We start from the raw sequence: 72,089 nt of genomic DNA, 5'->3' as shown, positions 1-72,089 counted from the left end.
CAGCTGGATTTGTAGTTAAAATATGCCTTAGGGAAGTGATTGTTACTGATACATACATTTCAACATCATCAACAAAGTATTGTTATTTTGTAATATTACTTGGGAATTCAGAATGTATTTCATATAGAAAGTATACGTAATCAGTTTTTTATCAATCTCCTCCTGAATAATTAAAAGAATAAGAAAAAAAGACCTTGTTTTTGGTTTCAAATCCTGGCTCAAATTTGGCTGATAGGCTTGGAATGTTGGTAACTGGAATATGAAATGAAAATATCTTTGAGGATAGACTTTAGTCTTGCGTAGACTGATAGATAATAATCAAGGAGAAGCTATTCCCTTTATCTTGACCTAGTCCAGGGAAGAACAGAGATATCAATATTTTTGTTTTTAATTCTAGATTCTTTTGTAAAATATTTTAATTGAACCCTCCACATGGTTCTAGGGTTGGCAGGGAACAGGCAGCACAGCATGGAGAGCAGTGTCCATCTGCAGTGAGGAAGGCATTTCCACAAAGACCATGCCTTCAGAAGGACTGATTCCCAACTTTTCTACCAAGCATATAGTCTATCATTTGTGTCCACAGTTGTCAAATATTTTCTGTAACCCTGAAGCACAAGGTAGACATTATTTAAACTTTCAATGAAAAAGCAAATATTTTTGCAAGTTTCAAGCTTTCTCATATACACACTCTATGTTCCTATTCTTTTACCCAGAAATATGATTGTTCTTACATCTTATAGCAAAAAACTTCATCCCAATATTCACACCTGCACAGAATCAATAAGAAGCCTGCACAAATCACAGAAGAATATTCTATTTCATGCACAAATCTGTAGTTAAAAATCACAGGGGGGTGGGGGGTGGGGTTGTGAAGTGATTTGTTAAAGGGCAACCATTTATATATCTCAGTGTTTTTGCTACAGGCTGTCATGCAGAACAAAAATAATCATTAGTGTATACGGGTTTCATATCTAGAAGATCAGCTGCACTATGAATATATGGTTTTGATTTGGATAATGATTCCCAGCAGATGATGTAGTAAATGCTGCCACTGTAGACTGCTGCAACATGTCAGTGATGCTTTATTTTATTCAGTTGAATGGTTCAGAAGAGATTCAGATCTAGTTCACAGTTTTCTGTCACAAAGAGAAAATGGCAAACCCCCAGATTTCCGAGTACGATAAGGACAGATGGGCAGAAATTAACCTAATTTGGCCAAGATCTTCGCAGCCTACAGTACACACATAAAATGCTAGAAGTCATATAAGCAGCAATCAATACTTTATATAGCTAGGCTACCCAACTAAGGATTCAGTGAAGGATCACTGTCACCCTGCTGCATAAAGCTGTAACCATACTACAGTCCTGATGGACCCTGCAGTCCTGACAAACAGCCTTGCTAGACTGGCATTGGCCGTTACAAGCAAAACAGGATGGTGACATTCGTAATTCTGGAATTTACTACATGTCATAATTGAAGCGGTTGTCTACTGAAAAAACTGACTGGCAGTCTGTACTGTGCCAGAAACTCCACAGCCTCAAGGTATAAAACAACTTCTGTTTTTCACTTTTCTTCCGAATGAAAAGATGATGAAAGGGTACAAAGATAGAGAGGAAAAAATCATGTATATTATCTTTTAATATACTCTGCTTTAAAGATGTAGGTTTATATTACAGGAAAAGAAAAACTGCATTATGTCATTGAGTCTCACTGGTACCAAGGCAGGTGAGCATACATTTACAGTTATGCAGCATTTCCCAAGGAAAATAGTATTGGTGCATACTACCTTTGTACTTTCTCACTCCAATATGGATATGTTAAAATATTGCAACATTGACTAAATTTTATTTTATTAAAATACATATAATTAATATATAAAATACATTACATGTAATTTTATTACAGTAAAGCCTAGACCTCTCAGATAGAATAAGACTTTCCTTGTTGGATACTGTACAAACCCAGAACAGACTTTTCCCAAAGACCTACTTGCTATTTGGATATTATTACAATTATCTAATATACTGCATGTAATCCTTACAGGTGCTGCCAGTTGCTCTCACAAGTGGTAATCCTTGCAGGTTTTAAATGCAAACTCATTCTAAACAGGAGGTGATGATTTAATCAACCCTAATTAAATTTAATGGTTAATTTAGAGGAAAGTAGTCATATAATAATTCTTTCTGCCCAATCATTATTAATTTGAGTAGATGCTCTTTTGGACAAAATGGTTATTTCACCATCACCATGGCAAGAAGATGAAATTAACAGCATAATTTAATTGTGATAAAATTTTAATGTTTAGAGAAAACATTCTATGAAAAAGAAAAAAAAGAATTTGAAAACAGAGAAGAAAAATGTAATGTTATTATGACTAGTAAATCTTGTATATTCTGTGCTGAGTGCCACTTTATCTCAAATGCATTCAAGTGTCTGTTTTGTTGGTTTATTCTAATATGAAGAAGCAGCCAAGATTTTCCCCCATATTACTGTATTTTGCATCAGGTAGATTTACACCCAGCAACATCAACCACAGCAGACACTTCAGTGGTGCAACTTTTTTGGATAGCTTCTCCAAGGCACCTCTCTCGTCTTTTGACACTGAACACAGAGTTAGTTTTCTCCTGAACATGGAATTCTTCTTCAGGGCCAGACACAAAACACTTTGATGTTCAGGCAACAAAAAACCTTCTAAGTACAGGCATAAGTAATAAAATTCGTGCTGGTTTAGGTCCTGTGCCATTTCATGGTTTTACAGGGCCAAATATGTCCATAATTATTGCTAGTAATATTACTATCACTGCTAATCATAATCTATTAACGACAACAATGTTATGTGTCTGTAACATCACTGTCACTAGTGGTTCATCAGTGAAATGCATGCTGCTTCCTTAAAGCCATGGGGGTAAGTCTTGTGTGACAGGACTAAGGAAAATTTTTGGAAGAGGCACAAATAAAAAGCAAAAATGCATAACTCTGTGCTGTTGGTTTTCTTTGCCATATCATTTCTTTTCTGATTCTCTGTTGTTGCCTGTTGGCAATGCCTATCTTTTCCCATAATACAGAGTTCACAGGCGCAGTACTTAAATTATCACACTAAATTCTCCTTTCTAAGAAAAGGAGGGGAGAATAAAGACATTATCTAAAAAGACTAATCAAATGAGATTAAAAAGCACACTTCAGTATGCTGTAAGTCCCAGAGGTCAAGGATGTTTTCAGTCATATAGTGCTGTAACAGCTCTGCTGCAGTGCAAATGCCAAAGGACAGCCCTGGGCCAGGATGTGACTTTTACAACCACACATTAAACCCACCCTCCAGCCGGTGAATCTGGAGTATAAACAAGCCTGTGGAAACTGATGTTGAATCACCCGTTGTTTTCCAAGTTCTTTATTTAGCCTCTGCAGAGTAGGCTAGAGTTCAGGCAACGCAAGGTTGCACGTCGGATGCAGAGCTAAAACTCAGCTTCTGCAAAAGCCACGGGAAATTATGCCAGGACGTGGGTCCTGCAACTCATCAGCTGCTGGTTGTTCCAAGGGGGTCACTTGCTCAAAAACTTGGATTCTGTTCTGAAATAACAAAGGACAAGTAAGAAATAGGTCTTTCCCCTGTTGTATTCCAGCGTTCAGCACTCCCTGATAACGATTCTTAATGCTGATTTCTAGTTCAGAAAAGGGACAGCATATTCACTGACACTGAAATTACACTTCTGGGTGTAAGGGCAGGGTTTGGGTCAGAAAATCTCTTGGAATGGATCCTCCACTTTCTCCCTTATATTCGTTTAGCTAAATGGCAGCTTTGGAAATTGAGAGTGCCATGGCAATAGCTGTGGAATTGATTTTCTATTGAGTTTGACAGCCTCTGAATTTATTGGTCTTAGTAGCTATTATTCCTTGTATCTTCTGAAGATCATAGGGAAAGTACACAGGAATGGACTGGTATTTTGGAATGGAGATGGGCATATGAGAATGTCTGGATTTTGAGTTTTATGGATTGTTTTCACTTAGGTTTATTGTTTACCCCATGTTTAATTGGTGGTAAAAAAAAACCCACCCATATGTAGTATTGACTGCTTTTTTTTTTTTATAAACAGATTAAATCAAAATACATAAATGCAAATACTGAAATTATCAGAAGGTGGTAAGAAGCACCTGTAAGAAACCTGGAATGCAGGAATTCACCATTCAAAGTTTTTGTCAGGCCAATAAGGGGGAAAAAGGAGCAATATAGATAATACGACTGGGTAAGGATTACTAAAACTGAGAAAAACGTGACCTGGGAAGAGAGGTCTGTGATAGATGTCTGTTAAGCAATGAGTGTTGTGGAAGCGGGATAGAGATTCACTGATCATTTTTTTCTTGCAGTACAGGACTAAGGGGGGCATCAAGGAAGCTAGCAGGACTCCCATTCAAAATGCACAGAAGTAGTTATTTATAGAAAGAGTAATAGGCTTGTGGAACATGTCAGAAGAGACAGTAAGATTAAAGTTCATTCAAGAGGATGCTACCTACATAAATTCCTGAAAGAGAAATATATACTCTAGATATATATCTTCATATAGCTTAGATATAGTTAGTATATAAAGAATGAAACTATAACTGGATTGATGTATATTTGCTGTCATTGGTGGAAATTGGAAATAAACATAGAGGTGCTGTAAGTGGGATGCTGTAAAACTTTTTAACACTAGCATAACTAAACCAAAGAGGGAATTTGATGTATCTATCAATAGCATTAAATTGTATGACCTATTAGCTTGTCATCATTAAGTGCTTGTGATCACTGGATGACCTGAAAAAGTCCCTCTGCTCCTGCCTTCTGGTCCTTCTGAAATATATATCAGCAACTGTAACCTACACAGTGTTGCTCAATCCTGTTCAATCCTGAAGCTTTAACTTTCTACTTACCTGACAGCACAGATGAACTAACAGATTCTCTTAGATAAAAAGAGAGGCTGAAGATAAGAGAAAATGACTTGGTCTCTTTGTAGAAAATAATGTTAGGGTTCCAGACTGTCTGTAAATTTTTAATGATGCTTTTAGTAATTTCTGAAGTTTCATTTCTGAACTCATCTCAAAAGGAAAGTTTCCAGTGACTTTAATGTTTCATCTACACAGCACAATTGCCCAATTACTATGTACAGCTCAGTGTAAAAATGCCATTATCAACACTGCTGTTTTAGTAATGCAAGTAGTAAGTGATAATTACAGTAAACCTAACAAGAACTTCACAACAAAATTACAGTAAAGACAGCTACATTTGCAGAAGTTGAACTGAATGACAGTAAACTTCTCTTAAATGACATTTCAGATGATAACAGTGGAGCACTCTGCTGTTCAGGGAGCTACTGTAAGAATACAAATTTTGTGCCCATGATTTTATTTCTTGAGCACTAATGTCAGCCTGTTTTTAGCTTAAAGAATTATAGTCCCCAACAGAAAACAACATAATGAAAAAAATTTTGGAGAAGTCTGAAGTAGCTCTTAGAAATGCCAGCATGACCTCTACAAGGCAGTGAAAATCCTCAAAATAGAACCATTCTCCATAACTACTAGAGAAAAATTCTACTCATTTCTACTCTTCTAAAGTGATAAGATGGAATAGAGAGGGACTGAGGGTATTATGCTTACAAAGAAGGCTTTGTAACAGCTAATACTCTGGAATAATAAAGGGAGGAAGAAAACCTTTCTTGTTTCTTGCCTCTCAGGAGTACATTTTCATCTCAGTAAGGTTTTAATTTGGTCAGAACTATGCATTCTCTTGCCATGGCACAAAAAAGTTGTTCAGAGATAGCACCTTGTCTCAGATGGGCTGCTCACTGGAGTGCCATCCAAGTCCTGCAAGCAGACCATAATAAAAGAACATGGCATCTCATTCTTGCTAAAAATCAGGAATGATAGTCGGAGAGCTATTCTATCACCATTTTGGTTCAAATATTTTAACATAACTACTTTAGCTGATAAATACAGCAGAGTGGACTGGTACAAGAAACAATGAGGTGACAAGGAAGCAAAGATTAGGAGAAATCATTACAGTTTGACTTGGGAGAATACTACTGTAAAATCTTTGTTCAAGTCATGACACACAGGAAGCCCATGGGATAACCACAGCAGAGACCTTTGCTGTTTGATATGTTTGTGGAGGACTGTGCCTACAGACCAAAATCTTGCAAGAGGAAAGAGAGATCTTTTTGAATTCCCTCCATGACTGAAAGCCTGTAAATCTACTTTTCCCACTGGGCTTCAGCTTAAGAATCAAAGGTCTCTGAAGCTGCTCAGTCAGGTATCCATTTGGGGGTCACTTGACACCAACATTGTCCACCTGCAAAATGGAAATGCAGAAAAACACAGTTCCGTTCTCTGTGTCCTGTCAAAGAAAAACATCTCCACTCACAATCAGGAGGGGAATTCATTTTGTTCAACTGCAAATTTGATAGCAAATGGCATGTTTACACAGTGTGTCTTCCCACAAGCTGCTTCACTGTCACATCAGCCTGAATGTCCTCACAGCTCCCAAACACACTGTTGGGTTGTCCAAAAACAAAATAACAAACACAGTTTGAAGTAATGAGATAAACACAAACCAATAACAACACACTGCGGTTTATTACTTCCAGCTCTGCATCTGACTCCGGTAAATGAAGCAAAATGTACCACAGCGTGATGCAGGATGGATGTTAGGTGCAGGTACACCATCGATAACTTAACTCCCATGCTGGTGTCTGGAGCTGGTTGGATCTCCTGACTGTGCACACCATGGGATGTCTTCTAGGGTGAACCCCTAGCTCCCTACAGTGCAAAATCCAGGGTGGTTTTAGGGGCGCTTCTCTCTGACAGGTGTTCCCTATCAATAGTGTAAACCAGGCTGCTCCAGATTTGGCACTGGCTGCCCCTACAATGTCCTCTAGCCTTATCCAAACACATCAGACACTTCAGTGTGCTCTCATGCCATATCCCAAGGCATGTGACATGCTCTCGGGATCAGATTATACAAAGCAACCACTCTCACATTATTATTCAGTACTGTGAACTGTAAAAAAGCAAGCAAATAAAAACGATGACATGGGCCCCATGGTATGCCACAGGAAAGCCAGTGATGCAGGTCAAGTGGCATTCTATGTGTAAGTAAGGTATATTATTCGTGAAAGTACAATTTTATTTCTGAAGGGATAAACGCAGCAGCAGCAACATTCCCTAGTTTTCTCATTGTCAGCTGGCTGGATCTTACAGTCACATTAAATGCCTGTATAATCCCACTACAATAAAACTGTTGAATGGACTAAAAATTTTAACTAAAATTTCAAATATGCTATAAGACCACTATCTTGCGGGTTTAATACAGTTCCTATTTTGTGCGATTTTACAATCAAAACTCCAGCAAAAATTTGCTAATATTATAAATCCTAGCTTGTAATTAGTTGAACTGAACTTTTTCAGGGACAGCCTGCTGGGTTAAAGGGGAGGGAGAGGGCAGCATTCAGAATATCAGTTGTCTTTTTTTAAATTTTTTTTTTTCAATGAAAACTACCTAATGTTGTCAGGAAAATATACCTATTACATAGAAGAACATAATACGGCACTCTTTAAGGCTTTGCCATTAATGGCAAGGTCAAACGTGGTACTTTTTGCTCCATTGATTCAGCGATTCATGACCCAAGTGAGGTCACTGCTTATGCACAGAGCACAATTAAATCAAGGTTAGACAAGCAGGATTCTTTAGTACAAGATAGCGTGCCAGTAGATTACATAGTACTAGGAAATTTGAATCATGCTCAATGAAGATTATTTACTCATTTTCAAGTGAAAAAACCCTGTAATTTTATCACTAGCATTAATTTGTTTAGACAAGACATGTTAATAACGAAAACGTCCACCTGAAATCTAAGAGTAGTTTTACATGTACTCCTATAAACAAGAAAACAAACAGAAGTTGTTTTTTTCAGTGTTCTATGTCTTGTTTACACTCTATCAAGATAGCTTTTATGTAACAAATGAGTTGGAGTAACTTCACAAGTAACGTAAATGTTCTTTCTAATCAGAATTCAATACAAAGGTTCTTTTTGCACACTAAAACTTTCCCATCTTAATCCTTCCATAAGCACATAGTGTGCAGTCCTTCACATATAGGTTTAAAAAAATACAAGGCCATAGTTGAAGCATGACATTTAGAGACTGGAGTAAAATAATATCATCTGATGTCAGAAAATTACTAATATGTGGTCTATTTTCTCCTAACCAAATCTAAATTGATTGTAATGCAAGGCTGATATTTCACTGAGTAAATTAATTGGAAGCTTTCCAACTGAATTATTTACTGAATGCTGTCAACATGTTAGTGTGTTTAAGCTCCCAGAAGGCTACTAAAGCACAAGGTCTACCGATCAAAGGCATAGTATTCAAACAATGCATGCAGTTTCTTCCAAGTATATTAAGTTTTTTTGGTTTGTGAAAAGGCATCATGGAAAAAGGTAGTTTTGAGAAGTGACCTGGAAAAAAAAAGGAGGAGTCTCCATCAAGAACAGCAGTAGGGAGGTCATAGGGAGGGTGTAAGGATATTAGAAATGTGGCCAGGTTTGGAGAGAGTTGAGCAAGGCACAGGGTGAGTATGTGGAAACCCAAGGCTAAACCATGAATGCAAACTGGGCTCGCTTCAAGAAGTCAAATAGATTAAGCTAGTTTAAATGAAAGGAAAATCCAACCAATGCAATTTATGTGATTGTGAGGCATGTTTGTACATTTTTAAAACTTTCTTTGTTGTTTACTACTCACTATAATAGTAGCTGCTGATCCCAACATGCTGAGATGGTATAAGAATGGCATGGTCTAGCAACATCATTTATATTTACTGAAATATATTGCTCTGGGTCCCTGAGACCTCATTCAGTGCCTCAGGAACACAGTAATTGCCTCAGAGAGCAGATTACCTGTTCATCGAGCTCAGAATCCAGTGTATGACAACAGCTCCAGCTCTTTGAGAGGGAAACCGAAATTCTTTCCAAACGGTGCAAGGCTGAGCTTGCCGATGTCTGTCTGCAGCCTGGATGACAGGGCATGGTCTGAGCCAGCGTAATTGTGCTCTGTCTCTTCAGCCTACCCTTTTTCAGATTTCTGTTACATCTATTATACTACTTGAGCACCTGTATGTCCGAAATTGCGTGGTTCTGAATGGAAAATAAATCTTTTGTCAGCTTCATCCTTTTGAACCTACTGCCACTTTCAGCTGCAAAGCCACTCTTGTTCTCAGCCTGCCATCTGCCCCACACCCACCCAGATTTTAGGCCAGGAAGACACTAGGTGTGGTACTGTCTCATGTGAAATATGACTATGTGCATGCATACATAAATAATTGTAACAGTATTGTGATATCTCAGAAGAGACTTGCTCTTAGGACCATAGGATAATTCAAGTTGGAAAGGGCCTTAGGAGGTCTCTAGTCTAACATGGTGCTCAAAGCTGGTTTAACACTGCATTTGAACTAGGTTGCTCAGGGCTTTTTCTAGTCAGGTCTTGAAAATGTTCAAGGATGCAGACTGCACAACCTCACTGGGCAGACTGTGCTAGGGCTTAACTATTCTCATTTGTGAAGGGTTTTATTTATGCCCAGTCTGTACCTCTCCTGTCTTCGTTAAGAACATTGTCTCTTGTTCCCCCACTTTGCATATAAGTAAAGAGGCTGGCTCTGTCATTTTGGTAACTTCTCCTTTGTTGTTGTCGGGCTGTTGTTAGGTGTCACCAAAGATATCTCTGTCCCAGGCTGACCAAGCCCAGCTCCCCCAGTGTCTCCTCATGGGGCAGGTGCTCCTGCCCCACCATCTCAGCAGCCTCCTCTGAACACCCCAAAGTTCTTAGAACTCTTCCCAGATTTTCTCCAAAGTTCCCAGAAGACCAAGAAGATGTAGAAGTAGTTCCCTGACTGCTGAGGAAACGGTAAGCTCCAACAGTGAGGAGCAGCCCAAGCATGCCCCAGACCCCCTGTATGTGCCCAGCCATGTGAGGTGCCATGCCACCTGCCAGGTCCCTGCCTGCAGTCCCTTAGATAGCTGCACTCCCGGAGGGTCAGTTAAATAGCAAATAAAAGGTAGACATTGCACCTTCCCCTCTGCACTGTGCTTGTCCCCACCACCAGGTTCCTTCTTACAAGAGTAGGACACCCCTCAGATGCCTCCGGGCCATGTTTACCTAGCTCACAGGTGCCATCACCACCTCTGCCCAACAACTGTTCTCACTGTTTTATTGACTTCTGGTAACAACCTAGAGAAGGATTTGAGTGATTTACACTTCTGTATAAAGAGTCTGTAGACTCTCCTTCAGAGTACTGTACAGAAGTACAGGCTGTCATTTCTTTTTGATTTATTAAAACAGTCATTGGCAACTGTGCTCAAAGACTAAATTCTGAATATTGGAGGGTTACAAACTACGTTAGTGTGGAAGAACAAGTTCTGGATACTCATTCTACTACAGAAATTAAGTATTTACACTGGCTTATATTGAGTGTGACAAAGGCCACATTGTAACACCTCATTTTCACAGACACATGAGAAAATTAACATACCTAGAGCAGTGCCTGCTCAGTTCAGGTGAACGCATCCATTAAATCACTGTCCACCTAAAAATCTACCTTTTTGAAAAGTTTGTTAGAATCTCTATAGTTTTGTTGGATGAAAAAATTAAATTAAAGTTATCAAGTTATTTTACAGATTTTCTACTAGCTCATCATGTTCCTGCTCGTACAAATACACATTAGCCAGTAAGAATTTATGCAAAACATACATGCTTACCTAAAATTTCCCACAGCACCTGTTAATCAGACTCTGCCTCAGAATGTCGCGTTTAAATAGCCTGGTGACACTTAAACAACAATTTTAAATTGACAAGGTGTTTTCGCCAAAAAACATAAAGGAATATCCTCTTTTTGTTTTGTTGGTGTTTTTTTTTCTACTTATACCAAAACTCTAGGATATTAATCAGAAAGGATAAGGAAAAGGAACTGGCAGTTTTGACCACTCTTGAAACCTGCATTTAACTGACTTAGCTTTATTCAAGGAACATTATGTTTTGGTTTAATTTGTGCTGTTGATTCACAAAATTGATCAGGATGCTCGATATATTTTGTGACATATGTGTACAACTGCTGTAAGGCAAAGCACATTAAATGACTTCAAAAATGTTAAACATTCAAAACTTTAAAGCAACAAAAATAAGTGTATTATGAATTCTTCCTAGGGTCCTGCTTCAGTTTGATAATGGGAAAAAAAAAATCGGGATAACCAATTTCAGTGTTGCATGGTGTGCTTAAATTTATAGAATGTTTCCCTACCTTGCTGGGTGAAGACTGTTTTACTGCACTATTATTATACATGTAATAAACAACCAAGGTCAAGGTCATGAAAATAAGTATGTAGATGTTATTGTCCTGTGAAAACATAAAGACAGCATCTATCAACAGAGGCCTAAGTTGATTATATCTTGACACTTTTCACAGATAGTAATTAAATATTAATAATATCTTGCAATTCAATAGCACTTTTTCCCACAAACTCTTGCAATTGATAAGATACATTTCCCCTACCCACAGCCCTCTTTGGGCTGGTATTTTTTGCATTCTGGAATGAATGAACAAAAGTGATGTAACTATATCTAGCTCAGAAAAAATAGTCAATGTATGAGCTAGTTATAGCTTCAAAAATTCAGAGAGATCCCCAGTCTACTTTTGACGCTTAGCCAAGTTTTCTTCTACACTGCTATGGTTTAGTGAGGAGTGTCCCTGTTGTTTTTAAAACGTTATCACTATGCCCACTTTATGATGAATGAGGAAATACAGGTTTGTGAAAATGCTACGGTATTTTATAACTGTTGTTTCAAAGCCAGAACGAGTTAGCAAACACTTAAAGCCATGTTGACATTATCAATGTTGTTTGTATAAACAAGCCCACGAATGAAACAAAGCCCACTTGGCCAGTGCTTTAGCTCACTCCTCTGCCAAGTGGAACAGAACACAAGTGATAGAGACCAAACATTCTATTCAGGCCTCTGAGCAGACAGCATAGCACTGCTGGCCAGGGGGACACTGTCAACGAAGAGTTTGCACTTACCTTCACTCTGGCTGTTGTTTTGGAATTCCCTCACCCTCTGAAAAATGACAGCATCAACTAGGCAAAAGTTACCACCTGGATGGCACCAAATATAAACAACAGGTTTGTATTTAGTGCGTTGCAAGATGCCTGCCAGCACCGATCTGTGGACAAGGAGGATGTCAAAAAGCAGGAAAAGACTACTTAGAATAACATTTGTTTCGGTAAAAAGTGATCCACTTTTTTTGTGCTGTGTAAGAGGTAACAGTTTTCTGCTTTTCCTCTGTTTTTGGCAGGTGCCAGGAGCCAGGCCATGCTTAGCTCGCATTGTCCAGTCTGTGTATACAAGATAGCCCCATTCATCTCAGTAGCCAGCAGTAGGGATGTCCTTTATATGGCACCTTTTTTAGTATCATTGATAAAATAACACACATGTTCAGAATAGATATAAGGAAGAATTTTTTTTATGATGAGGGTGATGAAACACTGGCACAGGTTACCCAGAGAGGTGGTAGATGCCCCATCCCTGGAATCACTCAGAGTCAGGCTGGATGGGGCTCTGAGCAACCTGGTCTAGTGGAAGATGTCCCTGCCCGTGGCAGGGGGGTTGGACTAGGTGACCCTGCCAACCCAAACTATTCTATGATTCTATGAGTCTGTGTTAAGTAGCAGCATCCATGCTATGATCATCTGCTTATGTTACAACACTATTTGGAATAACACATGATCGCATTTATGAAACAGAAAATAGTGGAGTATGCACAGTGTGTATAACCCCCATGTTTGTGTCCAGGCACAACCCCAAATGGGTATATGCCAAGGACTGACCAGATACACAGAAGAGGCGGACAGCAACATACCTACCAATATTAGGCAACATAAACCTTGCAGTTTTTACCATGGTCTCTACCATTTCTTTGTCATTTCTCTGTTAGAACAAGAAGGAAAAAAGAACATTCCCTGTCTTTAAAAGAATCCAGAGCCCAGTCAGATTTATGATCCACCTTCTCAAATACTTTTTCTCCTCTCATACCTTCCTTATCATTTTCTGCTCAGAATACCTGAGGTTTTGGAAATCATTATTATTGCCTCAAAAATTCCACTAAATTCAAAGGCAGTCAGGGTTAGCTGCTAATTGCTGCTGCAAAGGGCCAGCTGGATGGGTGGGGAAAGCATCAGCCAGAATATCAGGTAAAAGGGAAAGAAGGAAACTAAAAAGAAAAAAAAAACCAACAAAACCCCCTTTTTCACCCACTCAGAAGAAGGTAGAAGGAGGCAAAAATTATAGTGACCACCACAAACTTGCCCTATAGCAGGGTTTTTCTCACTTTGGCAGGTACTACCATAAGTGGCAAAAAGCTGCTTGCAAATGTCTCCTGTCCCTATCTTCCTTTCTACAAAATTCAGTCAAGTTTTCGCATTTTATAAATGTGCAGTGTCGGTTTAGGAAAATTAATTTGTAAAAATGCAAATTGTTACTGTTCTTTATGGGAGCGGTATTTTTATTGGAGCAGTTAATGAGGAGGGGAAAACTTTCTCCAAGGTCACAGGAGGACTGAACAGTGAAATGAAAATAAGTAACAATAAACAAAACACAATTGTTTGTCCACAAGAGATGGCAGATGGCATAAGACTTATATGTCACTGGAAAACAATACACAAAACAACAAATGCAATTTGTTCCCAATATCATAGAGATACCTGAAGGCAAATTTGTCTAAAATGAGACCTAATCAATTGTAAGAACAGACAATTTGGTCCCTCTCAGGATCAGATCCCCTGCTCAAGCCAACTAGAAAGAAAAGAAAACAAGTGCAAGACACTGAAACAGATCAAATCAGAATATTAGGGCAACTCTTAAATGAAAAAAGCAAATACAGTGGGAATTATGGAGGCAGTCTCATATGGGGATGTTCACAAAAGGGGGGGATGTTGTACAGCAGTATGTGATGATGGTATCTGTGCATGGACTTAATACGTATGTAGCTGTTTGGGCCTCTGGTATGCTTTTTAGGACTCTTTCAGATAAAAGCACTACTTACATTTGAGAAGTATTTTCTGATGCTACTAAATATTTTGATCATACAGGTCTGAGCAGAGCACCAGAATGATACTGATGTTCTCACAGACACAGAGATGAAGGCATGACCTGGTTAACAGCAATCATATTGGTTTGATTCATTCTGCTTCTCAAGGGGTGAAAATGTAAGTGGCCTGGAGCGGTTGGTGCAAAAATAGTAAAATGGGGATGGGTGATTTGATTTCTATCTGTGCAATGCTCCATTAGGAAAACAGAATGCTTCATTGTATGTGTATTGACTACCCCACTTCCAAAGCAGTCAGCATTGCTCTTACTCACAAATATGTAGCTTGCAAATATTTATAACTTCATTTCCTACCTAGCTGTCTTATTCTATCTCTTAGTTAGTGTTATCACATCTAATGAGTTTGGCAGACCAAGCTGCCATCAAGAAACAGTTAAAATAGCAGCTCTGATAGAGCAGCTGAAAACACACTGTAACTTTTGACCGAAAATAAAGTACCACACAGATGGTGAATAAGGGTTCCCTGGAAAAGTCCAGTCTCCAAAATCACATAATATAGCCTGCCAAGCTCTCCAAATCTTAAATTTGACCATACTTAAACATTTATTTCCCCTTATATATGAATAAGACAAGGGCATATTGTTTATCTGATTGGTGAAAATGGACAACGGCGCCTACTCATGTTTTGTGTATATGTTCACGCTGTGTTTATGCTTATGGAGGTATTGCTGCAGCTTATGCAGATGCAATCAAAATAGCACAACGTACCCAGCTCGTGCCAATAATACTGAAGGCAAGACAGTGACAGCTGCCAAGACAGCCAAGGTTAATTACCAGCTGCTGTTGAGTATGCTAGACCTTTACTACAATGTTTGTATATTGTTTACACTCAAGACAACTAGATGAAGCCTGGGTTTTTTACAGTGTAGTACTAATTCCTGTGTGGACTCACGCATGTCCTGGCAGTGGCCTGAGGGGTTAAAACAGGAGCAGACAGGCCAGAGCTTTTCCAGTTACTGCTACTGACACCTAGGAGAGAGGGACGTACTACGTGTCCTGAAACCTAAATCCCCCTCCCCTGGCTCTCATAGTCTCCCATCTTTTCTACTCAATTGCCAAAACTGTAATTCCTGTGTGAGGCCAAGCAAGTCCTGGGAGGGCTTATGATCTTGGGCTTCATGCTGATGGAACTGGTGGTACTCCTGCAGAACCAGGCTGCTCCAGGAGGCAAAGAACTGCATTTGCTTGGTATCGCACCTCTGCCCTTGCCCACAGAAAACAAGTGAGCTGGACATCCCATCCTTAGAAGATCTGAAGGGTGGCTGTAGAGCTTTTTAGCTGTAGCTCACAGCACACTGCATAATATGCAAAGACTAATGACATATTTAAAAAATTAATAAAGTAAAAGCATAAGATCAACCTTAAATAACAAACCTAAATCGATAAAAAGAAGTAACAAAGCAGGCACATATTATTTTGATCATAAAGAGTGTGTCTTTTGCATACTTTAATCTTACTTTTACGATAATGAGAGATGAGAGCAAGAACACAGTAATTGTTTTGCCACACAGCAGTCTTTTTAAGATTTGACCCCATGAAGTAAGAGACCTACTAACCAGGATCGTGTCACTTATCAGATGAGAGGATATGAGTCAGACAAGACTTATGGAAAAGATGCTGAAAGCAACAGATCCTTAGTTTGGTCAGATGTACAAATGGAAAAAAATAATAACTTTTAATGACTCCCAACCTACCTTTCTCAAATTCAGAACTGGAAAACTTGACAGCCTCATTTTATCTTGTCAGTGTTCAAAACACCTACATATTCTCGTAATTACATGCATGCAGACAGTCTGTAAAAGCAGCTATGAGTAGCATTTTTTTAACTGATGACTTCCACAGCCTCTCCTGTGAACGTAATTTAGTTTGTTGTTTTATTATTTTTGCCTACAGTTCTAACCAGGTTATTTTTCAAGTGGCTAACAGAATGAAAGAAATAGCAGAGAGCAAAACCATTTAATCTCTAAGCTTTGGAAGGTCTCATCATTCACAAGATGAATATGTAACCGAGGAATTTTGGAAGACGATGTGTATTAGCTGATATTGCACATTCTGGAATTCTGAAGAATATAGCACGTTATATTTTGTGTAAATCTCTAGCAATAAAAGGTGTTTTTGGCTACATGGGAGCTGAGGCACAAACAGTAGTTCTCAGAGCTAAGTTGTTTTATGGACACAACCAAAGTGAAGCAGTTTGCATAAAACTTAACACTACCCTTATGTTTACTGCCATCATTTAAATCCTTACAGATAACTCCAGATTTTATAAAGAGGAAAACACATACCGTGTGGTAATATGTCTACTGACCTATGCCTGCAGTCTCAGTCTATGAAAAAAATATTTTCTGGTGGCTTCTGTCATGTGCTCTTGCAAGCTAAAAGAATCTCAGTTCTCTAATGCAAAATTTGACTCAGAGAAGTGTGCACAGCAAAAACAGATCATCTGTATGAAGAAGCAAGAAAAGAAAAAAATTCCAACTATTTCCTTTGGCAAAGAAAGGAAAGGAGAATTAAACTGCCTGTGAAGCCACAAAAGGCTCTTTAATATAAGCATTAAAAAGGAAAAGATACATATAAGGTTTCTTTACCTTGGGAACTAACTTACAATAATCAAATGAAAAAGGCAATAACCATTAAAAATGTCAGAGAAACGATTTCTGAAAAAATCTTATTACTTAGACATAGTATTTAATTCTTTGCCAAGAAATCTATTTCTCAGTCTAATATCTCAATAAAATATTTAAGAGACATTTTTAATGGATATCTCTTGGAATTGTCTGTGTAACTTTTTAAAAAGAAAAACAATAATGAAATATTAATAAGAGGAAGAACACTGTGTGTGATTTAGAGTCATAAATAGCTCTTCAGACTCCCAGGTTCATCAATCACAATTGTTAATTAATTTGGTGGCTCAATTTTTCCCAGGACTTTAATTAGAGAATTTTAATTTCTTACTTTGCCGGCACTTTCCCATTCTGGAAAAGGGAAGAGGTTTGAACTTTCCTCCCAGTCCATGTCAGAGGTTGCTGATCCCCTTCTCATTCAACATGGCAGGAAAAACCAGCTCCACTAAGAGCAGCAGTAAATGTAACTGAGTACCATTCATTTTGATGTCAGAAAGAACAGGATCTTTGTGGTTTGCATTTATAGATCTGTTTCCTACTGACATCTCGAGTCCTATCTTCCCTCTCCTTTGTGTTCTTCTATTAGATATACCTTTACCCTTACATTTTGTTTCTGGACAGAAAATAGAGCCTTGCTTTTTCTAGCAAACTGTATACTACGTGTATTGTTGAAAATGGATTTCTAAATCAATTTTTTTGCTTTAAGATGTTTTTAAAATAAAAAGAAGCACCAATATTTCTTATTTTTCCAGGGATGAGAAAATCAAAGGAGCAGTCAAAGAATCCTATAGCCACTGGTCAGCTTCAAAGACACAAAAGCAAATAATAATTCAGCATCTACAAATGTGCTTAATGCTGTGGCACATTTTTGAGAGATACCTACGTGAACCATTGAGCATAGATTCAATGAAGGAGGCACTAGGCTAATTCAGAATATACAGAATGACAAATGCTAAGGCTGGACCAGCAGATACTAACGTGAAAATATTTGGGATAGACTTCTACATTAGAACTTTGCTCCATTATTAAACCCAACATAAGCACCCTAATAAAACTTTGAATTGCAACAAAGTTTCTGAGGTTATTTTGCATCTTCTCACAATTTCCTTAAGTCACAAAATCACCAGGAATCCCAGGCATGACTTTAGTCAGAAAAGTCTATTAGTGCCAGTTTAGACCTGGCATTTCTGGCACTTGTACTCATGTTCCCTGCACTGTATTGAAACATACTATGGTATGCCTCCCAGCCCTAGTTCCTGAATCATACTGTGGCTTCCTCTCTGCCCACATTCCTGTTTTGTTCTAATAGAGAAAAGGGTACAGGTGAGTCATGGTACACAGTCTCATCCCGAGATGAACCCAGGATGTACGTAGAGTGCACAGAAGAGCCTGAAAGATTGTTCTGGACCCCACAGGTTAGCTGTATCTTGGCTGATCAGCTGATCAACTTTTCACATTAGCCTGATACATTTCCCTCTATCTGACAACTTGATGCTATGTCTGTGCCGCAGACTTGTCACAGAAACACCTCACCTGCAATAGCAGAAATTTGACCCAAAGAGCAAGAAATGCTCCATCAGAGTGATAGTGTGGCAATTACTTTTGTAATATATTGCAATTCTACTTATCCTGGAATATATATACCTGTATATGTAGCCTAAATATATGTATTATATGTTCATATATAAAAACTGTCTAAATGTCTCTTTAAAGAAACACAAGCTTTCATTTACCTCCATTCAAGTGTATCTAGCTGTCATCCCCACCTGTTTTTAGGTGCTAGGGCAGTCACAGAACCACAGAACCATAGAACAATTTAGGTTGGAAGGCATATTTGGAGGCCACCTAATCCAAGCCCATCAACTCGTCCAGCTGAGTTTTGAACATCTCCAAGGATGGAAAACCTACAGCCTGTCAGAGCAAACTGTTCTGGTACTTTGCATGTTCTAGTTTGTGTCCATAGCTGCTCTCTCTATTGCTGTGCACCTCCGAGAAGAGTCTAACTCTGTCTTGATGTCCTTTGATTGGGTGATTGTAGACAGCAATAAGGCTTCCCCTTTGCTTTCTCTTTTCCAGGCTGAACAAACCCGGCTTGCTCAGTCTCTGTGTATGTTCTGAGCTCCAGCCCTGACCAGTTTGGTGGCCTCCACTAGACTCATGTCTTACTTGTACTGGAGGGACCAGAACTGGCCACACACTCCAGATGTGTCTCACCAGGGCAAGGGGCAGGATCACTTTCCTATACCTGCTAGCTACACTCTTGTACAGCCTTAGATCATGTTGGCCTTCTTTGCTTCAAGGGCAATATCTCCCATGAAGACAACTCTTTTTTTAATTAGGTAGCCTTGGTTTTGGTTTTAATTAATCAATGCATCCTCCTGTTCTTTTCATTAAATATTTATCCCAGCCCAGGTGAAATTAAATTGCACTAGTTCTGGTGGGGCATTGATCCTTTCGTATAGAGCAAAGACATCGAGAAAATCTTCCAGTTTGTTCAGGACATTGGCAGAAAAAGAGAATACATTTATACTCGCTATTTCAACAACTAGATCTTACTTAATGAATATTCCTGGTTCTGTGATTTGTGCAGGAGTTTCCTGGAGCTTAGTCTATATCCTCAGCTCCCAGCATGCCTTGCTAAAAGATTTCAGACTGGCTATAGATCTCCTTTTTCTTTTATTTTCTTTTATTTTTTCTTCTCTTTTCCTCCTGATGAGTAAAACACATAGAAATCTTTAAGATTAGTATAATCCACTCAGATAATCACTCAAAAAGGAAGAAAAGTAATTTCCACTACAGTACATGCATACTTGCCACATCACCACTGGTCTATGAGTTATGTTTCCATAACCATCAGGCTGCTTTCCCACATACCAAAAGTGGGTGAGAGGTAACAAAGGCTTTACACCATGAAATGTTTAAAATGAAAAGGTAACCACATCCTCCAACAAATGTTTGGGTGGTTTTGTTCAGATCAACTTTGACAGAACCACCTTCAATAAGAAAGTGCAGTTTCTAGTGAGATTAATTTCTTGTCTTTTTAAAACAACAAGGCCAGTCTAAGAAAAAAAACTATTATCACTTCACACTTGCCATGAACCGTCACAAATTCAAAACTCAGACCATGGTCTACACTGAGCCATCACTAGACTGAAAGGAAAACAAGGAAAAACTTCAAGTCTGCGCTTTCTGTTGCATTTCCTTACTGTTATGATAGACTAAATGACCTCTTGATTACTTGCTCCTTGTCCTCATAATTCTTGCATGCTTGATTGCACAGAGCTTGAAAGTGATAAATACATTTTAAAAAACCTGCAAGCCTTAACTCACATTTTTAATTTTCTCCTTAAAATCCTTAAAAATGTCTTTTGATTCTCCTCTCTGGCTCTCTCCTGCACAGTGTACAGATCTTCTGAGTCACTGTGTCACATCTTCAACATCAGTCACCATTAAAAAAAAACAACTGCTGCTTTTGCATGGGTCAGGACAGCAGTTCTAGTGCTGTGACCTGGTTCTTATTTGGGTAATTGCATTCTGTACTATTTGAAAGCTTTTTAATGTTCTAGTGAAATGGAACATTCTTCATATAATTTCTAAACAACTGCTAATGCTTTGGAACATTCACTGACTGAGGTTTATACCAGAGATAGAAACCTATTCTGACAAGCAAAGTCCTGCATTAGTAACAGAGAGCAAGTTAAATGTATCAGACTTTGAGATGCATCTAAATATAAGTCAGTATCATTTTCTGGTTTAAGACTGATTTTGTATTTATGCTTTGGTTACTCAAAAACTGCTTTTGCTTTGATTTCATAATGATGCTCAAAGCACAGAGCTGTGGCTCCAGTTCAAATTTCCTTTTGGATCAGACATGGTGTCTTTGGTCATCTTCATTTTCCCCATTTGCTTGTAAAAGGGTGAATAGAACTAGATATACAACAAAGTGTTTTGTAAACAACATCATATATTATCCTGGAAATTGCAGTACTTCATTTTCCAGAATATAGGTGACTTTTTAATAAGTGTCATATCAAACACATCAGCTTCTTATCGTGTTTTTTATTTTCTATCTGTTGTGTTAGAGGACCTTCACACAAATACACTGTTGATCACTTTTCATTACTTAAAAAGCAGGAATGAACATCGCATTTTGAAAGACCAGAGAAAGAGGAGTGAACCAAGAAAGAAAACATGCTAAAAAGCAAATATAACTCATGGCAGAATGGTCATGCAATAGAGACTAGGGTTAAAGACTACGGGAAAAAATGCTATTTACTGGTAAGAAAAATGTACAAATGTAAGAACAAATACAAAGTCAAACAAGAAAAGCTTCGTTTATAATTTTTAACCTTAAATGTTTCCTGTTTTGCCAGTAGATTTCAACATATCCAATTGATGTATATTGGTTATGTATTCTGAATCTGGGATTTGGGACTGGGGCGGAAATTTTCTTCTAGCTGAGAGAGGAATGATGCAGTTTGAACATCATTGAGTAGAGTCAGGGTAGTAGTAACATTCCTTAAACCAAAGTATTAATTTGGGGAGAGTTAATACATTTATATAATTTATATAAAATGTTATATAAAATTATATAATAGATATGTTTGTATAATGTATAATTTAAAATATATATAATATTTAAGATTATTTTAATATTCATATTATTCATCCCACTCCACTTTTTTCTGCTGCTTGGAACAAGTGTCTTATTCATTCATTGTTTGTATTCTATCAGGAATCAAACTTAACATGTTATCTTAGAGAGAATCTTAGAGAGAATACCTAATCTGTTTACTCAGATTTGTATGCTAATTTAGCAGATATTTGTTGGTCTGTTAATTGGAAATATTACAGGAATCTAGCAGTTCTGGCTTCACATGAGATGTGTTGTGAATAAGTGAAGAAGAACAGGACCAACAGATGATGACGAAGCAAACCCAGCCAGGTTTCCATGTTTACAGCAGAGGCTCCCAGTGGCACCCAAAAATGTAACCATGGAATTGGTGTCACTGCCAGGCCTTCTGCTTTCTAGTCATTGGTTCCTTCATCCCTCCTGTCACCTGCTGCGCTGCTCTGGAGATATGTCTGGTAATCTGGTTCCTACCTCATTAATCTACTTTTGCATGACCAGTCATTGATTTTTTTAAGTTTTATGGCAAACAGTACTACAGATAGCACCTCACTATGCAATTTTTTTGTTGTTATGTTTCCTTGTAAGTGCACTGGCCCCTCAAAGTGAAAACGTAGCTATTATTTTTTAACCTAAGGGTGGCAGAAGTCATGAGAAAATCACACCCTACCATAACCCTGTAAAGATGCTTTATGGCCAGAATTTCAAAGACAGCATATCTGGAGATTAATTTTAGGGCAGAGTGATTAACAGGCTCTGGGCATGTGATTAAATGAACATGTTCCTCATATGTATCTAGATTACTATGACAAAAGACACCATCATCTTAACATTCATATTTTATGTGAGATTAACTCATATAAAACTAATTTTCTGTGAGTGGATTTCAGGACATTTTTTGTTCTGTTAAATACTTATAGAACTGGAGGCTCTGCTCAATGACAGACACCTCTAGGGATGAACACACCACCAGCAACTACAACTGACAGAACAAATGAGGCTGTTTGACAAAGCAATATTTCAGCCAGAGTTTCTCAAAATCAAGGACTAGAAAGTCTTTGCTTTTTACTGACATGAATAAATTTGCTTCTTTGGAGTTAGCATAAAACACAAGGAACTAGGCCTTTTACATCTTTCCATGTCTAGTTAAGGGATGCATCTTCAAATTGTCATTTCAGGCGAACATACAAAGAGTTTGTGTAACTTGAAAGTTTTGCTCTGTAGTAAATAATGTTTTCTTAATCTGTTAAACAGCCCAGAATTTGTAACAGTTCAATTTAGGGACGCTTCTCTTCTTTTAGAAGATAATGCTCAATTAAAGTGGTGAGCTCTTATTTTTCATATTCCATACAAGTTTCTCTATTGATTTGGCTTAATTCTGATTCTTTTTTTATTGAATAGCGAGTAATAAATTAAAATCTACTGAGGTTTAAATTGAGTATTTGCATGGCAAATCTCCACTTCTGGGCTTCTTGACCATCTTTTTGCTGCTCTCATTTCAGTCATGCTCTCTTCCCCGAGAGTAGCCCTTTTCAATCGGCCAAATGTGAAACACTGGTTTTGTTTGACACCTTGAGAGCAGTTCACTATTTAGACAAGTATCCAGACCCAAACGTACAAATGTGAGAGTCTTCCAGGCTTCCTGGGAAACAATGGCCCTGCATTTATTCTCCTTAAATGACACATTTTAGGACTGGGAGAATGAAAGAATGTTAGGGCTTTGACAGTTTCTAAGTTGAATTCCTTCACCAGATCTAATGCAGGCATGCTGATTTATGCTGTTTGAGTATCTGATGCAAAACGCATAGTCTAAAATTTGTATTTTAACCAAGTAAATTGGTGAATGCATCAAAGAAAATACTGTGGAAAATCAGCACTTGGTTGTGAAGGGGTCATGAAGAAAAATTGGATAATTTCTGATTTTAAAGAATTTAATGATGATGAATAATTCAGTGTGGCTTAAGAGTTAGTCTTTACATTCTGGGCGCAAATGTAAGATAACAATATGTCCTGGAAAGAGCAGTAAAAGCTAAATGGAGATTAATGTTACAACAGGAAGTTTAATTAAGTACCATACTGAAATCTGATGTGTGCTACACAGAGCTTATATACACACCAAGTATGACAGATTCAATGCAGAGTCCAGAGCCCAACTCCCGTTGTCAGTGTAGCCTCATGTTCTCACAGCAGAAGTTTTGTTAATGCAGCTCATTCCTGTATAGAAGGTAGCTTGGTCTAACTTTTAGGTAGGCAGAAAGACCAAGGAAAACAACTAATCCTTTTTAAGCTAAGCAGTTTTGATATAGAAGCTATTAAATGTGAGCAGACATGGAAAATATTTATGCCATTTTAAAATTCATACACAAATAATGCCTTGAAAGACCTATTTGTGCTTTTCTCTTTCCCAGATTATGTGGCAGACTATTATTTTACTACAAAATAGGATTTTGCAGACTGCTAAAACAATTTTTGAGATTTATTCTATTACTTTGGTTATATAGGTTATCCCATGTCAAAGGGGCATATGTATTTTGGAGAAGTAAAGTTATATTTTGGAAGCTTTGAATAATTTTATTGCTGAGCTCTAATGAGGAAGTGAAATGATAGAGGACATAATTAAAGAAACAACCCAAGAATTTTCTGATTCAAACATAAACAAAAGAAGAAAAGAAGGAAGAATTGTATCTCAGGTTACACCAATGCAAGGCTCCTTTTTGCTACAAATAGTATTATGGTTATTGACTTCACATGATTTTTTGAATATGAAGTTTAACAGAGCTTTTGGTTTTAATCCCTCTTTTGTCACCCAAGAGTAATCTTATGAAGTCAATTCACCTACAGAAATGTGAAAAAACAATGTGCCCACACGTGGGCACCCAAACCACTTAAATTCCAGCTAAAGCTGAAGCAGGAAAATGCTGGCACTCAAGTTTCCACCAGTGCTTCAACCAGCCTGCTCTGGAAAACTAACTCTGCCTGTGCCACTGCTTGGAGACAGAAAATTTACTATTCCCTGCCTCCTGTTGCACAAACGCTTGTGCAAGAAGCATGCAGCTAGGTATAGGTACATTGGGCTTCTCTGCTTCCTGTGGAAAGCTGCGTGGTTTGACAGGCAGAGGTAGACAGGGCAGGACACAGAACAACATGTTGGACAAGAGATAGAGTAAATAAAATTACCTGGAACTCCGTAAGAACTAAAACTCTCTGGAAATTTGTTATACAGTGGGTGGATTTTTAAGCTATGTTTTAGTCTTTATCTAGCTGTGATGGGACACCGTAAGTAAGTAAGTAAGATTATCTTTTACATGTTTGATACCATGCCATTTAGCCATTTCCAATTCATCTTGGGATAGCTAAGTATAATGCAATTGATTAATACTGTATTCCATATAAAAATGCCTATGTGCCTTTAACCTGAGGTTGTGAAAGGAAATTGGTAATTCAGAGGAGTTTGTTAATATTCTGAGGCTGAAGAGTCAACTTTGAGACTTCATGGGACAACCAAGTCCCTAGTGGGAAATTGCACTGAGTAGAAACAGGAAGAAAAGCTTGGGAATATAATAAGTAGATGCAAGACTAACCCTTACTAAGACAATTTGAATTTGCACAGGAAGGATGTCTCTTCTGAAATTAAAGTTGGCAGCAGAGGCTACACAAAAGCACAAGAAAATCACGCCTACTTCCACTTACACTGCAGCTCAACTCCAGGGTCAGCTCTACTTTATCCAGATTATGAACTCTTATGAAAGTGCCACAGTTAGGTTCAACCCCTGTTTTATCTTTGTGATGCACAGCATTTTCACATCAGTTGGGATCTCCAAACTCACTTGTAAATTTCCTGAGGTTCTATCCAGGTTTTATCTTCTTTTCTATGATTATTTAGGAGTCACAATTTAATCAGGGTATTAGTTCTAAAACTTCTGAAGAATTATTAATGACCTCTTTCTGAATTTCAGAGATGCTAACATCTCTTTAGCATCGCTGGCTGCAACTTCCTACTCTCCAGGCAGACTTGTTGCAATACATTGACTGTCATGAATGTTAAACTGCTGGCAGTCATCTCATTACACCTAGCAGCACTGAGTTCAATTGTGTATACACAGCCACTTTATATATTTATATGAAATACATATTTCATATATGCAGATAATTAAATACCATATTTGATTTAAAACAACCTTTATTTCTTAGTCCTGAGGCTGGACAACATAGGAACAAAACTACTGTGAGGAAGGTAGTGGGTTTGCGTAGAGGTCTCCTAGTTATGCCTTGAGGGATGCATAGTATATGTGGCCTTTGACACCTCGAGGTGATGCATTCATTGAAAGCCACAGGACAAAATATCTGCGAAAGTTTTTGAAGATGTCGTCCAGCAAGCAATGGCATTCTCTGTAGAGCATAAAACCAGAAAGCATCTCTCTTCTTTTTTTTTTCCTCAGTTCTGATGCTCCTGCTTATTTTCTCAGCTACAAGCTTATTATGTTCTGCAGTTCAGTGAGCATTAGCCAAAGTATAAACAGGAAAAGAACAATAAATAAAATATATTACTTCTGTTCCAGAAGCAGCTATCACTTTCATGAATATAACTCAATACCCATCTATTTCCCCCTTTTGGACTACTTATAAAGATAAATGTGTCTAGAGCCCACTTCAGCTACCGTATCAATATTAGCCCTGTGGCAACTTTAGCACCTGAGAGCAAGAAATAATATATCGTGCGCTGTGATTAGCTTCCTTTCCTGCATTTCCTGTTATAACTCTATTGCTTACTTTCTTTACCACATACCTTGCTGTTTGCAGATCCCTTTTGCATCTACATTTGTTTCAAGACATGCTTGTATTTAGTAAGCCAACAATTTTGACAACTGTTTTTTTAAACCTGATGGTTTAGCTTAAGCTAGCAAAACATCTGATAACACACCACAGAGATTAATTACATTGTGGCACACCCTTACTTAAGGGAAAAGAAAGTATGCTTACAGTGCAATTTCCAAAACTATGATTCCTATGTTTTTAATCACCCTAGTAGAGCACATTGATACTGCATTTAAAAGATTTAGGACTCTCCAGACCTCTTACTTTAGGCATCGATCCTAGACATTTCACTGGCAAAAAGTCACGGCTCTTAATCAAAGTGCTTCAGATCACAGAAGTCCTTCTCTTTAAGAAGACTTAAGTGTCTCTGAAAAGCTCCAGAAGATGAAATGAACTGTCCCCACAAATATCTATGACTCTTACCTGACTACAGAAGCCTAATCACCTGGCTCAGGTGTGAACATTTACGATCAGACCACATCCCTAGTTTTAACTGCTTTCATGACTTAGCTGGTGCTTCAAATTTATTCTGAGAAGTTCATACTTAATGCCTGCTGGGATCCTAATTTAAATGAAATTTAGCATGCTAACTAGGGGTCTAAATATTTACAGAATAGGGGTAGAACCACATAAGTACACATCTCCAAGTATTGTAATATACCAAGAATGTGCTGTTATTTGCATGATACTAGTACACTGTACACTACATGATGAAAATATAGGGATTTTTTGTAGTGTAGGAATTGCAAAATGCAGCTACAGAGGTCTAATTTCTGTGACAGAAGCAAAAGCCTCTGAGTGTCTCCTATAGCCCCTAAGCCTTTCCTTATGCAAGGTGCTTTTTTTTTTTTTTTTTGATCATGAGCTCATAAGCTCTTCGAGGCAAGTTGTCTCTCTTCATCTTAGTTTTTAAAAATTTAATCACATTTTTGGATGTATCATATCCAAAACAATGATAGTACAAAACTGTCAGGCATTGATTAACTGTGAAAAAATGAAACATTATTTTTAACATCTAAGCTCTGTTCCCAAAAAGCCTGTGCAAAACAATAATGCGGTCACCGTATGGACGGAGGTCTGTATGGACTAAGACGCTAGTTCAGGTTTTCTAGTGTAATTAATCTGTTCTTCCCAGATTTAAACATTGTCACTAATTTTACGGCATCAGTTATATGAAGCGCTCCTGACACAGAAATGGAACACTTCAGTCTGAGAAATGGAACTTGGATCTTTTCAACCTCCAGTCCATGCTTCAAGATTATTTTAAGAAAAGATGGTCATAGAACAGGTTTTTGATTTTGATATTTGTAGCGTTTGAGGAGGCTGTGTACTTGTCTTGTTTCTCATACGGCATTTTCTCCTTTTACCTAAACCAACAACATTAGAAATATTTTGAAGAGTCTATAAAAAAAAATTACTGCTTAAAAGTGTACAGTTGAATGTTTGAATGGAAATACTTTAAAAAATAAATGCAAATCTACTGCATTACAATGAGAGTTCTCAGTACAATTCTATAACTCTTGTTCACATTTTATACAGGAATTGTGCTGCAAAGCAAGACAGCTGAGAAGTTGTGTTAAGTGCAGCTGTTACTCATTCACAGTTTTTGAACAGAGCAAGGAAATAGGCACAAAAATTATTTGAGCTCTCAGATACTGCAAGTTCTGGTTGAATTTTGAAAAATACAATATTGTCAATCAAACCCTCCAATGTTTTACTGTTTGGTTCAAAATTCTGAAGTGGAAATCTATTCATACTGTTTTCTTTTTAATTTTTTTTATGTTCAGTAAAAGTTTATTGAATATAAAAAAATGTGATCTGAATTGAAAATGTCAGTTTCAATTTTAATGGCTTGTAAATGAAAATTAGCTGAGGAAATACTATAAGAAAACCTGTTTTTCTGCAATGCTGATTGTCACAACAGCAACAAAATGAATAAATGACACCACCATCAGAATATCAATAAATTTGACAGGGCATACTTTGAAATGCTCTTCCTGAAAAACTTCTGATAACATAGCAGTATCAGGGAAAGCATCTAAATGATGTGAGAAAATCTGACACCAAAGGAAACAAAGGAATCATAGAATCATACAATGGTTTGGGTTGCAAGGGACCTTTAAAGGTCACCTAGTCCAATGCCCCCGCCATGGGCAGGGACACCTCCCACTCAACCAGGTTGCTCAAAGCCCCATCCAGCCTGGCCTTGAGCACTGCCAGGGATGGGGCATGAAGGTTATGGACAGAATAATATGAAGAAAATAGCAAAAATTTCCAGTGGAAGTTCACAGAAATCATGTGAAGCCAATGTAAATCGAAGTCCAATAAATGTCCTTTATTTGGGACAAAGGACCCAAAACTTCTTCCTTAAACAATGACAACTCAGTGTAATCACCATTGCCATTGAAGAACTGAGTATATTTGGCAGGTCTTAAAAATGAAGTTAGGAATGACAACTGAAAACCTGGACAGTCTTTAACTGCTAACATTTAGACAAGTAATGCATATAGAAAAAAAATATTTCTTGTGAATTTACAGGTATTTACAGACTCATGGCCTTGTTATTGTAGAATTTTGGCACACAAGTCGTTAGCAGCAGCAGGTTGGTCTTGTGGAAACTACTCAGTGCTGGTTTGCTTTCAGGACGCCCCCTATTCCTGCCTCTTGTGGCTCCTTACCTCTCCTCGTCCTGAAGCAGTAGTAAGGAGTCACTGTAACGAAGCAAGTCTTTGCAGCACATTTCTGTAAAGATGCAGGCCATGAACACTGTGTGGATTTGGGGAAGTGGAAATAAGCAAGCAAGACAGTGGCAATAAACAGGCTTGACAACTAGCTGACTAAGCATGAAAACATCAGGCAAAACCGAAATTATGAAGATGAACGGTGCTGGAGATGAACTTCTGTCTCTTCTAAGGAAAGGAAGGCTGGGGAGAAGGGAGAAATATTGTAGCATGAGGAGAAGGGAGAAATACTGTAGCACGAAACCCAGAAACTGAGTAGCCAGAGTAGCACTTCAAATTATTTTTTTTTAATGTCATGTCACAACAGAACTGGATAACACCTTTTGAAAATATTCTTTTAACATTGGTTCAACTGATAGGTTTTGTGAAGATATCTTCAATCCTTGCTACTTGCTAGTCAAAGAGTTCTTTCTATATTCCTATTCACAAGTATACTCTGATGTGTATCATTCTGTTGAACCCCCTGAATGTATATATAGGTGCCTAAGTGACATCAAAGTTTTAAATTGTTAGCTATTACCACAATGCCATAATTCTTGAAAAACAAATGAAGAAAAAAAAATAATTTCTCCTATTTCTTCAAGGAATAAAAGGCAGATTGCCAAAGCAGTCTATAGGCCAGTAGTATTTTGCCAGGAATAACGTAGAAAGCACATACCACATCGAATAAGGTTTATGTGAAGCCACTGCTTCTAAAAACTTGTCCTGCATGATTTCTGATGCTAGCTTTCAGAACACTGAAATAATTTCAAAAAGTTATGTTTTTCTCCCCAAGAAGCTGTCCTTTTCAGTCTGAAAATATTTTGAGAGTAAAACAACAAAAGCAACTATTTTGAGTTTTTTAAAAAGATGTAATTTCTGAAAAGCACGTTATACTTACAGAGTTTAGACGAGCATATAACAGCACATGTTTATGAATCAAAATATGCTGATTCTACTCAAAGTCACAAGGATGACTCCTACATTGATTTATTCTTTCTACCTTTCAAGACAAGTTTCTTTTCTGAGACTGCTATATAATGCGAATCATATTAAGGGTTGGGCTTTTTGTTGCTTTGTGGGTTTTTTTTCAATAAGTAATTGTCTTATTAAGCTCAACGGGTTCTACCACAAAGCCAGCATTTTACACAAAATGCCAGGCAGTAATTAGCTGGTGACAGCTTCTTGGTCAGAACTAACTCGGGCTGGATTGTAACTTGCTACATCTGGCGCGGCCAGCCAGCCCCTGTAAACATCGAACAATTTCAAATGTTATCTCATTCACCCTAACAAAGCAATCAAAGGAAATATATCAGAAGCAAAGAATGCGCCATTCCCCAAACATTTTGTAGAAAAGATGTTGTGCTTTCTTGGTGCAGAGCATACTTTGAGGTCCCTGAGTGTAATTTAAAGGGCTTGGTTTATTTGCTGCTGGAAAACGGATGTATCAGGAAAGGAATCGGGCCGGAGCGTAATCCTGAAACGTTGCAGTGAACGTCTGAAGGGGACGGTGAGAAACAGACGAAGGGAAGGCTGCACTGTCGTCACTGCAAGTAAGTAAAGCTTGTCTTGCTCTCTGCTCCCAAACCGGCGACCTGCGCAATGCGCCTGTAGCCCGCGCCCGGTGCGGCACGGCGCTTCTCGGGAGGGCGAAGCGTGAGGGCGAGCACCTGCGCGAGGGATGGGGAAAGGGCCGGGAGCGGCGGGCGGCGAGCTCCGGAGCGCGGGGAGACGGGACGGGGCACGGCGGGCGCTGGGAGGACCGGGACAGGCGGAGCGGAGGAGGAGCCTGGGGAAACGCCGCCGGGGCAGCCACGGCGCCCGGGGCCGGCTGCCCCAGGGAGGCAGAGCGGAGCGGCGGGGCAGGCGGGGAGCGGGGCGCCGGGAGAGGCGAGAGCCCGTGCTCCGCAGCGGCAGCGCAACCCCCCCGGTAAGGGCAGGGGCTGGCGGTGGGGAGGGGCGGGGAGGGACGGGCGAGGGGGCGTGGAGCCGGCGGCTGGGCCGAGTGGTCGAGGGAAAAGCGGAGCCGGGAGCTAGCGAGCCGCAGCCCAGCCGTCGCCGCCGGAGCCTGGCGGGGACCCGGCTCCTCCCGCCCACGCCTCTGCCGTCTTTCCCCTCTAGGCTGCACCGCCCCGGCTCCGTTTCACCCCCCTCCCGGCGGCGGGGGCCGGGGCTGAGCCGCCCCCCTAGACGGCAGCACCATGTGAGCGGGACCTGCGCCGCCGCCTCAGCGGGCACGTCCAGGATGTGAAGGGCCGCCCGGCTGCCCCCCGCGCCGGAGCCTCGCCGGCGTGCAGCCCCGCCGCGGGACAGCATGACCGAGGTGAAGGCCAAGGAGCCCCGAGCGCCTCCGCCCGCCAGAGACGGGGCGGTCCTGCTGCAGGGCCAGCCCGGCCGAGACCCCTTCCGCAGGGAAGCGGAGACCATCGACATCGCCCTGGACGGGCTGCTCTGCCCCAAGAGCAGCGACGAGGAGGACGAGGAGGAGGAAGAGCTGCAGCAGCCGCAGCCGGGGGAGGAGGAGCCCCGCGACTCCCTCTCCTACCGGCCGGGGAGCGGCTCCCTCTCGGACAAGGACTCCCTGGACACCGTCCTGGACACCTTCCTGGCCCCCGCGGCTCATGCCAGGTCCGCCGCGCCCGCGGCGCCCTGGTCCTTCTTCGGGCCGGAGGCCGCAGAGGCGCCCGGCGCCCCGATGAGCCGCGGCCCCTCGCAGAAGGCGGGCGAAACCGCCAGCCCTTCGCGGCCCCCGCCGCGGCCCGCCCCGCTCTGGCCGGCCGGCGACGCGCTGAGCGCCGCCGACAAACCGCGGCCGGCGGCGGCGGGGGGCTGCGCGGAGGGTCCGGCCGCGGCCCCCAAGGGCGAGGCCCCCGGGCTGGCGGCGCTGCCCGGCGGGGAGCGCGGCGGGGCGCGGGCGGGGGAGCCGGGGCAGGAGTGCCTGCACGTGCCCCTGCTGCCGCTCAACTCTGCCTACCTGGCCTCGCGCACGCGGCAGCTGCTGGACGTGGCCGAGTACGAGGGTGGCGGCGCGGGGCCGCGCGCCTCGCCCCCCGGCCCGGACCTGGCGGGCTACGTGTACCCGCCGGCGGACGCCAAGGAGGGGCACTTCGCCTACGGCGACTTCCAGCCCGCTCTGAAGATCAAGGAGGAGGGTCTCGGCCTCGCCGCCGCCTACGCGGGCGGCAGGGGCACCGCCGCGGCCGGCTGCGCCGACTACCCGCAGCCCCCGCGGGCCGGGCAGGAGCCCGCGCTGGAGTGCGTCCTCTACAAGGCGGAGCCCGCCCTCCTGCCCGCGGCCTACGGGCCGGCGGCGCCGCCCGACAGCCTGCCCTCCACCTCGGCCGCGCCGCCGGGCCTCTACCCGCCCGTCGGCCTCAACGGGCACCAGCCCCTGGGCTTCCCGGCGGCGGTGCTGAAGGAGGGCTTGCCGCAGCTGTGCCCGCCCTACCTCGGCTACGTTCGGTAAGGGGGGGAGCGGGCGGCGGCGGGCCATCGCTGAGGGGACGGGCCGAGGGGCCGCGGGCCAGCCTGGCGCTGTCCCCCCGGGGTGCGGGGCTGTGCCGCGGGGGTGAGGGGCTGGCGCTCCCGGGGGCGCCTGGAAGGTGCCGAGGCACAGGCGGGCCGGGTCCCGTTTGCGCTTTTAGGCGGTGGCGGCGGCCGCGCTTCCACTTGCAGCGCGGTCTGTGCGCGCCTGGGTCCCCCGGGGCCAGCTGGCACCTCGGGGCGGCGGCTTGGCCTGACGGGTCGGTGCCGTCCGATGTCTGAGCGAGGGACCGGCTCCGGAGGCGGGGAGTACAGCGCTGCTCGGGCTGGCCCCGCTGACAGCGAGGTGGTGTTCGAAAACTCCTCAATATTCTCTAAAGTATTATTCCTGACTTGGAAAAATACAGTTAGTTTCACACAGAAAACTGAAACACTTGTGTATTGATTTGTTAGAATGGAACAGCTTATCATCGTGCCAAGATGATGGGCATTACCTAGAAATCTGTGCAAGGATACGTATATGCAATGCTACAGTTCCAGCGGAAATCCTTTATTTTGTAAACATAATGGTTAACTAGGTCTGTCAGTTTCTTCTCTTGGAGAGAAATTCGGAAATATCCTCAATGTGCTCATCAGAGGTCGTTACTGATGAGAACGCTGCAGCTGAATGGGAGGTAACAAATTGATTACTAAAGATTTTTTTTTTTTTTTTTGTTGAGGTGAAACTCAGTTATTTCTTATGTGAAAGAGGCTTTTCAAATTCAATTAACTACAATCTGATTCTGTCTCTGTACTGCCCTATATACAGGCAAAAAGAGTATCAGTCAGTATGACTTCACTCACAAGGGTTGTTGATCTGAGGAAGATGATAACTTTAACAGTGTTTCTAGATGGTACCTTCTTCAGCTAAAACGGATTAATATGCAACTAGGCTTTTTGCTTGCACATTTCCTGTTTAATGACTGGCCAGATGTTACAAATGTGCCTTTTACCTTAGTAGAGACAAACCCTTAAGCAGAAAGGCAGTCATACTTTTTTTTTTTTAGTCCTTGTCCTGTAGTTTGATTACAAAATTTAGAAGGGGGTTTTTAATGTGAAACTGATTCATACAGGTGAGTAGTTAACTGTTGCAAAACTAGATTTCATCTCTCTTAATTCTTTTTCTTTTGAAGGCCAGATACAGAAACCAGCCAAAGTTCTCAATACAGTTTTGAATCGCTACCCCAGAAGATCTGTCTCATCTGCGGTGATGAGGCTTCTGGTTGCCACTATGGAGTACTTACCTGTGGAAGCTGTAAAGTCTTCTTTAAAAGGGCAATGGAAGGTACTATATGATGCCATTGTTCCTAATTTTGTGAAATATATCTTTCTAGGCACTGCTAAGCACATACTGGTTATTTATTGCTGAACTTTAAAAGTATTATCACTATAGTCATGGGTTTTATTTTGGTGAGTGTTTAAATATTACAGTGAATACTGACTAAATTGTTTCTTAGTTGAATTTGCTAGTATTATGTTTTACTTCAGGCATTTGCTATTTATTATTTATCAGTCTTTTTGAGTAGGCGGTTTCACAAAAATCTTGTGTATTACACAATTTGTTTTAAAAAGTGTAAATGCTATTCAAAGGAAAATTTTGTGGGTATGAACTAATGATAGGCAGATAAGAATTTATCTTGGCTTCATTCTCTTTTTTTTTTAAGTTGTGGAATTTGTCTTGCTTGCAAGATACAGAATTGGGCTTTCTGAGAATTATGGAAGTATTTCAAGTTTCACTGAGCCTATTTCAAGTCATAATAATAATAATAATAAGTGGGTTTGCCACATGTTTCAAATAGCCATTAAATTACAAAGTCAAGCTGCAGGTTTAATAAATCAGTAGCAATACCTGTGCTTATTTTTTCTTTTTTAATTGTGTAACATGTCCAATGAGATTTTATATATGAATAAAAGGGCAGGTTACTGCTTCATCAGTTGAACTATTATAAAACAAATCCTTCTGCACTTTATGCTTTCTCTCCTTTTCTGATTTTTATCTGATCCTGTAAGAACTAGGATATTAAAATTTCTGCTCCGTATACTTAACAAAATCATTCTTAAAATGTATTGGATTCCTTAAAAATAACAATAATAAAAAATCCATCATGCATTTTCTTGTTGTGATACATAGTTTATTCAACATTATAGAGTTTATTTGCCTTCAAATGAAAAGGGAAACATTGGAAAATTAAAAGCTTAGCAAAATAATGTAGTTAGAATTTTTGTTTGTGTGCTGTTACTTTCTACTTTAAGCATATGCTCATGTTCGTTCTTTACCATACAAGATACCTGCAAAGTGCTAACACTAGATTAGGTGGGCTAGGTGAACTTTTGAGCTAGTGCTGTGTTTCTCTAATACATTTAATGGGGTCCATGAGAAAGCTATTAGAAACATATGAGTTAGGCTGCAAGGAAAACAGTTGGCTCTTAAGTCAATTACAGGAATACATTTAAGTTTTGCTCACCGTGCTTAACTGGTCTTTTGGTTTGGCTGCAGGTTTTTTGCTGTGTTTGTTTTGGTAAATCAGCCGCATATTTTTTACAAAAACTCAGGGAGTTTAAGTTTTAAGAATGAATGTAGTGTAATTTATGAGTGCCATATTACAGAAGAAGTTTTATTATTTGCTTTTTACCTATCCAGTAATATTTTAATTTTTATTTTGAACTTGATTCTACCACTTTTGAAAGTCATCTCTTTCCTAAACCGCTGTCCAGTTGTTTGTGCAGTAGGTGAATCTGCTTGAAAACATAGATTATTACTGTTCAGCATAAATGTTTTAACAATAAATGTTAAGAAGGCATATAAATTGATAGTAGATACATCTTAAGGTTGTTTTCACTGATTATTTAAACAATGTCTGTATCTGCAGAATCTTACCAGATTAAGAATGTAGACATACAGAGAAATAGGAAGTCAACAGAGTTACACAAACAAAAGACTTAGGTTTTACATAGCAACTTCATACTTTCAATTCTTAAATTATTCCAAAGACTGAGAATATGGTGAGGAATTATGTTTGGGCTTTTTGGTAAGACTATTTAAAGAATGGACAACTATCTCAGAAACCTGATTATAATAAGAAAAGATACAGGTTATTGAGTCTTGTGGGAAGGAATGACAGGCATGAGCAAAATGAACGGAACAGTTACCTGGTTTTGTGTAGAAAGTGCAAGTCTACAGAGAGTTCCTTAAAGAGATGTTAATGGAAGCATAAGATATAATTACTAGCCTTGAAATAATCCAAATTATGGATAGATACTTGATTTCATTTAGAGTTAAAGCACTTTTTGTTTAATTCTTATCAGAAATAAAGACGACAAATGATTCTTTTTGTAAGAAGAAACAGAAAATTTTTATTGTAAATGCAATAGAAGATAGCATTTAAAAATTCACAGTGGCAATTCTATAAATCTGAGACATTTTTCTTACAGAAGATGTCCTCCTGCCCATCATTTCTTTGAGTGAGAATACATTAAGTACCTTTAAAAATTTTTAGTTGTGCTACAGATGTGGGGGTTTTAAAATAATAATTAATGCAAATAAAATTTTAAACTTTGAGTGCAAATTTGTGATCAAAACTCTGCTTTTCATACTTTCCCTAAAGTACTGTTCATTATGAGAAATTAAAACATGATTGGAAAGAGATGGCGTTTGCCACCTCATGGGTTTTTCTGTATTTCCAGATCTCTTTTGTATGTTATGAGGTTTTCAAGTGCATAGATAAGGTATTAAATTTGTTGGAAAATATCTATTTTCTATTTTAATTGTTTCTGTAATCTAAGTTATGTTGGCCATTTCAAATCTAATAGTCTCTGTAATTTTTTTCACAGAAATTGTCCTATTCATATGCCATTTATTTTACTTTCCCCTAGTGTGTGGAAAATGTAGTAGTTAAATGTTTCCTTTGGGATAAAATGGACTGTTACCATTATCCAGAAAACTCCCATTTCCCATCTCTAATCTATCTGAAATAAAACCAGAGGTTATGTAAAATACTCAGACTGAACAATCATTTGAAACTGTATAGGCAAACCTAGAAAAGTTTCTATAGGAAGTATGATTTAGTCATACATTTGATTATAATTTGTAGATACACATACAGCTTAACAGGGGGTCAGAACTGTGTGTGGATCACTAAGATGAAAGTGTAGATTTAGAATTAAAATTATTTTAGAATATCTGTTGGTAATGAACTCTTAAATATGTATGACCTGTGCCTATATATGCAAAGAAAAGGATGGTGCTAATACAAGAACCATATTTTACGCTAAGCAGAATCTTGAAGAAGGTTAAACAAAAATGCAAGTCCTTGTTTGGGGAAACTATGAAAGTTTTTTTTGGAAAATACAGAAAAAAAAATTAGTGCAGGAAGTGGGGAGGAGAAAATGGACAGAGTTTTTTTTTTAGGAAACTTATATTTGCATTTAGAGGTTGTACCTCTTCTGTTGGTCCCTTACAAAGAACTGATTTACTAGTTCATGGGTTAACTTAGTATGCACACAAATTACAAGGCTTTTTAAAAATGCGTAAAAGATCTCCTTTGGGTGTAATGAAAATAACAAAATTATTTATATTCATTTAAGAAATTTGAAAAGGCAAAATTGGACTCAGTATGCTCATGGGTAGTTCTGTTCTGTCAGTGAGCTGAGAGTGACGAGCAGTTTGGAATCAGCAATAAAAACCATGCAGAAATAATATTTAAAAGTATTTCAAATATGTAGAATTACTATATTTGCAAAGTAACTTGCAATTGATGATCAGACATTATTTATGTGCTAGAAATTTATCTTTTTCATGGTAACAAATAGAGTATAATATTTCCAATGGGGCTTTAGCAGAATGCATATTAAGAAATGAACTCTTACTTTTTTAGCGCTAAATTGTCAAATGGTCATTAGCGATGTCTTATAAACATACCTTCATGTAAAACCATGCAGGGCAACCATGATGAAAGTGCTTGTGTAACACCATGGTAAAATTCCTATCCTGAACAGGAACCCAGTGTGTAGAATTTTGAGATTCTGGAGTTATACATAGCTAACACATGGTTTCTTGGTGGCCTGTGTTCTTGCCTTTTTGTTGAAAGTATCTCTTGCAGTAGTTTTACTAATGAAAAATTAAAATTACCTAAATCCTGAAAAAAAAATCAAGTCTTCCTTCCTGTATGAAGTCCCACTTCTCATTTCTGTTCTATATTTATATATACACTTTATTTATAATACTGACATCTAATGAACAGTAGTTGCCCAAACCTGAAGAGTTTGAGGCCAGCATAAATGTATGATATTACACGGGATGGGTCAGAAATTAACTTTTGGTTTGTTTAAATACCTGGAACCCTATTACAAAATTGATCAAATGATTGTGTAGCAGATTTGTCTCGTTTTAATGCATCCTTCAAGCTCAGGGTTACAGCTCTGTGCATATAATAGCTTCAGGGAACATATGTAGCAAATAACATTTAACTGCCAAGTGTGGACTTTTCCTCTCTCGAAGACCTGTATTTGGCAAACTACCTGACAGAAGGTGGGGTTTCCACAAGGTTTTGCTGTCTGTATATGGAGAGGTACCATGGAGGAAAGTGGAGGGATTCAAGATGAGCTACATCTACACAGTAAGACGACTGACCATGACTTCAGCCGAACGTTCTGATAAAGTTTATCTGACTTGTGTTATGAATACGCAGTTTTATGATGACAGTGTGATTCACTATGTAACTAGTGAAACTGTACATAAGAAAATTGCTGGGCTAAACCGTTGTATTTTTACATAGCTAAAGAATGTAAAATGGCACAGCATGGCAAATCTTTTTAAAAATGCCAACCACTAATAGAAAATCTTCTTTGAAAACAGAGTGAAATGCATTACTAGAGAGACCCTTTTGGCTGTGAAATTGATGAGGCAGATGTAAAAAGTTCCTTTTTCTCCTAACTCTACAGGGATTTCTGATTTTTTTTTTTTTTTTAATCCAACTTTCCAGGCTGGATCTTGGGATCAGGATTTGGTACAGCATGTACTTTAAACCTAATAGTGATGAAAGTTTCATGATGTAGAAAACATACAAAGCATACATTTGGCAAGTTGAGAGATGAAAATGCTTTTCACTTAATGTGACAGATGCATTATTATTAAAGCTCTTTTATTTTGCACATGATCAGAATGTGTTAATGTATAGTAAGCTAAGTGTATTTCCAAATTCAAATACAGAAAATTACAAATACAAATACTTCATTGAGAGTCCTAAAATTCAAGTGGGAAACAGCACCTTTGTGAGAACAAAGAATTTGCATCATGAGAAAGGAAAGATAATCTGTACCAATACATAATTGTGCTTATGACTTCAAAACTATTTGTTGTTCAGCCATTTGACAAATGTTAATTAATTGATTCGTATGAGGCACAACAACTGAACTAGGATTGCATTTGTTCTGGTACTTTGGCAATTGTGCAAATGCTGGGCTTCCTACTGCGCTCATTGTGACTTATTACTGGTTTCCTGATAGGCCTGGCTTAGAACATAGCTGCAGAAATCTGAATTGCTAAAATTTTTGGCTTAACTTTACAGGGTCTTCTAGAAACAGTATTGAATATCATGTTAGATGCCTTTTCAAGTGAAGTAGAAGCTATTTCAAGTAGTGTAAAACTGCATGCTTCAAGGGCACCAGCAACCAACTGCTCAGTGTTGCTGGTACTCCTCTGTTCTAACTTCACATGAGCATAACGTGAGTAACCTGAGCTGCTCATCTTAAGTTCACTTTGCAGTGAATGGAGAGAAACAGGAACTTCTAGGAAGTAATTCACTTACTTGCTTTAATTATCTACTTGGGATGAAAATAACAGTATTCTTAACATTATTTATTTCTCTGTAAGTTCTCCGTCAATTATAACTCAGCACTGAGCATAAGGGAGTGTTGTGTGAGGATGTACGCTGTCTGTGTTCAGTGATATGAATCCCACCCGTATCAATCAACAAGGTAGCTAAATGCATTTATGTAGTATATAAAAAATATAATAAGTATATAAAATACCCATTTCATATTACTTATTTGTAACATTATATCTATAAGTTATTAGATATAAATTCTTATTTAAGTATTAAAATACTTACAGTTTATATACTTATGTTCTAGAAATTATAAGCATTTATAATCAAACAGTTACCACCTAAAGACAGATTTAGGTTTGATGGTGTCCACCTCCTTAAGCTGTGTATCTGTTCCACAGTGCTGATGATGTGCTAGTAAGAGGTGGTTCTTTAGAAACTACTGAATAGAAAAAACTTAACAGATGGTATGTTACAATCTGCCATTATGTGTAGTGATACAAGGTCGCACTTCAGAGGTCTCCTGGTTATACCTAGTCACAACTGCATTTTCACAAGTGGCTGTTGCTTAGTAGCCATTAACATATGAGCACATTTCAATAACCTGGAATCTTTTGCAATTAAAACATAGAAAGAGTTACTTGCAGACATTGAGATCCAGGAGAAAAAACACCCTATTATTGTCCAATTGTTATGATGCTATCTTCACTTATCCTCAAATACAGTATTTTATGTGAGATTTGTTTCACCAAGCTGCAGACATTTACGATGTAGACATACATATTTGAGCTAATCACTTTAAATGTCCTTTGGAGAGCAACAGCCTATAAAAGAACCCTAATTTAGACATCTTCTCAAGATCCTGAAGTGCCTGTTTTTCTCTCATGCCCAAGAAAGGAGTGTATTCTACTTGTTTTGATTGATATCTACACTTTAGAATCTAATTAATCAAATAAATCTCCTCTTTGCATTTTTTCAGCAGTTTATTTTCCATTGGGTGTTACAATCAACTGACAGCAATACCTGTTTGTTGGCACATTGCCTTTTTCTGGCACTAATGTTCCTGTTTTTTCTACCTTATTACTCTTAGAGTGAGTGACCCCTGTCCCACTAGTTCAGTTGTATGACAAGACAAGGAATAAGAGGAAAATAGATACCAAAAAACTTATCACGGCAATGTGCTGTGACACTTTGAAGAAAAATCAGAAAGACAGGATGGCTGAAATACAAATATAACGCTTCTTATGTTGGTAAAAGAATATAACACTCGGGGATCAGAAGAAGAACAAATAGTACTTTAATGATGTATACCTCTGAAATAGTTGGAGTGTTTTTAAAGTAGGTTTTGTGTTTAAATCCTGTGTTCTGTACTTAAAAGAAATAGACCTCTTACTGACAAAAAAGCTGATAGTTCCATCTTTTTACATATTTATACCACTGGTATAGTTAATTACTTAAAAATGCTGTCCAAGGAGCAATTGTGACAGTGCGGTAAAAAGAACTGGAAATACTGACTTGTAGCAGCATCTTCTTATGAAAGGTAATAGCTGTGGAAAAAAGATTCATTATTGTCAGTTCCCATAATTGGACTGGAAGACTTCATGTCTTTCAAGATGTTGATGTGGTAAATGATCTAGACAAACCAACTGAAAATCAATATGAAACAGTAACCCTGATTTTGCAGTTTGTGATCATTTCTATGAAATAGGACTTAATTTTACTTCATTTTGTTTTTCTGTTTTTGTTGTTGTGTTGTTGTTTTTTTCCTTTATGGAAATGATGGAACAGACAGGGAAATTTAAAAAGGATTTAAAAACAGAGTGTAACTTTTAGCTCTGTCCAGAAATGAATGAAAATAGGGTAGCTACATTTTAATTTTTGTTTTGTAGGTATAAAACCAGTGTGCTCAGGTTGATTATGCAGAAATGATTTTGGAGGGGAAAAGGCAATGGTGTTGCAGGATTCACAGCAGAAGGCAGGTAGATTTTGAGATCAGGATACAGGAGAGAGAAAGAGTCAGTCAAGGGTGTTGCAAACATCAGTAGTGACTTGTTGAAGAGAAGGAAAGCAGTGCGAGAGATATGGTGGTTTGAAAATGATGCTTCCCTTGTAGAGAAACAAATTTTCTTTGGTCTATTTAGAGGGGAAAAAAAAAAAAAAGAAAAAAGCCCTCAACCAAACAAAACGCCCAAACCCCAAAACCCCAAAAAACCCTCAAAACTAACAGAGGACTTAAGATTACGCGCTTAAAACCAGCAGACAATGGAGTAGAAGAATACCAAACTTTTTTTTTTGTGTAGAGTTACTTGCAGTAATTCTGTTCACCAAAGCAAAATAGACTATTAAAAAAACCTAGGTTTGACTAAGGAATAAACATTTTGGGGTTTTACATTCTTTTTGAACAAAACTTTTATTACTCAAGCCTTTTTTTCCATCACGTGTAATTAAGGCAAGGGAATGAAAGACTAGATTCATAAAGATGAATGAATTACTAGTACCTGTTAAAATCACAAACCCCATCACTGAGTACATTGGTGAGGTAAGTCAGTCATCCAGGGTATGAGATCCATGCTCATCATTCTCCAGTTCCTGAAGCGGATCAGACACACCTTTCTCTCCTTGCAGCCCTGACTGCCAGGCTGTTGGATGACTTGGGATGTGATCAGTCATTTCAAACTGTATCATTATGAAGAAAGGAATTCCACACTATTTCATCTGGGAGAAGATTCCAGGGTGGAATCCTTGCCATCTTTGGTCCATTGTATCTTAAATCCTTTCCTGTGAAGCAGATTTGCATCAGTAGCAGGTCTTTGGACCAGTATAGACTTCGTAGTAGTAGTCAGAACACCTGCTTAAGAGTTGGGAAATGAGAATTTTATTTCAATGGGCAAAGAGGGAAATTGAAAGTGAGCCCCCCACTAGCTACTGGGCTTTTTGTAAAGAGATTATGCATGGTAAAGTCAGTGGTGGATGTATTTTTTTAAGTGGTCAGAGTCTTCAGTCACACCTTTTTTTTTTTTTTTTGAGAAAATGTTTAGCCCAGAAATGTAATTGGTATTAAATGATTAAAAAACATTATTTCAGGTGTGTGGAATCTTGGGAGAGTGTAATGGCCTATAATGGTGTACAGGGACATGAAGGGTATATTTTCAGTACTACAAACTGTAGCAGTATAGATTCCTAGTTCTTCAAGACCGAAGCTCATAAACCCATGTAGTAGAGGTAATGTCAACCCATGTCTGCTGCTTTGCACGTTGAAACAGTGTAAATAGAAGAGCATTAGATTTAGATCAGAGCAAAGGTTGTTAGTTGTGTTTCCAATTGCTGTTGATGAACCACGCTAGTTATGGAAAACCTGACTGCCAGAGCAGGTACAAAATAATCCTTACCCTAGTGTATTGTCTTAGCTTCCAGAAGTCAATGTTTTACTTGAAAGCTACCTCTGCACCATTATGTTTAGTATAGGTGAATCTATTTTCCTTTTTATTTTGAAAACATGGTTATTACCGGCTTCCACAAGAACCCCTGACAAGGAGTTCCAAGTTTAGTGATGTTAAAAGGGTAATTCCTTTGGGGTTTTAAACCTATTGATTTAATTGGTACTTCTGAAAAATATTTTAAGAGGTAAAGCATGTTGGTAGTAAATTACTGAGCAAAACCTGGAGGCTAGCTCTTGGGAAGCAAAAAGTCAACACTGGAAGACATTTTGCAATAAAATAATTTATAGAGTTGCAATAGATATCTGCAGTTTTTAGACAGAAATTAAAACTAGACTGAATAAACACCATGCTATGTTTTCCAAAGAGCAGTCCTTCAGTGGCGCGAATAGGATGATTTTACACAAAAGCATTGCCAGTTAAGATACAGGGAGGCAGCATAGGATATGGGAGAGGGAGAAAAGATTTGAAAAAAGTGCTTCTATTTGCAGACAGGAGGAACTGAGAGTTTGCTAACAAGTGGTTTGCTTCTGTGCAGGGTGGCGGCAGTCCAGCACAGATGCACTTGCCCAAATAACTAATTGCTTGCGTCTGATGCCGCTGGTGCAGATAAAGCCTTATGTTTTCCATATATTGCACATCTGCAAAACCTCTGCAACTTTAGTTTACTCGAGTGATTTTAGGTGACTTTCAGCATGTCAGTGAGCTAAGTTGACCATGCAGTTTTTAAAGACGCTGTACGTGCTACTTCCAGTAGTATTTGGATTAAAATGTCTCAGTGCTGGAGTATGGTCTGTGCAGCTTTACTGATAGCAAAACCTGTGACCATGTTTGTGTGTGTGGGCCATTGGCATTTTGTCATCTTTCTCTTATAAACCTGACAGTATAGCAATAGTTAGTACAGTACTTAAAACTGTATTTGCCAGTCTGCATTGGGACTTCCACCTTTGGTAACACAAATGGACTTTGAGGGAGGTTAAGAAAAATGCTATCCTACAAGAATCTGGAATATATGAGTAAGAGATGAGACAAATACAGAAGATAAGTCTGTATTTTCTCCATATTCTCAACCATATCCAGGTCACAAGCTGATACATTGATAGGTTGAGAGCGAGCTACAACGCACACTTTCAAAAAGAGGTGAAAAGTAAACTTAGAGGAAATATAACATTGGGTGAAGAATTCTGAGCAATTGGCAGTTTCTAGGAAGTTACCAGATTCATGTCTTTGTAATAAACACAAATACCAATCTTTACTCTATGACCGGTGATCTAGTGATTACACTATCCTGTTTTTTCTGGGGTTTTTTTCCTGATTGTAATGACAGTAGTCATATAAAACTTATTGAATGACAAGCTACCAATTGAACAGGAATTTTATCTTGACAGGGCTCTTTGGATACTTCATTAGTACATGCATTTAATATCAATACTCACATATTGAAGCCAATCAATTAAAATATAGATGATCATAAAGACTGAGATACAGCAAATATGTTTTCAAATAAATGTTTTAGTATCCCATGAAAACATTCCAGATGGCTTCATCTAACTAAATATTGTCCCATAATTTTGAAATTAACCAAATATCTGGCATGTTTTCTGTTTCTTATGCAATCTGTGCTTCAGATGGTTACTGCCACTTAAATATTAATGTCAAGCAGGTAGCAGGTTCTCAGAACCCAGCTCTGCACAACAGTAGAAACAGTTTCAGATGAGAACATTTACTCATATTTATCTATAGATATGAGATCCATCAAGTGACTGAGATAATAAAAAAATCCCTGACAGATGAGGCTATAAAAAATGCTATATAATTGAACCTTATGTGTTTTGCAATTAAGTTGCAGCTGAATCAGAACAAAGGAAGTACACTTTGGGATGAGAGGTGTTGGGGAGAGATCGGATAGAGATGAGTGGAGAACTCTCATGAAGGTGTGATTTAAGTAAGATTAAGGATATGACTGTGGCTTTTTTGTAGCCTTGAAAACAAGGAAGTGGTTGACAATATGGATCAAGAAGTGCTTGAGAATTTATTGCCATAATCTCATGGGAGGCTTCGGTTGGCAGGATTTTGGCTTTTTGTTGCTTCTGGTTTTTTTATGCTATCATCATGGAGTCTTTATTGAAGAAATAAATTAGGTGAAGATGTAATAAAGATTGGATTGTTGGTTACTATTAGATTTTTAAATACAATTTATTAAATGAAAGGGAATGAAATAATATTCACCCTTTGAAGATCAAAGCAAATTCTTACTGTGGCTAAATTCCAATAAAATACTTCATTTCTTCCATGGTATGCACTGGACAAAGAGATTATTTAATCCTGTCTGATCTTAAACTCTAGAACATGGGAACATTGAAGAATAGTTTTGATAATTGTGATTCACTTAAAATTTGGTTTGCAAATGTGAAAAATCTTGTTCAGTCTTGGATGTATATAAGCAGTTTGTGAGTTGTTATGTAATGATGAAGTAATTAATGCATTTTCAATTGAAGTGGAAGCTGGATCTACTGATAACCCCTAAGTTATGAAGAGGTTCTTACATCTGTAGATAAACTTAAATGTGTAAATGTAAATTTAAAATTTTAAAGTTTGATTTGTAATGCTTAAACTTAGGTGCATAATGTTGAAACACTTCAAGTGCTTAAAGCTGGCTCATACAAAATGTGGGGACAGGCCCCTTTGTAGTAGGGCCTGCTGCAGGAGGACAAAAGGTGAAGGTTTTAAACTAAAAAGAGAGTAGATTTAGATTAGATGTTAAGAAGAAATTGTTTACTGTGTGGATGGTGAGACATGTGCAGATGGAACACATCACCCAGGGAAGTTCTGGCTGCCCCATCCCTGGCAGTGCTCAAGGCCAGGCTGGATGGGGCTGTGAGCAACCTGGTCTAGCGGCAGGTGTCCCTGCCCGTGGCAGGGGGGTTGGAACTAGATAATCTTTTAGGTCGCTTCCAACCCAAACCATTCTGTGATTCTTTGAAATAATACAGGCTATTTAAATGTGTAGCAGTATAAATCAAGCTATTAACTTCTGTTTTTCCAGATTATTTCCTGTTTTAGCAGGAACAGAGTTGCCATTAATGATTCTACCCAAACTCCTTAGCCTCCTTAGGTGATTAGAGCATGCACTTGGGTGTTCAGTATGCAAAGCACACACTGATATCAAGAGCAAATTCTGAATACTGACATTATTCCAGAACGTATAAGCAGTGTTCTCTTGAGTGCTTGAAGAGCACTATTTCATGATACGGCATTGGCTTTGGTAAGTATTTTTCTGTCATTATAGGGGGAAAAGTGCAACTTGAATGCCTGTGAGCAGTTTGTGAGCATTTACTCCATAACGTACATTTCTTGGTCTTGCATTGGACATGGGCTATATGGACTCAGACCATGGTGTATAGACTCAAAGGATTTCCTAGAAAAGAGGTTCAGAAGAGATATGTTTCAGGGGACAAAGAAAACCCCCAAAACCAAGACACCCACAAATAAAACTTAATCTGTGCTTGAGTGTACCTTTGTAAATTAACTGTACATTAAAGCATCAGAATGCCACAGTGTAGAGACAATCTGATGCTTTATAGATTCATAGATTTTAGTTAAGCTAACAGAGTTTTAAAACTGTTGCTTATCAAAAGACTTAATGCTTTTGTAGCTAATAAAGGCAAAGCAAGATGAGGAAAAAATGCAAATAATCCCAAGGAAGATGTGTTCAAAATAAGTGTTTTCCTTCCTGGTCAGCTGCAAAAAGGAAGACAGATTTTCATTCATTCAGTTACTTTTGGTAATGTTTCCTTTAAGAAGGAATCCAGCTTTAGAATTAATGGGAGAAAGTAAATGAGAATTTCTTCTGATTGACTGTATTACTAAATACTTGTAAAATGCCAGGCAATGTGTGAGGCAACTGTTGTTATTCACCTTTTATTTACCGTTTATTTGTTTTCTAAAAAAACAAAAACAAAACCCAACAAAAACAAACAAACAAAAACTTATAAAAATGAATTTCAGGCAGGCAGGTTTCTTTCACTAAGCCCAAATAAGATGTTCTTAAAAGTATGGCTAAGAAGTAAATCAATTATCTAAAGAAATGTTAGCACAGAAACAAATCCATTGTTTCACATGGTTTAGCACTAGCTCTTTTCTTTTGTTAGTATAGGATGTTCTTTCTTCTGTATTTTCATCTGAGGATTCATTTTCAGTTTGGCTTTCTTCTGTGGAGAAAAGTTATCGGCAAACAGTTGCTCGTTTTACCATGTGCAGAGAAAGGACAGAATAGGATTATAAAGAAAGCTGAATAACAGCATCCGAGTTGAATAATCAACTGAGATCTGTTAGCTACTGGTGGCATCAGATGGCTGAGTCAGAGTGATACTGATCTAGAAATTGCTGAAAATTTAAAAGGTTTGCTATTGATGATATTTAGAGATCCACATCTACAATATGCCATGAAGGAAGTATCTGTGATATTAGCACTTCTGTAGTTTGTCCATACTTTTTTGATCCATTTTGTTGCTCTCAAACACTTTTTTTCTGGTTTTTTTTCATGCTTTCATGCTAGGTACTGGTAAGAAATTGAAAATACAGAAGTGAGTAGAGGATGATGTGCACAAACAGGCACATCTTAAAAGTAAAACCTTATACTATAAACCTGGGCTTAATTTGAAAGGATTACCTTTGCTTAGCAGAAAATTAGCTTTGCCTTTTTCTTACTTATGTACTTAGCTTTGTTTACTTTTCAAAATTAAAATAATTTGTGGAAATTATAATATTATACTAAAGCAAAAAAATATACTTTTTTCATTCTCTTCAAGTGAAATTTGGAAGTATCGTTGAAGTTTGTGGTCAAAAGAATGTCAGGTTATCAGCTGAATTTAATTTTTTGCTCTGCAGGAAGCTAATTTCATTTAAAAAGATTCCATGTTAATACAGTAATGACAGGCTTTTCCTGAGTTGTTCAGAATTAAACAATAAACTAAGAGCTAACTAAATCAAACAGTTACAGCCACTTTTGATTTGTCCTTTTTTGGCTGTGTTGGCTGCATCTGTTCAGCTGGTATTTCAGCAGGTCTAGTGCAAAACTGCTTCTCCATCAGAGGTAATTTACTCTGCTTAAAGGGCTCTTTTTTGCACTGCCCCAACTTTTTCATTCAGTTTTCTGTCAGAAACTCCACATCAATCCAAGCAAAATTTACTTAAGTTTTTTCAAATTAGGAACAATAACTTAAAAGAAAAATAAGTTTGAAAGAAATTAATGGGTTTGTCCTCATGCCTGATTTACTTAAGTAATAGTACAATGATTTAAGCAGTTCATGTCTGCTAATTATTTTTTAATTTTGTAGATGGGGTTTTTCACTCTTAAACAGGCCAAATAAATTATTTAAATAGTAACACATCATTATTTGAAAGTTAGCATAAAATGAAGGAGTCCTTTAATGGTTCAAGTATATCTTTTTTTTAATCCTCTGTTATTTCTGGAACATTTATACATATAAATAATTTTGTCATGTTAGTTAACATAGTATTAATTGTTTTTTCTCTTGCCTACAGGACAGCACAACTATTTATGTGCTGGAAGAAATGACTGTATAGTCGATAAAATCCGTAGGAAGAACTGTCCAGCATGTCGCTTAAGGAAGTGCTGCCAAGCCGGTATGGTCCTGGGAGGTGAGCTGCTTTTCAAATCTGATTCAGAAAAACAGGCAGTCAAGAACAGTACCTTCAGTCTGTTAAGTTTAAACATTACTTCGATACTGTAAAGGAAGGAACCCCATTAAAGTATTATCTTTGGAAGAATTACCTGATGTTTTAAAATTCCTTATAATTTTTTTTTAATGAGTCAGGAAATCCTGAAACAAAAATACCTTTCTGCAGGAATCTGTCTCTTCTACTGTGTACCTTTCTACTAATTTTCTAGCAAGGACAGGAATTGTGTGTTTGGTATGTATTAATACCTTTGGATCAGAAAATTTGATTTAGGTAAAAAACAAGCAAATTGAGATTGATACTAAAATCAGGAATCAGTACTACCCCCTTCCCTTTTCTGTTGTGCTCTCCATAATTGCTTTGAGTATATGTCAACAAAATCAGTCCTTCTGTTCCACCAAAGAGGGCCAGGCGGTGGTTGCACCAGCACTACAGACTTTGCATGCTAGATGCTGGGAAATCCCCTTTGCATTAGTTCTTGCCATAACAGATTTACTTTTTTATGTAATATTAATCAAAATTGAGCACTATGTCTTTGAAAACTACAGGGAGAAAATGGAGTAGGATCGAGTTGTCACGTGACAAGTTTTGGTGTGCTAACATGCAGGAATGCATATTTTTCCTGTATTTTTTTCATCTTTTTGTATTAAAACTTTAGCTATATAGAGTTTTTGATCAACACAAAGCTTGAAAATACATGGCTAAGACTATAAGAAAGTGGCTACAAAAAGATGGTAGAAAGAATGTGTTCTCAAAGGGAATTAAAAAAAATATGCACAAACCCCTGGTGGTTCTCATTTATTTTAGTGCATCAAACATTCCTCTCTCTCTGCACTTTATGTTAGATTTTTATCCCTGAAGGAAGAACTGGCATTATATACTGTGTGTAATGTCATTATCTTTCTAGTCTGTGTTCATTCATAACCAGCCAGGACTGTGGTATATCTAGTTTTTTCTCAGCTGCATCAGGTTGAGTGTAGTATTTCAGGCATTCTTGGTGATGTCAACAGTTCTGGGGGGATTAGGAAGCTAATTATTCTACTCAGGTTGAAATGAAATGCTTAATACTAAAAGGAGAAGAAAAGACAAATGTAGGCCAAAAAATGAGAAAAACTGGAATGAGATTATATTATTTGTAAATGATGATTTAAAATTCAAAACAACAAATAATCTCAAGATAGACTGTTTAACCATAGTGCTCTTTCTGCTCTTACTGCCATCTTTCTTATTTTTATTCTTCCACCATTTCTTATGTATGTATATTTCTTCTTTATTCTATCACATGAGCAATATTTCCCACCCATGACTTGCCATGCTGATCAAAGCAGTATGTATTGTGTATGGGGTACTGCTGGGCTTACATGATTTTTCACAAGGACATAAGTTTCCATAAGCAAATTTCCAATTCATGGAACAAATTACATACTTAGATACATCCTTGAGTATTTTAAACAAATCAGAATCATCAATACTTCAAGTCTTGTCTTGTGTTTACAGCCTATTATACTGCAAGGTTTTTTGTGCATTTCTGATGTCAGCCGTTCAGAACTTACTTAGATACATTTTTGCTCTTTTACTCCTGCTACTTGGTTTTTTAATGCTAGCCTTCAATTACTAGATGCAGACCTCCAATAGTGTTTAATCAAGGTGAGAAAGATTAAGATTTTACAGGATGTTACCTGTAAGATTCTTAAGATTCTAACTGCACTAATTAAGTTAAACTTACTGCTGGGAGAAGTATGCTTATCTTCCACTGGATGTTACTGAGTGGCAACCATCTAGATACAAAATAATATTACATTACATTGACAGCAGTTCTACTTTCTGATGCTAATTTCAAAGCAATTAAATGAACCTGAATTGTTCTAAAACAAATTCTAGTCACTTGTAAGTAAGTTATAGAATAGTAACAAATAGCTTTAGTAGTCCATTTCACTATATGGACTGTTTCTTCTTTCTTAATTTATAGAAGCGAAGTGTCAATGAAAACAAGTTTCCTAATTCCTTAATTGTCATTCTTTGAGGAAACGATAATTGTGTCTGAGTTTTACAATCTCGTAACTGGCCACATTAATTTATCCCTTTTCTAGTCTGATAGGATAGCAGGTAGCTGGGCCAGGTAATTTTCCAGGTAATATTTTCTGAGGTAGCATCAAAGGGTTTATTAAGATCAAGACGTATTACTTTACTGCTTTGTTCCTTTATTTTGTATACACCTTCCTAAGGTGTACACAGCTTGTTCTCCTGCACAAAATGCAAGAGCATAGTGACCTAAAATTCAGAGCCATAATGTTCTGTCAGGAATAATAAATGATTGATATTATTCACCTCATTACAGGGTATGGGGAAGGATAGTGAGATGTTAGACTTTTACTAGAAACCCAGCCGTTTTAATATGAAATGACTACCATCAGTAATGTCTGATTTGCCTGGTTCTGTATGCCTAGTTAAAAGAATATTAAAATACAGAATTAAGTATTAAGGGAAAAATCGTAATATATTTGATGAGGAGATTAAGTACCTTTTATTTTTTAAATTTCTTTGTTTTCTAGGTATGTGTAGTACACAAACACTATGCATACTACTTGTAGTAATCAAGGGTAAGGGAACTAACTGTGAGTACTAAGAAACTGCTTGAGTCATTGGCTATCTAAAACAAATGTTACAAAGGTGTGCCGTCCAAATAAGCACAGACAGGTTTTAGTATTAAGATGAATGGTTGCCAGAGTGGATTAGTATTCTTTACACGTTATAGGACTAAGTGGAGACAATTGTTTGTCTTACAGCAGGGACTTACCTGGATATTTTTGTAGGCAGCAATTGAATAACTAAGCTATTGCCAAATCTCTGTGTTTTCCTTATGTCCTTAAGAGTTTGCATTAATTTTACATGGTCTTCTTGTGGTAGATGTGAAAGTTTACTGTGAGTTATTAGTCGTCACCTCTCCAGTAGATGGGTAACAAGTGGAGTTGCTTTATTGGTGGCTGTTAAGCAACATAATTAGAAATAAACACATAAGCAATTCTGCAAACCAGTGTGACATTAATTCTGATACATTTAATCACTTGGAAACATGGGTACTTATTAACTACTAACATTTCCATGTGATAAGTGCTCTGTTTAGTTTCTTTCTTTACTTGTCCTCTGAACTGTAAAAGTATCTGAAGCCATTATTTCAGAAAAATACCTGAAATCATTATTTATGAGCTATCAAATGCATTGTTCCTTCTGTTTTCCTTCATGCCTGAACAACAGTTAGTGAGAAATTCCCAGCATGTTTAGGACTATGTATAGCTTTGTTATGATAGAAATTGGCCCTTGGTCTCTTGTCATAATATATTGTCTATTCTTCGGGGGCTGTGTGTGTGTGTGTGTGTGTGTGTTTGTTCAGCAGTAACAGAAGGTGTAAGTTTGTGTTTGGTTCTTTACTAAGTCACTACTTAGAAATATTTATATTCTTACCACAAGTGATAAAATGAGCATAAGGTTGTTGGGGCATTTGATGGTAATTAAACTCCCAAAGAAGTTAGTGGGAATATGATCCCTGATTTCACTGGATGGTAAGTGTTACTGAAGAGCCCATCACTCATATTTATACTATCAGTAAAGTGTGTTTCTTGAAATTTTGTTCAGTATATTCCTTTTGGATTTTAAATACTGTTTTATTTAAAACTAAGTCTTACACTGTCGTGTGCAACTTTTTTGTATGTGAAATGCATGAATATGCTTATATGTGGTGGGATAACAAAAAATTATTTTTTTAAAAAAGCTGATTTCGGCTTTTTAGATTGTGTTCATCTTCTATGATACAGGAGCACCTGAAAAAAATTGAATAGATAAGTTCCTAAGTAAAGCCATTTTTATTGAACCTTTCTGGTTTACTGTGTAGTTTGGAAGGCCAGGACTTTCCAAGAAGGAAAATAATAATGAGTCTGACTGTGCTACCATATCTCTATTCCTTCCAGAAATAGTTGAAAATGGATTCAGAGCATGTGCAGGAGTTTAGGTGTGCTTCCCTACTCCTGTGTCCTAGGGCCTCTTTGCTGCACTAGTTAGGTTCTGAGAGTGCAGCACTACTTTTAACGAAAAAGGAAGGCAGTAAGAGATGGAGAAGTCTGTCACCTTCTTCAGGATGTGATGAGTTTCCTTGTCTAATCTTTCACTTGTAAATAAAGTGCCATTTTTCCAAAGACAATCTGCATATTGCCATTTTATAATGCAGTTTCTCAGTGGTTCAGCAGTTTGATAGGCATGGATTTTCTTTTCATTCAGTGAAATTTCATTTTTATACTTGTGCAGCACCTCAACAAGTAAAAATATCCATGTGGATTCTGGGTGTTTTTTGTAGCACAACCTTCTTCCTTATTATTTTCTTCGAGGTTGAGACATGTTTTATTTTGCTTTGTTAGCAGAATGATTTACCTTTTTTTTTTTTTGTTTGTTTTGTTTTTCCATCATGCTGCATCTCTCTTACTGTCCCACCATCATCTAAATCACACCATAAGTATCTTTACTGCATTTTTTTTATCCTTTTTTTTTTTCACTAAGCCAAACTTGTTGTGCAGAACTAATGATCTAGTAGGGTTTTCATCACCTTTCAGTACCTATTTAAAGGAAATATATTCCATGCAGCCACCTCTACATGGATTTGTCTTTTTATTGAAACTTGTGTATATGCTAATATGTTACTGAGGGTTATTGTCTTTGAACCCTTCAAGGTTTGATTTTCTGTGTCTCTATGGTGCACTGCCAGACTGTTTCCATGAAAGAAATTTGAAGAGTTGCTAGTTAGAACTCTATATTTCTATAGCCATACGAGATGTAGTATCTGTGTTTATTTTAGGAAGGCAGTTCAGCTATTTATATTTTTTTGTCAATGTTTTTCAAACCACTGCGGTATGGAAATAAGAATTGCAAATACTGAGAAAGAGAAATTACTGTTAGAAAGTAAAGAGTTCTGTAAGTGTTGGCATATGGTTTTACAGTACGTGTTGGAATTTCACTCATCCCCTGAATTCTGTTTTCTTTCTGGTAAACAGGAGGAAAATATTACATTACAGATCATCAAACTGAAATTTAGCTATGAGACTGAAATGCTTTTATGGAACTGGAGTAATGGGATTTCTATGTGTAGTAATTAATTCTAGATTTTTTGTTTCTGAATACTAGGGAGAAAGAAGAAACAGTATCCTTAATTAACATTGAATAGAAACTGAATTGTAGAGCCAGTTGGCTCAGCTGTCAGCATATGATAGAGCAGTGGGAACTGAACCAGAAAACACTTTATGAGGTCACTGTAACCTAGAATTCATGGCAATAATTTTAACGGGTGTGTGCTGTTCATCTCTTAGTGAAGAGAGAAGGATATGGAGGGAGAAACTTTTTCAGAATTTTCCGTGATTATTTCTTAATTATATAAATAGTCAAAAAATAGAAAACTTATTCCAAAGACAGTTCTAGTTTCCTTGTATAGATGAAAAATGTAATTCAGCTACTGGAAAATATTGTTTCTGGTTAATTCTTAACAGATCAACAATTTTGTTTTTCAGGTCGAAAATTAAAAAAGCTTAACAAAATTAAGGTTGTGAGAACATTAGATGTCGCACTCCAGCAGCCCGCAGCCCTTCAAGATGAAGGCCAGACTCTAACCCAAAGGCTGTCCTTTTCTCCAAATCAAGAAATACAGTTTGTTCCCCCAATGATCAGTGTTCTACGAGGCATTGAGCCAGAAGTTGTCTATGCTGGTTATGACAATACAAAGCCCGAAACACCAAGTTCCTTGCTGACCAGTCTAAATCATCTTTGTGAGAGGCAACTTCTTTGTGTAGTCAAATGGTCTAAATTGCTACCAGGTAATAGCACTCCTTATATATGGTGAATTCTAGTTAACAAATATGTCATATGATGAGCAGTCAAAAAAGAATATTGCCGTCTGCCTGTTAATTAATTCTTAACAAATTCTAAAACGATTAAGCTTCCACTTAATCAGATAAATTATCTTACCAAAGACGTTTTAACAGGGGGGCACTTGTGAAGGAATGCATCTAAATATTTAGACTCACTCCAAATTATGACAGAAGCCCGGAGAGTTTTTGTATGTGATGGTTATAGCAACCTTTCTACCCCACCCCTCCTACTCTATTATTCATTCTTTTGGTATAAAAATATGTTTATATGTCTGCATATTCCTTACTCTTAATCTTATTAAAATGAATTTTTGAACAGAGAAAAAAATGCAGTAGATATTACCAGTTAGGACTAAGCAGCTCTACAAGTAGACTGGCTGTGAGAAGTAATTGAACATATGAAGAGCCAAGACTGGATTGCAAAAAAACCCAAAAATAATAATTAAAAAAAGTCCATGTTAGGTGTGTATGTTATGTGACCATACATCTGCTGTATGGTCCTAGATATCTGATCCTGGGCTATATAAAAATCAATATGTTTAGCAGAAGGTCTGGAAAAAGGGATTTCACGTGAGTTCAATTTGACACTTCACTGCTGCAGGAAAGGGTAGTCCCTATCAGTGCTCTTCACCATTGCTGGTTGTGCTTATTAGACCTCTTGGTTGACCTGATTCATCTCATTAAGTGAGAAGAAAACAAACCTTTTTTTTTTTACTCTCTGTAGTTTTCTGATGGCTTCATGAGCTGAACCAGTTCACTGAGGGGTAGCATGAATGCCAGAGCTTGCTTGAAGGAGGTAACAGGACCAGGTAATGAAGAACAGGACCACTGCTTTCAGTGGCAGGAAGCTGTTAGATTGACACAGATCATTCATAGAAATCCTTAAAGCTGTCAAAGATTGGAAGTTATCAAAAGCAAATAGATGACTGAATATGCTTCTGTTTAGTTAAATGCAAGAAAGTTATTCATATGTGGATGCTTATTGTGTTACAACTGTATCTCTTGTTAAGAACACTGAAATCCAAGCTATCTATATTAAATAAGAGTTGGTTACAGTTGTCATGCTACAAACTCTCATATATTTACCAAAGGTGAAGGAAGTGCATTTCTATTCCCTAATATAGTCACTTTTGACTGCTAAAGTTAATTTTGCTTTGATCAGTTCAAAATACTGGATCAGAACAAAAAAAAAAAAGAGGTAAGCTATCAATGTGAGATAGCCAGTTATTATACAAGCTTCACAGACTTCTGAGAGCTACATCCCCAAAAGCACTTGTCTTTATAGGTGTTCTCAGTTTTGTAGCTCAAAGTTGTCATCCCAGAAAACCTGTTCAGCCAGTGTCTAAGTAAGAATTATAAAGTATTCTAATTTCATTTCCAGGATTTCGGAATTTACATATTGATGATCAGATAACCCTCATCCAGTATTCCTGGATGAGTCTAATGGTTTTTGCAATGGGATGGAGATCATACAAACATGTCAGTGGTCAGATGTTATATTTTGCACCAGATCTGATTTTAAATGAGTAAGTAGACTCCGCTGTTTGCATAATATGAATGACATTTTTAGCTTAATTGTGTAAATGAGAATGTGACTTCATTGAGGCCAAGATTTCATTCATTACTTGTTCTGTTTCAAAATTAACAGCAAAGTACTCTGATCATATTAAAGCTTAGTAACTTTGGAAAGAGTTTTGTGGGAGTCCTAAATATTCTGTTGATATGGCCGAACAAAAGGAGTTAAAATAATATTTTAATTATCTAAGAGAAAAATAATAAAAAAATATGCTGTCAGGAGATTTACTTGAATTCATCTGAGTAAGACATGAGTTAATGTTTAATAAATAGAACTACATGGGATTTTTTTAGGTTACTGGGTGGCTTTTGCAAACAGTTTGTATATAGTTTAAATACTTCATTTTGATACATTCTGATAAAACTGCTTCTCTAAAGTACATTTCTTGTTAGAAAATTGTAATAATTTAGCAAGGAATTTTAGTATCAAGGATAAAATATGTGAGATGGCACTTTTCTGGCTTGGGGGGGGCAGGGATTGTTGGCTTAGATTTTCCTTCACTGTGCTGATCAGTTCAGAAAATCTTCATTTTAGTAGTTTTCAGTTATTGTCAAATAATGCAAACTAATACTGTCAAAGCTGTAATTTTAGATATTTTAGTTATAGTACTTGGGAGGTTTCCAGGAACAGTAAAATGTGATTTAAGCTCCCTATTTTTTTTTCCTTAATGCGTTTTTCTTAGTTATTTTTTCTTAAAATCCTAAAAGAGCTACTATGAAATGAGATGAAAGTTAAACAAGTTTTTGTGTAAGACATACCTGTTTAAGCATTAAAAGGTGGATTTGCAGAAGATTTGGGCACCAGAATGTAAAATCTGTGAACATGTAAGTTCTTGACAGTGAGGGTTTTTTATAGAAAATATTCAGTGGAGCAGGCCCCATAGCTCCTGGATTTTTCTGTTCCAGATGACTGTAAATTACTGTTATGATACAGAGTAATGAATTCTTTCCTCTCCCACGTGAATTAATTAATGCTGTACAAATTGAAATAATTTGAAGGGATGGGATTGAGATAATTTTCTGACTGTATTCTGTCCCAGCGTAGTCTATGAGATATCTCATGGTTACATTCAGAAGAAACACCGAGTGCCCGTCTTTAGGCAGTAACGTTAGGGCTTGGGGCATTACTCTGCCTGTGGTCCACTGCTGCCACCTTGTGAAGAAGGCTAAGTACTTTCTTCCAGAATAGGGTTGAGATTTATGAACCCTGATTATAAACCCTCAGAGACAGCTTCTTATTTGCAGCTCAAGACCATCTACATTGAAGGGGAGGCGGACTGGTAACGTACCCTTCTCTTGGTTGTAGAGCATCTTGTCAGGGTCATATTAAAAATGTTGTAAACAGAGTTAGACATGAAGAGTAACTGGCACACAACCGTATTTATGGGGAAATAAATTAGCTTTTAGATCAGTAAAATGTAAGCAACTTTCTTGTCTGTGGTGTTGTCTAAGATTGTACTTTCATGATCACTTTAAGATCATTTTAAGATTGTGCTAGGATCACTCTAAGCGAAGGTGACTGCCAAAAAAAAGGTAGCTCCACCTGGCTCTCTGCCCTGGTCATGTGTCCCCATGATTTTGCTTAAGCTGGATTGAATACTATCTGGCTGCACTGTCAAACAGCTAAGGAAATTATATACTTGCGAAATACACTAGAAAAAGCCATTAATTAGCAGGTGGAGGTGATCCCTGAGCTGACTTCCCATGTGGGAGTGCAGGCGCTAATGCCAGGTTAGCAGGAGCATACACCTAGAGGTGGAAAGAGATAATGGAAATTCCTTCTGCAGAGGCAACACACACTTGAGTTGTTTGAAAATGACCATGAAACCACAATCCAAAGGTTGTTTCACAGCTACTCTGTCATTTAGGAAACTGAGTTGTGGTGCTCCCGGGGAATGACGTGTTTGGTCAATTTCAGACAAAGAAAGCCAGGAATATGAGTTTAACAAAGATTTCATGAATTAGTATTAAACCCCTGCAAAGTTTTACTGTTGCTCACACTTTGCAGTGTTTGAAAACATGACTAAACCCAGCATTGAAGCATACCTTGAAAGCTGCTATCACTCTTCATTAGGAACAGACTATCAGAAAGGAGTAGGTAAGGAGATTTAAAGTAGATCTAGAAGTAACCAGTCCATTTAGATCTAACAGATGAAATTTCTAGAAGTCATTTAAGAGCTGTTACAGGATATCATATGTTGAACAAAGCTGAAATAATTTTCCTTTAAGCTAACAGTAACACTTTAAATAACAACAACAACAACAACAAAACAAAACCAAAAAAACCCACCACAAACCACCAACCCTCGGTGCATTGAGAAAAGTCTCTCTTTTTTTCATGGAAAATATCTCCTGTTTTCATTGTTGATGGTACTATCTGCAATCAGGTTAAAATGCTGATCTGAATTTTATAGGGGGTGGGAGGGCAAAATTTAATCTTGTTATCATTGTTTTATCCAATTCATCTGGATTTAGCTGCAACTTTGTGAAATTAGCCCAAGTTAATGGATCTTCAGGTTAATGTATAATGAATTCAGTCAAAATTACAGGCTTTGTAATGCTAGTGTTGCAGTCATTTCAGTTGAAAACTGCCTTCCCAGTAACTATGTACAATAACATATACCCAGTATATAAAAATCTCAAAGAGAAAAGTAAAATTGGAGTGCTGCAAAAACCGGAACGGTTTTGTGTATTTCCTTGTGTGATATGTCCTGTTTACTTCTGCAGGAGTTTAAATAATGCTGTAATAATGTCTTAAGTTTACTTTAAAACTTTTTGTATATATTTACATGTAACATTATATACTGTTTCTTTAATGGCATAAAATGCTACAAAATATCTGTTAGCAGTGTTAGACTTGCAACAAAGTATTTTGACGTAGACATTTCTGCAAAACCTAAAAGCAAGTTTTCTATAAACTTCCAGGTTTATCTTCAATTTTACACTTTGAAATACTTTCAGAGAATGTAAAAATCTGTCAACATCTGAAAGAAAAAAAAAAGTACTTCACAATAATCGTATGGGTGTTTTTAATCAATAAAAGAAAATCTTTTTTGGTGGTTAGCATTCAGCTTTGATAGTCTCCAAGGTGGTGTGTTTTTTCTGGGCAGCAGTAACAGATTAAACATCCAAAATAATAGTGCATTCATTATGAGTAAAAAAATAGTGTAGGTACAAAAAAGTCAGAAAATTATTTATTTTTATAACCTCTTTCTTTAAGTTCTGTAATGTGGTAATTAAACTGCTAACAAGGCACTTCCTTCAAACAATTAGTACTGGAGCCATTATTTTTCTTTATTTTCATGGGTTTTTAAATTATTTTTTTTTTTACCTTTTCTGGGTGTAAGACAGAGGATGAAAGAATCGTCGTTCTATTCCCTGTGTCTATCCATGTGGCAACTCCCACAGGAATTTGTCAGACTTCAAGTTAGTCAAGAAGAGTTCCTATGTATGAAAGCACTGTTACTTCTCAACACAAGTAGGTTCTTTTTATTTCTTTGTAACATATCAGTAGTAATTTTAACTTGACAATTGCTAAGCTATCTGGCTTAATAAATGGAAACTTCTTTAGGAGGAATGTTGGTATTCCAAGAACTAAAAATATTTTTTCTAGTGTTTATAAGGAACAAGTAATTTCTGATTCACTAATGGTTTTGTTCTGCATAAAGGCACTGAGCAAATGTTGGATCCTTTTAGGTATATAGCTGTACTGTATTACACATTTTCAAATTAAGTGCACAGTATTTCTGCCTGGAAGCCCTTCAGCTTAAATGGCTCTACACAGGTTAAAAAAAACCTCACAAGCATTAGGAATGTATTAAAAATATTTAATAAATTGTCTGGACTGAGGGCTTTATCTTGGCCAAGAACATAAAGCATGCTTATTCAAAAAAATTAGAGGTGGACATGACAAACTATACTGACATTTATTTAACTTCTTGTCATTATAAACAGATCAGTTTTAGCATAGATATAAACAAATGGAAATGTTATTCTTTGGTTTGTTTCTCTAGGATAAAATGTGTGATCACTTTTAGTCATACACATCTTTAAAGAATCCAGCATACAGCTGTGTTCCACTTCAAATGGGAAATGTGGTAGCTGATGAAGTTATCTTCCAAAACCTTTTCTAAAAGACTAAAAAGTACATCTGCTGAGGCCATAATTGTTAGCTATGAATCCCCAAATAGAAAGTCCTAAAATTGTACAGGTGCTATTAGAAATGAGAATAAGCACTTTGAGAAATATAATTGGAAGAATATTGAAGTTTGGTTCTCTATACAGAGAGTTGGAGGAGGGATATGCACGTCCTGCATAACCTGCTTGTTGGTTGTATAAAGTTTTAGTAAAAGATAAGGAATTAATGTTTATTTCTTCTTAAGCTGTACTTGGCTGGTTTTTGCATAAGTTCATGCTTAAAAAAACTTTGGTCTTAGCAGAGCATAAGAAGTAAAAATTAAATTTAGCTCATATGAACATAATTACTAAAATAATAGCAAAACACCATGCACTCTACTAAAGCAATAAAAATGAGGGTAAAAATCCCTCTCTGATATAACTCCAGTTGCTTTGTTGGAATCTGAATGTATTCCTGTTTTGAATATTTTTCACATTGTTTGCATCACCAATTAACTCCCTTGTCTATCTTCTGAACCTTAGAGGGAAGTTTGAAATTTCAGCAAAACTTAGATAGATTTGTGATATTATAGCTATCCATTTCTGTCCCAGAAAGTTCAAATCAAATTCAAATAAACATTACAGTGGTCCAATCCCTGTCATTTACTAGTGCGTAATTTTAAGTGTTCATCAAAATTTATTCATCATTCTTTATGAAATAAATTGTGCTCAGAAGTTCATTTTTAGGATGATATGTTTGTATATATTCAAGAAATGAGTTTAAAAAAAAGTATTTCTACCTGTGCTGATGAGTTTTGCTTTTTGATCTTTCCCGCACTTATTGTCTTATAGGAAAAAACAATTTGTCAGATCTTTGGGAAAAGGAACACACCTAACCGTTGTTGCTGAGACATTTAGTAAACGTTTGGTACTGTATAAATATAATTCCACAACACTGTTTTCAGAAAAATATATATAACGTCATTGTTGCTATAAAGTGTTTTTTAAGACTACTTTTATTTTAGTCATGGTATTCATCTTAATCCTCTTCAGTGTGAAAGTATGGCCATTTCAAGCTTTCATATACTAATAGTAAATCAAGTCTGAACTTTTAGTCTCATCTGTCTCCTCTTTGATTTATTATTTAGATTAACGGTTTTTTACTTTTAATATAATTTTGAAGAAACAGTAATTTGTATTAAACATAACTAAATGTTAGTCGTGATACATTTCTAATTATGAATCACCCCCCCAGTCTAAGTATTCACATTATTATTTTTTTTTACAGTTTTTCCATTGAATTTCCCTTGGTTCCCTTAGACATTTTCTTGATACTGTACTTATGACAGTTCCAAAGCTGTCATGAAAGCAGAATTAGTCTTTGCAAAAAGTGGACCAACATTTTTATTTTTTACAATTGTTTCCATTTTACAGGTCCTTATTTAATATATGTAACATACTGTGTTGTGTAGTAGAGCCCCATAAGTTCTAAACAGCGCTCCATCTTGCAGAGGCAACATACATCTAGAAACTAATAGTATGAATAGTTCAGAAAGACTTACGATTTAAGAAAGTAGAGCTATTCCAAAAAGAGAGAAATAAGCATATCGCATGTTCAGTTCTTGCTGTAACAGTTTCCAGACTTTTGATTTAGAGGAATTGCAAAATCTTGTTGCATAAGATTTTGGCTGGGTTCTTGCCATCAAATAAAAGCATCCACATTTTTCACGTCTGTTCAGGGCGAAGGAACATTTGAGCTACCTGTGTTGAAGGTGCATTTGTGAATGTAAGACGTTGTAATTCTTCATTTAAATGAACAGCGTAGTGGAACTTTTTTGTGATTAGATGGGAATGTGACTGGTTTTGTAGAATTCTAGGGTAACAGGTCACTCATTGCTGGAAGAGATCTTTTAACTTAATTCACAAGGGAATGACTTAAGGAAGGAAGGACTTAATTGCTGTTTTAGAGATATGAGTCAAGGATAGCATCCACCTAACCCTAAATTCCATCAAAATGTCACTTTGTATGAAAAACATTTCATAGATACCTGTAAATCTGCTGTTAAGACATATCCAGAACCATCCATGCTTTGAAAATTCAGCTATTTTTTTCCATGACATAACTTTTCGCTGCTGTGAGTATTCCTGCCTGTATTACTCCTAAGCACATTGCATTCCTCACAAACCAGAACTCGTCCCTTCCATTCGGACCCTTGATGTAGATGTGTCAGACACGCTTTCACATACCTCCTTTGTCTGTCTGGACTTGAGAGGCCATACTGAGTCAAAATAAAAACCCACCTCATCCAGCATTTCATCTCCATCAGCTGCCAAAGGAAAGCTAACATGGCATCCCTAAAGGCTGGACTGTTATTAGATACGGTATTACAAATGTACTTTCTGTGGAAGTGGTCACAATTTCTTTTCTCTGGTTTTGTTTGAATTCTGTTTTAGTTAGGTGGCAGACCCTGACTTCCATAGACTAGCTCAGTGCTTAGACACTTGTCTTTAAACTTGCTATTTTCTGTACGCGTGTTTCCCTCCTTCCCCCAGACATTCAGTTGTCTGAGGAGACAACCAATAAACAAGAGACAACCTTGGCAAACTGGATCATTTCCTTTCTTGGGCAGCCTCCTGTTAAATAGGAGGCTTCTGCTTAAGTCGGGTAGAACAGAGATCTGAGCTTCTGCATTGTCAGCGTGCTCTCAGCTGGAGGTGAGGGAATTTTAATTTTAATGTGTTTGCCTGAAGTGTCTCCTTTCCTCTTACATTTTTCTGAGGAACCAGGCAATACTTGACTTAACAGATGTCAGAACAGGGTTTTATAGTTTCTGAATGGAGAGCAGTTTTGCTCTCGGTGCAGGGTTTGCTACTTAATTCTTTTTCAGGGAATAGGTTTAGGTCCGACCCCTGTGCAGCAGTCTCCTTTTTAGGGTGTCTTGTCTTTTAAGAATTCCATTCCTACGTATTGAACAATACAGTGCATTGTACAGAGAGTCAGTACACACATGTATTTATGTTTTAATTCCAGAAAGTGACAAATCATCTGAAAGTCAGGTGTTACCATATTGAATAAGTCAGTGTCATTATGAACCAAGTTTCTTGGGTTTGTAAAGAAAGATTCAAACAAAATCTGTTGTGGCCCAACGTTAGTCATGGTCTGGTACCAGTTTGAAGATGTACTAGATACCTAGATAACTAGCAGGTGGCTTATTTAACTATGTGAGCTAGTCCACATGGCATTCTTTTACAGTCCATGGAGAAAAATAAGCATCTTTACAGCATAATTATTTTTTTTCTAAGGTCACTGCTAAAACTCAGTGTGCCTTGTGCCCAAGACTTGCCTGATTTTTCCCGCTAAGACTACAGGTAGCTGTGGTAACTAACCCAGGTGGATATGCCTGTACTGTAAAATGTCTAAAGTTTGGTGAGGGGAAGGATTTACCTCACGCTTATGTCAGAATACAGAATGTTAAATGTGATGTTGCAGTGTGAAATGGCATTGGTAAGGGAGAAGGGAAAAGGGAAGAAATGTAACAGCTTTCAAAACCAGTATTTTTTTAAACAGGACAATGTTTTAAAGTATGATTATTACAGCAAACCAAGGATTTAGGTTTGATTGCCAGATGGGAATATTTTTTTGAGCTTCATTTCTTCAAGTTTCTCATTTCTTGGTTGCCTTTGACAGCATAGGTTATAAGACTTGTTTGTTAACACTCAGCCATGTCAAGGAAATTAGAGTCTAGGGCTTACGCCTGTTCCCTTACAATGCTACCAACACTTGTCACCAGTGATCAAATATGGTCTTATCACTAGCAGTCACTAATAGGCTCATTTCTCAGTGTTCTCTCTGTGTCCTCATTTTGGTCCTGATAGCAGACCATTAAGAGAAGAGTGAGTTCAACCATTTGCTCCTCTCTGCTAATTTCTCTAAAAAGCTGTTCACATTTAAAACTGATAATGCATCTATTCTGTTAAGTGAAAGAGCTCCAAACAGGAAGGTTGAGCCCTGGATGTCATACAGTCTACACTACCTAAGAGTTGTTGGTTCATTCCTTGACTCCATGTTGAAACACTCCAGCTAGATCTTTAACATAAATCTGCTATGAAGAGGGCTGACCCTCAGAAGTGCCAGTCCATAACATCTTTCCTCAAGGACAGGAGTAGTTCTTTTGGCCATCTTCTTTTCAGCAGACAGGTATAGCTGAAGCTTAAGGCTATTTTTAGACATCAGCAGTTAGCAGAATTGACTGATTGTTGCTGGTATATCTAATTTTAACTGTTTCACTGTTTCTGGAGTACCTGTTCAATGGGAAAAATTACCTGGCTTAGAATGATGAATTCCACTGTAAAGTGTGAAATACTAGAACTTGCTCCTGTCTTTGAATTTCTCACATTGCCTTCAGAATAAATTGCAACACAAGCGTTACTTTCTTTTTAGTTCCTTTGGAAGGTCTAAGAAGTCAAAGCCAATTTGATGAGATGAGAACGAGTTACATTAGGGAACTGGTGAAGGCAATTGGTTTGCGCCAGAAAGGAGTTGTGGCCAACTCCCAGCGTTTCTATCAACTTACAAAACTGATGGATTCCATGCATGACGTAAGTTTACTTGTTAATGTATTTTGGGTTTTATGTAAGAAGGGGCTAGTATTTTTAAAAGCAATTTTATAGAAAATGGCAAGTCAGCTTTTCTAAACAACAAAAGAAAAACTCCTACGCTTTCTTTAGTGTGTATATTTGTGTGAATACATAGCTATATATGCAGCATCAATATATATTGTCTGTATTACATGGTGTACAAGATAGAAGTATTTGAGAAACATGCATTTGAAAGCTACCATTTTGTTTCATTATTTCTGTAATTTAATTAGTGCAGTTACAGGTTTTGGTAGGGGGCAGTGCGTATGTGCGTGTGCATGTGTCTACATGTTTATGAAAATATTTAAATAATTCAAAGAATAGGCAAGTCAAGTTGCAGTCAGGCCACAAAGAATTAGAGAAAGACAACCAAGACTGGTTCTGCAATCTTAATTAAACTACTTTTATATGTATATTCTATACCATTTTTTTCGGTGCCTGTCTATATATCTGGGAATTGAATAATCTTTGAGAACTCTAGTGGTGATATCATAGGGATCCATAAGTGTCTCAAAAGATGCAGCTGAATCCTTTCCACATTGCTGAAAGTCCAAGCATGTATCCTGTTGACCTAACATCCATTAAAACTGAGGAATTACATTTCATATAAACCTTTGCTCATTTGAATGTTGTGTAATGGCTTGTGTATCTCTGCAAGAGAGGTAAAAAGCAGAGGTACAGGGCCATACCTGGTGCTTTTAGCAAGTGCTGGGGAAGTGGCACTAAGGCGGTTTAAGAAGAATGCTTTTGAGTTCCGTGTTGGTTGTGAGGAGCTTGCAGGGAGCTCAAGGAAGGACGGGGTCTTTGTGTGCTTGTATTCTGCACTCAGCAAATCTGCATTTTAATTTAATTTTTCATGAATAAGTTAACTTATTAAATCTAAAACCTTTAATGGACACTAATTCCCCCTTCTGATGGGGAAAAAAAACCACCAACCTTTGAGAATCCCATTTATGGGAGTTAAGAGAGGTAACGACTGATAATTATGTGGTTCACCAGGTTGTCTGGAGTCTATTGATCCATAACCTCTCCATGAGTTTCTGCTAGCCACAGAACTCACATTCACCATTTAGCTATTAACGTCATCTCAGATACCAGCAAAAGAAAAATGAGAAGAGTGTGAAAAACATCCTTACAGGTTAAGGTAGACAATAGAAAATTCTGAGGGGAGGACATGGAGCTTAGCTTTAACTGTTTACTGTAGTCAGTTGTCACTTGGGACTGTCAATGCTAAACTTTTGCCTGGAGTTCAGTCAGTTACCTTCTACTTGCAAAAACAAGTCCTGGTCAGTATACTACTCATAGTAGCCCAGTGCTCAAGGAACCTGTTTGGATCAGTCTTGTGTGGGATGAAAGGTCTTCCTGCCCTACCTGGCCTAATAATTTGCAATCTGATTGTCACAGCATCCAGATGAAAACTCTTTGAGTACTGGGCTGCAGAGTCAATCTCTTAAATTCAAATACTTAAAGTAAAACAGCCTTAGTGGTAGTGAGTGAGTGAGGCTTGCTGCAGAATACCCAGTAAAGTGATGGTCAGGGTGGCGTTTGGTCTGTAGAGTATCTTCATTCATGTCCCTATTTCATCTTGGGCTGGTAAAGTGATGTGAGATATAAGGAAAAGATAGATCATCAGACTGAAGAGACTGCATGTCATCAAAGCCTGGAGTAGGAAAGACTCCCAAGTAAATAGTAATTACTGTCCCTTAAAGCAGTGTCAGAATAGTATCTAGTGAACAAGGCATTGAAGTGTGTTGAATGTGAGAATAAAATGAAAGACTTGTTTATTAATTGCCATTGTTCATGGTGCATGTCATGAGTGAGGATGATACTACTTTATAATATAAGTGAGGCGCTGTTTTTGTATGACATACCATTTACCTATATTTATGATTTCTGTCATGGGAGGATATTTTAATAGGGAATGACATGTACCCTTATTGATTCAACAAATGACAGAGGAAGGTATATAATAGTGTCAGCTGATGGATGTATAAGTGATTGACAGCATGTTTATCTGACTGCATTACTGTTAGCCTGATTTATCGTGTTTGTATTTTATTAAATCCAGCTAGTGAAACAGCTCCATCTCTTCTGTCTGAACACATTTCTCCAGTCCCGTGCACTGAGTGTTGAATTCCCTGAGATGATGTCAGAGGTGATTGCTGCTCAGCTACCCAAGATTCTGGCAGGGATGGTGAAACCTCTTCTCTTTCACAAAAAGTGAAATGTCTTTTATCATAGAGGTGATTTCTGGGTCACTTTTTGTTTATTTTGGTCAAGATTTTGCAATGTCAGGACTTCAGTATATTTGTCATACTTACCCTGCCTACTGCTTTATACTTGTAACATACACAAGCCATTTAAGCTTGATGTACATATTGTGAGTTCTTGATTCCTTAACTGCAAAAATCACAACAGTCATAAAAAATGTTTTGTAAACTTGGCTAGGTTGCTTTTTAGTTATGCATAAGAATGACAATGTTCAAAGAACAGTTATACATTTTTCTTACATACTACACGTGCTAAAATTTCTGATACGACGTGGTGTAAACTTTTAACTTTAGTACATTGTGTGCATGGGAACATGTGGGCATGTGTTTGGTACAAGATTTTTGAGGATTTAAAATAAACATTGCCCATGTTTTTTTCACAGGTATTTCACTTTTTATTAACTAATCTGCTTCACAGAAATATCTCTTCAAAGTCAGCTGTCCAGGATTAAGTAGATGTCACTGCAATACCTTCATGAGTAACTGAAGTGCTAGGCACAAAGTATACATTCATACTCTTGTTTGTGCTCATAATGCATTGAAACTCTTGAGTGCAGCATACTGTTTTCTGCACCATTCAGTGCAGCTTTCCTTCAAAAATCAGAAAGCTTAGGAAAATTTCAGTGTCTGTTACACCAGAAGTAATGTGTGTGCAAACCCACTAAGCTTTGGTTTGTATTATTTTCCTTAAAAGTTCTGCACTTATAAAAACTAAATCACTTAGCTATGGTCTTAAATTCATCAGCTTTAAAATTCTGTATTTCAGAAGCTTTAAATAGAGATGTTTTCACTGACTACAGCTCTTAATAATGTTTTGAATTCCAGTGCTGAATACTCAAACAGCCATTAACTTCAAATTATAGTGAGATTAAATGCAAGAAGAAATGGAAAATATGACGACAAACATTTTGATACACATCAGGCTCAGTTTAGTACAATCTCAGAACTGCATATTTTATTTTAAAGGCATGCCATTATAATTGGGGTAACTGTAAAAGAGGAATTAGACTAAATTAGCTTTATACATTTGAGAAGAATGTCATGTTTTACTATGAAAATGAATATTTGGCTGAAAAATTATAATGTGGTGTTTGTTCCTTTGATGTGGATATGAAGCAACTCGTGCATTTAAGGCAGAAAATTGTTGATATATTCAAACAACAAAGAAATGGATAAAGCTCCAGAAAAATTTGTGAGTCTATTAAAATATGACAAATTTTGCCAGTCACTGAAAATGATACTTAAATTTTCTAACAATGTAGGAAATGGTGAGTCTTACTAGGGTACTTGCTGGCCATACACTTTTGCTCTTCCCCGTTACATGTTGGATACCTCCGTGGTGTGACAGCATGCTGTTGGGGTATAGTTTGATCTATATAGACATATCCTTGTCAGGTGAACAAAGGCCCATGAGACCTAAGTTCAGTATCTCTGACTAAATCAGGGTGCCCTGGCTAAAAGTGTAAGAGATGTTACTTGTTCATAAAAATTACATCCTGATTCTTGAAAAAAATGTAGACAACTAACTTTATCATTTCATAAAACCAATGAAGAAGAAGCCACATTATGACTGGGGATAAAGATGTTTCCGAGATTCCCAAAAAACAGTACTAAACCCACTAGAGCTGGTACAAAGATGTGGCCCTGGATAAAATGCTGTAAGCAGACTTTTGTGTTAGTTGACTAGGTTTGTCATTTCTAACTGCCCGGAGACAAGCAATTTGTTTCATATTCATTACAGTCTGACTTTTAACGGTGATCCTTAAAGCAATTATATTTTAATAAATAACACAAAATTCTTCATTTCTACATATTGAAGTTTTCTTTTCTTTATTTTTCTTTGAATTTGCATTCAGTAATTGTGGAGCTTAGGAAAAAAGTCCATCTCAACCATTCCACTTTGTGTAACAACGATATTTTCATGCATTCTTTGGGAATTTTAAGCATTGCCAGATGATTTACCATTGAATAAACAGACTATGTTACTGTTTAGATTAAATTGTTAACAAAAACTTCCCACACTAAAAATTATTCCTCAACACCCTAATTCTGAAATTAGAAAACCAAGCAGGCAGTATGTTTGCCTTAGGAATGCCCCGGATCAGCCAACATCTGCCTTTTACCCACAATCCCTAAAATTTCTTCCAAGTAGCTGCCATGTCACTGTGTCCCATAAATATGGCAGTCTGAAATGCTGTATATTTGTCTCAAAGGCATAATCAAAAAGGAAGAAAAGATGTCTTGGGAATAGATATCAAAGGTTAAAAACAACTTGAAATTGTATTTCCTAAAGATCTCTAACTCACATTAAAAAATTCCCAGAACTTCATGGTCACGATAAATGCACTGCATCAGACAGAACAAGTTTGGCTGAATGTGGCTGCTATATCAATTTGAAAGTCCGGTGTTCATTATGTGATTGTCTGAAGCTTGAAAAATCTGTTTTAACTGGAGCGCTTCCAGCTTCGTGCCCGGTTTATAAAATTGCCTTTAGTCTCCATTTTGATACCATCATTTGCTCTGGATTACACAGATGCCATGAACACTGATGAAAACACAAGACTGCTTCCTTCCCTGTAGAAATCTCGTGTACTGTGACTTCTTAACACTGCAGCAATGTCCAGAGAGCCATCAGCAAACCAGATTTTTCTTGGAGTTTTTTAGAGAGTACGAGGCTTTTTAGTTGTCTGTGTTTCTCTGCATTAATATTTGTTTAAAGATCAAGGTATTTTTTTGACCTGAGCTTTACAAATAGGTCTAAATAAAATACCTTGTAGTGCTTCTCAGTATATTGAACAAGTTATAATAATGCTGGATCTTCTTATGTTGCATTTTGCACACTAGAAATAAGAGGCTTCAGCGGCTGGACTTTTTTGTTTTCTGACATTTATGATGTGCCTGATTACATTTTGAAGGTATAAGACCTGTTGTACTAAATAGAAAGCTTGCCATCGTCTGCATATTGCAGACAAAAAATTTTGTCTGAACTATCATTAAAAGTTCTTAATCTTAGCTATATAATGCAAGCTATGCCTGAGGCTAAGCCTCTCCTGTTCTGTACAGTTTAGGGATTTTTGATCCAAGGCCTTCTGCCTTGTCTTCTGCCAGTACTTCAGTAAAGCAAACTGACAAACCCATGAAGTCAACCATTTCATTTGAGCTCTACTGTCGTTATTCAGCTTTGTAGAGGCATCACAATTTACAGTTTAAAAAAACTGTTTTGGAGGTTGATGTGCCTGGCTATGGCAGCCCAGCTGTGTTTGGAGAGCTGTGACAACGCAGTGCAGAGAAGAGGAGGCCTCCAGCCCAGGCAAGCTGTCCTGCGCTTTCACAAGAAGTTGCTTTGCAGTTGTACCTGCTGCGCTCAAAGAAATACAAAAGGTGAAACACTTGGCTCATGTTTTCAAAGATCTTAGTTGGATCGAGGGTTTTGGCCAGCGTTTAGGGAAGGGGGGATGTTGGTTTGTTGATGAAGGGAGATGTAGTCTGAGAAACTTTCAATTGATTTCATGGCACTTTGGAATAGTCCAGTTATATGTGTGCATAATAAACTGAAGCTTAGATAATTTTGAACTCCAGCTGTTCCTTCGGCTGCAATGCAGTTATGTTTTCTTGTGTTACATCTATATAGAGAAGCTGAGAGTTCAGTTTGTATTGCCTGACTTGTCAATGCTTCATTAGTACCTCAGTTTGGTTGCTTTTTTTTTCTTTTACAGTACAGTAATATGTCACTCTCAATTATCTTTATTGGGAAGGTCAGCTGCTTTTCTGTGTTCCTATCTAAAACCAAACACTTGTCTCAGTTGTCAGTGACATACCGGTACATGAACAGTAACATCTGTAGGGATCCTTCCTTCCTGTACTCTCCTACCTGCATAAACTTAAGGTTGGTTTATCCCCAGAGCAGGAGAGAATAGGCCCCCAAGTGCGCATTTCTTGCCTTACATGCCGTTTGTGGCACGCTGACCTTTCTTTCCGTCCAAGAAGTCAACTTGCAGCCCCAGAGCCAGCATCTGAAGCCCTCCCAACTTTCCATAGCTCGAAAGCCTGTGTGCACACTGCCAGGCTAGACTGTCAGCTTTGCTGGATTTATTGGTTTGTACCGCTTTGTGTCATGATGACCTGACTTGAACAGAGGGTTTGTTTGTAATTTAGTTCTCTTTTCCCCCTTGGAAGATGAAAAGGAAAAATAGTCATATTTTAGGTGGCTTTTGTTTTAAAATTTATGAGGGTTTGTTGGTGGGGTTTTTTCCAATCAGCACTCTTAATTTGTTAGATTGATGTTATTTGCATACTGAATGGTACTGTAGCTTCTCAGATGCTTGGACAGAAACATGCAGTAAAAGGTGGCTGCATGGATAATAATAACAAGTTAAAATTTAGCTGGATGTTTAACTTCAAGAGAAAATAATCCTTCAGTGCTGTTGGAACTAATGCAGTGGTTGCGTAACTTCAAGTACATGAGCAGTGCTGTTCCCTTGATGTATTTTTTCACTCACATCTAGGCATTTTTTTCCTGGGTTGGGCCCCCGGTGCTCTGTACGAGGTATTTAAAGAATATAAAGGATATCAAGGAGTGGTGAGCTTTCATTTAATTCTAATTTATCATTTAAAATTGGCAACATTTCAGTTTCTTTTCAGCGTGTGGTATGCTCATTATAAAAATACCATCACAAGTCTTCTAGCCATAGATCATGTTTTCCTGACCATGAAAACTAAATTACCCTTTCGCCTCTACAGGTACAATAGTTCCACCAGTTCAGCATTCAGGCATATCAGTGAGGAAGTTCTCACAGTGTCATTTAAACAGTCTCACTCTATTGCGTTTTCCCACAGCTCAAATATCCACCCAGCCAGTTTAGTACTAAAATCTCTTTTTGCTGTGTTGAGGAAAAGGAAATATCTAATTGACAGGAATTCAGAACTCTGCATCAGTGAACTGCATGACTGTGTACTTGCAAATAAGGGGCTAGATTGGGTGAAAAGCATCTAGTGGGCTTAATAAATATCTTTGCCATCAAGTCAGAAATAACTGGGCAGACCAGTATGGAGACCTTTGTGTTATACAGGTGAGACTTCTGTGAACATCAGTGTAAGTTGCTGATATCATCTTGGATGTACAGATTTCCCATATG

At 37.8% G+C, this 72,089-nt stretch overlaps 1 protein-coding gene across 1 annotated transcript; it reads left to right on the top strand.

Annotated features, from left to right (window-relative positions):
• Positions 1–30,698: 30,698 nt before the first annotated feature.
• Positions 30,699–68,765, top strand: PGR (progesterone receptor). Its single transcript, XM_056328709.1, has 9 exons — positions 30,699–30,893; positions 31,085–32,425; positions 33,619–33,770; positions 48,294–48,410; positions 53,999–54,301; positions 55,737–55,881; positions 59,278–59,408; positions 64,488–64,645; positions 66,753–68,765. Exons 2-9 carry the CDS (start codon positions 31,278–31,280, stop codon positions 66,906–66,908), a joined length of 2,310 nt encoding a protein of 769 aa, XP_056184684.1. The 5' UTR covers positions 30,699–30,893; positions 31,085–31,277; the 3' UTR covers positions 66,909–68,765.
• The last annotated feature ends 3,324 nt before the right edge of the window (positions 68,766–72,089 follow it).

Source organism: Falco biarmicus, chromosome 2 (genome assembly GCF_023638135.1).
Source record: "Falco biarmicus isolate bFalBia1 chromosome 2, bFalBia1.pri, whole genome shotgun sequence".
NCBI lineage: Eukaryota > Metazoa > Chordata > Aves > Falconiformes > Falconidae > Falco > Falco biarmicus.
This window is presented reverse-complemented; position numbering and strand designations above follow the sequence as displayed.

Excerpts from the sequence above, each read along its gene's own strand:
- PGR (XM_056328709.1), top strand. The coding sequence starts at position 31,278 with ATGACCGAGGTGAAGGCCAAGGAGCCCCGAGCGCCTCCGCCCGCCAGA. Across the intron at positions 32,426-33,618 it reads CCCTACCTCGGCTACGTTCG|GCCAGATACAGAAACCAGCC; the intron begins GTAAGGGGGGGA and ends TTTCTTTTGAAG. Across the intron at positions 48,411-53,998 it reads AGCCGGTATGGTCCTGGGAG|GTCGAAAATTAAAAAAGCTT; the intron begins GTGAGCTGCTTT and ends TTTGTTTTTCAG.